The 72,089-nt window shown below is 40.3% G+C and overlaps 2 protein-coding genes and 2 non-coding genes across 4 annotated transcripts; 1 reads left to right on the top strand and 3 right to left on the bottom strand.

Annotated features, from left to right (window-relative positions):
* Positions 1–14,902: 14,902 nt before the first annotated feature.
* Positions 14,903–15,093, bottom strand: LOC121177288. The gene has a single exon (XR_005893209.1). It is a non-coding gene; the product is annotated as a U2 spliceosomal RNA (small nuclear RNA).
* Positions 15,094–15,609: 516 nt separating this feature from the next.
* Positions 15,610–15,773, bottom strand: LOC121177244. The gene has a single exon (XR_005893200.1). It is a non-coding gene; the product is annotated as a U1 spliceosomal RNA (small nuclear RNA).
* A 20,760-nt stretch (positions 15,774–36,533) lies between these two features.
* LOC121193693 (histidine--tRNA ligase, cytoplasmic-like) lies at positions 36,534–41,335 on the top strand. Its single transcript, XM_041056134.1, is given in 13 exon segments — positions 36,534–36,586; positions 36,916–37,035; positions 37,130–37,225; positions 37,987–38,032; positions 38,035–38,111; positions 38,228–38,335; positions 38,423–38,521; positions 38,728–38,819; positions 39,285–39,414; positions 39,560–39,832; positions 39,961–40,077; positions 40,733–40,879; positions 41,120–41,335. Coding segments are annotated over 12 exon segments (1,338 nt in total). The 5' UTR covers positions 36,534–36,586; positions 36,916–36,942; the 3' UTR covers positions 41,180–41,335.
* A 1,280-nt stretch (positions 41,336–42,615) lies between these two features.
* Positions 42,616–56,409, bottom strand: LOC121193618 (dead end protein 1-like). Its single transcript, XM_041056017.1, has 5 exons — positions 56,376–56,409; positions 44,461–44,566; positions 43,705–44,030; positions 43,374–43,506; positions 42,616–43,127 (listed from the first exon to the last, which is right to left on the bottom strand). The coding sequence occupies exons 1-5, from the start codon at positions 56,406–56,408 to the stop codon at positions 42,616–42,618; spliced, it is 1,110 nt and encodes a 369-aa protein (XP_040911951.1). The 5' UTR covers position 56,409.
* Between the last annotated feature and the right edge of the window lie 15,680 nt (positions 56,410–72,089).

Below are 72,089 nucleotides of genomic sequence, written 5' to 3' on the forward strand. Positions count from 1 at the left end.
CTTGATTGTTTTCAAACGCCTCAAGAAAAACTTTAATGAAGAGACTTTTTTATATGACCTGACACAAGTCAAATGGCACAGAATTGGTCTTCTCCCTGATGTGGAAGTCGCCTGGACATACTTTAAAACTTTGTTGGGTGCCATCTTGAACAAACATGCTCCTCTGAAAAGAATGAGGATAAAAAAGCGTCTCAGTCCCTGGTTCAGTTCTGATCTGTCTGAGCTTATTGACCATGAACAGCACCAATGGCATAAAGCAAATTCTTCTAATAAAACATCAGGCTGGCAGACATACAGGGCAATAAGAAACAGATGTACTCAGTCAGTCAGACACACAAAATCCAGCTTTTTCAAACAGCAACTCGTTTGTAATCGCTCTGACCCCCAAAATTTCTGGAACACTGTCAAATCAATAGAAAAGAAAAATATGTCTTCCCATTTGCCCACTGTTATTATACTTGGTAAAGTTGAGTTAAGCATTGACATTACTAGTAAAATATATGGAAAGTGATTGGCTGAAAATCTTGAAGTCAGTTAAACTAAAAGTGTTAAGTTGTTGTAAGAAAAACAGACATTTTGAAGGGGACATAAAAACAGTTTATTTGTTCTCTGAGAAGAAGAAATTTTGTCCAATTCATTAACATGAACAGCAGATATGAATGTGCACAAGTCTAACTGTGTAATGTGCAAGTGTAATGCAGACATTTGAGACAGCAACAGCTAAAACCTGCTGAGAACATTGTGAGTGAATTCTTAGAGGATGAGTTTAACTGTACAGGAGACTGAGTTCCAATGTAGTAAATTTGGAGGTAACTGGCTATAGAGCCTAATGCTGCTCTATGGCCACAATGGTGTCAGCATGAAGAGAGAGGGAAGAAGAAGGGCTGAAAGAAAAGCTGTTGACGTTTCTCCTTGTGAACAGCAAAGTATTTAGCAGCCTGTTTGAGAAGAAAGAGCAATGAGGCTGGCTCCAGCAAAAAAAAGGGCTGACCAAGGGGACACTTTCCCAGTACTGAGCAAACCTAACAAGTGACATTCTATTGACATTGTGAAGACAATGAGTCAGTGCAAGAGAAGATTTTTGGGGGGAGGGAGTGTATTTTTGCTTTTAGGGTCTTGTGTCCAAGTGACAGAAGCACTCTTTGAATAAAGTCAAAGGTGTTGTTGCGTTGTTGAGGGTGTTCCAAGTTGAGGGCGTAAATAAGTGGAAAGAGAAGGCACATGGCATGTGTAAGATTTTTAAGGCCATCCATCAGCACTGTTCCCTCCAAAATGATTGCAGTACCTGAAGCCTGTAGGTGCAGTGAGTCAGGAGAGTCCACACTGTGTTGAGGAATCAGTGTCATGATCCCAACTGAGGTGTGGGACATGTGTGGGTCATCATAGTCCTAAGAAGAATAAGAGCAAGCACAATTACATGTTAGTTATCACCTATCTATGGTTCTTTGTCACTGCAACATGTGGGCAGACTGATGACAGGGTATACAGAGCAATCCTTAAGTTCAATTTAATACCTTTTAATAGCTTGCTTACTACCTTTGGATTTTTTTTAAAACCATCAGGACACTGAGTTGCAAGTGTTAATCAGCGACCTTATTAACGTTGACTTAAATTTTGACATATATAAGACTATAGACAACAGAAAAGATTTAGAGACTGACTGATGTTGTTGACTGTAAGTTCTACATACTGTATACACTGTATATCCTGCACTTTCTGCTTTAGCACTTGTGGTTAGATGCTAAACTGCATTTGGTTACCTTAAGTTGAATATAATCAGATTTATTTGACTTCCCTACTACAGAGCTGAGCCAGTCCTTAAACGCTGGCTCTTCCACCCAGCTGTCAGAAAAGCTGCATTTGCCCATGACAGCGACGATGGTTGTCTGGATGTTGAAGATTTGCCTAAAGTAAACGTGAGCCAGCCAGTTGACTGTCCAGTTGAGCTGAGCGCGCAAAGTGTTTGAGATGTGGTACAAGCACTGAATATGACATCAGCATTAAACATACAAAGCTGAGAGTTCAGGATTGAGGCAAGGATCTTTATGTGCCCAGAAAGGCTAAAGCCCACATTTAAAGGAACTAACAGGAAGTTTAGCAGATAGAATTTCAATGGGAATAGGACACCTCATAGTCTGAAAAAATAATAGCTCTAAAAGACATTTAACACTTTTAACGGCCTGAAATTTGTCAATTTTGATTTATCCGCTTTGAATACTTTTTCAAACCCTGCGGACACCCTGGATGAGTAAACTAGCAACTTAGATGGGAAAGTTGAGAACAATGTTGTGTTTAAGTACGTGTTAAACTTCATTTGGTCATAGGAAATATTAGCAGAAGAAATAAAGGTGTAAAGGTGAACAAATACATATCTGAGTAAGTGAAATTTGTGTTTTTTTTCCTTGAAGGAATTTGAGTTTCATATGGGGTGACTCTAGTTGCAACTGAACCAAAGCATATAGAAGTAAAAAGGGCCTGCTCAGGAATAGACAATCAGTGCATGAAGTAATGTAAATGAATACTTGATGATGTAAATTATGTACAGTAACAGTCAGAAGTTTGGACACACCTTCTGATTAAGATGTAATTATATAGTTAAGAAAAATGTGTGAAACAAGCAGAACATGTTTTGTATTTTGGATTGTGGAAAGTAGCCACCTTTTGCTTTGATGACAGCTTTGCACACTGTTGGCATTGTGTCAATGAGTTTGATGAGGTAGTCACGTGGAATGGTTTTCCAACAGTCTTGAAGGAGTCCCCAGAGGTGCTGAGCACTTGTTGGCTGTTTTCCCTTCAGTCTGCGCTCCAAGTGATCCCAAAGCATCTGAATTGTGTAGGTGAGGTGACTGTGGAGGCCAGGTGGTCTGATGCAGCACTCCATAACTCTCCTTCTTGGTGAAATAGCCCTGACACAGCCTGGAGGTGTGTTTGGGGTTATTGTCCTGTTAAAAAACAAATGATGGTCCAACTAAGTGCAAAGCAGATGGGATGGCACGTGGCTGCAGAATGCTGTGGTCGCTATGCTGGTTAAGTGTGCCTTGAATTTGGAATAAATGAGCAAGAGTGTGAGCAGCAAAGCACCCCCACACCATCACACCTCCTCACATAAAGAAAAAACAGTGAATGAGAAGGTGTGTCCAAACTTTTGACTGGTACTGTAAATAAAGCAGCAATGATTGAGGCTAAGTGAAAGAGACACAATACTGTGGTGCTGAATTGAATAATAGGGACTACAGACAAGTTCCAAAGCATGTGTTTAAAGTGTGCTAAATAAATGCGCGTCACACAGCCAAGTGCTGCCACCTAGTGTCGGGCATAGCTGTCAGGTTGTGAGGACGGCTCTTCATCACTCATACTTTCTCAGGCTGATGACTTTAATTACTTTATTCCCTATAAAGTTTTATTAACTATGTTTAACATAGCAGAGTCAGCAAAGTAAGCACACATCAGTTAAGATCACTTCTTATTTTAAGCTATATTAGCAATTCCATTTTACAGTGTTCATACCTACGCTCTTTGCTCAATATTCAGAACTCTCAGTCTCAGTCTTGGCTCCAGCAGCTTCATAAACCTCGTCATTCCAAAAGCCTGCACCTCCTTTGGTTGCTTCTCTTTTCAATTTTCTGCCACAAACGACTGAAATCTCTTACAACAGACTCTAAAACTCAGCTCTTTAATACCATTCTCTTCTTTTAAGAATACATTACAAACCATAATCCAAGATCCTTGTACTTGTTTTTAGTCATTTAGCATGAACCTCACTGTATATATATATATGCACATATTACACTGCCATTTTGATTGATATGTAATGAATTTGTACTGTGATCCTTTGTCTTATCTACTGGATTGTGTCTGTGGCCAGATTGTCACTGCAAATGAGAATTGGTTCTCAAAGGACTTACCTGGTTAAATGAACCTGAAATAAAATCATACTATATATGCTACTGTATATATGGGTGTGTGTGTGTGTGTGTGTGTGTGTATTTTTAACACTTGTGGCAATTAATCAGTTTATTCCATTCTTTCATACACCTTTCTGCTGATATTGATGGTTAATACAATTCTTGAAATGAATCCACTTTTTAAGGTGCAATAAAGGTATTTATGAAGCTCTTGCTCTGAGTTTGTTGCTGTTTCTTTTTCATACCTTATCTGGATTGCACTCTATTGTAACCATCCAAGAACACACTGATAGAGGTTTTTCCCACAATTTGTAATTAATTACAAGCCCATTTCTGTATTAGCTTTAATCAGCTACATAAATAATAGAAATGTTGATTGAATGTTGCTGTCTATATTGAATGTCTGCTTTCCTCATGTGTCTTTTGTACTTGATCCAATTTTAATGACACTGAAAACATTAATTCACCAAAGCATCCTGTTAGATTCATTGTGAGCTTTGCGGTAAATTACTGTGTCATTACTGTTGGGGGTTACAGTAGGTTTATTTGAAATTCAATATAACTGTAACCACAAATGAATAAGGCACATTAAATATGTGTTCATTTACAATAACTAGTTGGGAAAAATTAAACTGATATTGACAGTTGATACAATTGTTGAAATGAATACAGTTTTTAATGTGCAATAAAGGTATTTATGAAGCTCTTGCTCTGAGTTTGGTTATTGTTTTTTTTCATAACTTATCTTCTTTCTGTTGGCACAGATGGTTGAGTTTTCAGAGTCACATTTTGAATAAGAGTCAAGGAAAAACATTTTAGCTGAGACATGGTGGATCACAATGAATCACATGTAGCATCTTGTCAGGACAGGTGCATGAATGTGAGCTTCAGCTGTGGATGATCATGTATGAACCTACAGTATTAAATGAAGTCATACATGACAAATGTTCAAATGAAAGTGTAGAGCTGCACTTGATCATTTTTATTCTTTACACTGCCTTTGGAATGCTTTAGAATTTTTCAACAATCTGACTGATGTATCAGAACACCCCTACACTTGCTGGGGTTTTCACTCGCAACAGTTTGTAGAGTTTAACTGTGAATGTAGTCAAAAGCAAAAAGCATCCAGTGAGCAGCAGCTCAGAGGAGGTGTGGCTCGTGACGTCACCATCTCACCTGCCTTTGATTCCCAGGCAACGGCTCTGGCGTCACTACGGCGGCAGCCAGATGATATAAATGAGGAGCCTTCCTTCACTGACTCAACGTTTCTGAGGAGGTAGGGACAGCTCTGATGGCGGTGCGTCGCCGGTGTCTCAGGCTACCAACGTCTTTGCTGGGGGCATTCAGTCGCTTTCGATCCCATCATGCTGCGGATCGTTACTGATAACGGTTCATTTTGAGCGTCTGTGAGGTATATATCCAGGAGAACTGAATACAGATGTGACCCGGGCCACCAGACTCTGTCCTTCTCTCTCGCTCCCTGAGAGAGAAACAGAGAGTTTTTGCTCTCTCTTTCTCTCTCAGGGAGCGAGAGAGAGAAACACAGAGAGAGATGCTTATTTAAATGTAGATTATTTCCATTTCTATACATCATTTCTCCAGCAGGGAGACTTTTTGCCTCTCTGTGTTTTCTCTCTGGGTTCCTCCTCTCTCTCAGGCAGCGAGAAAGGGAAGCGCAAGAGATCTCTCTCTTCTCTCTGTCAGGCAGAGAGCGAGTTACACAGAGAGCTTCCCCTCTCTCTCATTGAGACAGATAGAGATCGAGACGCTTTTCCTCTCTCTTTCTGTCGCTATCGATGGAGAGGGAGGGAACGAGAAGGAGAGCATGGCCTTCTTTCGCCCTCCTCAGCGAGAAAGAGAGCGTTTTCCGTAACGCTAACCTTCTTTCTCCACCGAAAGAGAAAGAGAGAGAAGAACTCTCTCTCTTTCTCTGCTTCTCTCTGTCTCAACTTCTCTGCTGTTCTCTCTTTCTCTTCCCTCCTCAGAGTTTTTTCTCTCTCTTTCTCTCAGAGTTCTTGTCTCTGAGAGAAAAAGAAAGTTTTTTTCTCTCTTTTCCCTCAGTGAGAAAGAGAGAGTTTTTTCCTCTCTCTTTTTCTGTAAGGCGCTGTATAATTAATGAATAAATTGAATTGAATTGATGGCAATAAAATAAGAGAATGATATCCTCCATCATCTCTGCCCTTCATTTTCATACAGTAGATAAGATAAGATAAGATAAGATAAGATAAGATAAGATAAACCTTTAATAGTCCCACAATGGGGAAATTACACTGTTACAGCAGCAAAGAGCAGATGCAATAGGGTACAGGCACTCAGAATATACAGAATATACAGATAATACAGATAGAATATAAAGACTCCAAGAAAAAAAAATGACTTATTAGAGGAAACAAAAATAATAAATACTATAAACAGTATGACCAAAGTGACCATGTGCACTGTTTGAACAGTAAGAGAAATAAAAAGAAGAAAGGCTGCACATATAGCACCAATTTTAAGTCCAGGAGTGAGTATGTGTTTTGTGTGCATGTGGTTTGCTCAGCACAGTTGGTTGTAGTTCTTTAAGTGGAAGAAGAAAATATCTTCTTGAATCCACATCAGCAACTTGCCATTGAGGAAATATCCAAATTACAAGTAGGCACGTTACAGGCCATGAATGAGGCAAAGTGGTAAATGCAGCTCCAAAAGTCACAATTGGAAGAATCCAGATGGCTCAAATTACAAAGTGTGGATACATTACAGATAGCTGTTACTGTAGTATAACTGAGGTGTACCATGTTGGAAATAAAGCTCTTTATACTGTATACAGACAGTATTAGATGACAGTATTAGTAACAATCAGTGTGGAATTCAGCCCAGCACAGAGTACCATTGTGCCTTTGTGTATACATACCCTTTAAGTTTTGGCCTGATACTATGCACACAAGTTGACACAAACAGCTTTAAATGGCTTTTAAGGCTCACTGTCCACACCTGTCACCTGTTTGGCTGTAATTAGTGTGTGTAGAAAAAGTCAGTGAGTCTATGGGCTCCTGAAAGACGCCTGCACATTTCATCTAGTGCTGCACTGACTTTGCTGGATTCTGAGCCATGGGGAAAGCAAAAGAACTATGAAAAGACCTACAAGAGAAGGTATTTGAACTTTAGAAAGCAGGAAAAGGATAGAAAAAGATATCCAAACATTTGACAGTGCCAATCAGTAGTGTTCAAACTCTGATGAAGAAGTGGAAAATATGGGCTTCTGTTGATACCAAGCTACGCTCAGGTAGAGCAAGAAAAACTTCAGCCACAAGTGCCAGGAAAATTGTTGGGGATGCAAAGAAAATAGCCAGAAATAACTTGAGCTGACATATAGGCTTCTCTACAGAAAAGTGCTGTGGCTGTTTGAAGATGCACAGTGGAGGTGGAAAGCGGATGTTTGGGCAAGATAATTCCCCTTGCCATGCATCCAGGTCAAGTAGAACTTGGCTGCAGGAGCACAATATCCAGGTCTTAGAGTGACCAGCTCAATCCCCGGACATGAGCCCCATTGAAAATCTTTGCTGGATTATCAAAAGATCTGTTTTAAGCAAAGAATTTGGAAGAATTAAAAACAGTAATTGAAGAAGAATGGGAGAAGATTACCCCTCAACAGTGTGAAAGGCTCGTGGAGAACATGCCAGCCAGGATTAAAGCGCTACTGCGTGCTAATGGCAGGAGTACTAAATATGAATTTTACTATGTGATGGTTTATGTATTTTTTGTTCAGTTTTGAAGACATTCTTTGCTATTTGTTAACTTTGATACCGACAATGTTGAGAACTGACATGTTGACACCATGAAGAATTTACTTTTGCTATATTTTGTCTTGATAACAATAAACAAAAGTAATTATGTTTTGTTTGTGTCTGTCTGATGCAGCCACACCTTGTGAAATCCCAAAAAGATTTTTCTGCAAATATTTCATGATAATATTTGAGATTGTGTAAAATTTGAAGGGTGTCCCAAAACATTTTTCCACTACTATATATATAATGTGCTTATTGAATTGATGAATTTGCTATATTTTGCTTCCTTTTTTACTCTTATTTTAAATTCCTATTTCTGTAAATAATGTCTATATTGTTTATTTTTACCATTAGAGGTTTATATTTGGAGGCTGAGCGCCTGTGTATTGCTGCTGTGATAGTGAAATTTCCCAACTTGGGATGAATAAAGTATTTCTATTCTATTCTATTCTATTCTATTCTATTATTCTATACACCTCTCTGGTGATATTGACAGTACAATTGCTGTACTGCAGAGAGGAGCTCTGTTTGAGCCTTTGGTTGAAGCTGAATCTTCTCTCCCACCTTGATGAAGGTAATGGTCCACTGTGCTGCCCCTGGTGTGCAAGTCTTCCGTCCCAGCTATCTCTCTATCTCTCTATGCTATATCTGTAAGAAAAGATCTTTGACTCATAGTGAGGAAACAGTTTATGGCCATAGTTTAGTCACCTTGAACCTGATGACACTCCACAGTAGCACAAGACTCTGACACACAGAAAAGCTAATCTAAGTGATGATATGAAGCCTTGTGAGGCTTACATATTTACTATGTAAATGACAGGCAACATATAGAATAGCAAATAGTGTGAGTAGCAGACAGTCTAAAATAGTGTATTAGCAATTTACTGTACATGCCAATGAAAATAAGTGCAGGTGTAAAGATACAAGTTGATGCAGTGAGATTTTCATCTTTGCTTTAAGGTTATTGTGATGACAGTGTGTGGTTTTATGATGCTATAAATCATTGATAACAGACTTCTATCAAATATTATCAGTCATTGATATTGTGAATGAGCAACAAGCCACAATTTAGTAAATACATTTTATTGTCGTCATATTTATTTAAATGGAGACATGAGACTAATCTATACCAGTGTGAGAATCTGGACCTTGAGAGAGAAATAAAAAGACGATACAAAAGATAGAGATAGATAGATAGAGATACTTTATTAATCCCCGTGGGGAAATTCGTTTGTAGCAGCAGTCACAAGGAGACAATACATACACTTACACATACACATATACACATACAGACACACAGACACACACACACACACACACACATAGCAGCAGACAATTGCACATATATATATATATATATATATATATATATATATATATATATATATATATATATATATATATATATATATACACACACACATATATACACACGTACACATATATATATATACATATACAATATATATATAACAGATATATACAGTTAATGTAACTGATATTTATAGCGCACCCTAGATGATGCATTAGTCCAGGTTTGTGAGCACAGACACAGATGTGTTATAGTGTCTGATGGCAGACGGCAGGAATGACTTCCTGTACCGTTCCTTAGAGCACCCTGGTAGCAGAAGTCTGTTGCTGAAGCTGCTTCCCAGATTGTTCACAGTTTCATGGAGTGGGTGGGAGGGACTGTCCATGATTGTCCTCAGCTTTGACAGCATTCTGTCCCTCGCCACCTCCTCCAGGTTGGCAAGTTTAAAGCCAACAACAGACCCTGCCTTTTTAATGAGTTTATCCAGTCTGTTGGCATCCTTTGCTTTAATGCCAGCACCCCAGCAAAGAAGATGGTGCTCGCCATTACAGACTGGTAGAACATGTGGAGCATCCTGCTGCAAACACTGAAGGACCTGAGTCTCCTCAGGAAGTAAAGTCTACTCATGGCCTTCCTGTAGACAGCATCAGTGTTTGTGGACCACTCCAGTTTGTTGTCCAGGTGAACACCAAGGAACTTATAAGAAGTCACTATTCCTACCTCTTTCCCACTAATACAGACAGGAGAGGGCGGGGACTGACTTCTTCTAAAGTCCACCACCATCTCCTTTGTCTTGGCCACGTTCAGCTGCAGGTGATTCTCCCCACACCACCTGACAAAACTCTCCACAAGGCCCCTGTACTCATCCTCCCGTCCTCTCTCCACACACCTGACTATGGCTGTGTCATCCGAGTACTTCTGGAGGTGACATAACTCAGAAGAGTACTGGAAGTCAGCCGTGTAGGTGGTGAATAGAAAGGGAGACAGCACAGTTCCTTGAGGAGCCCCCGTGTTGCTCGTCAGGAGGTCAGACACACAGCTCTGCAGCCTCACAAACTGAGGTCGACCTGTCAGGTAGTCCTCAATCCATGAGACAAGGGGAGCCTCCACCTGCATCTTCTCTAATTTAGCACTCAACAGTCTCGGCTGGATGGTGTTGAATGCAGAAGAGAAGTCAAAGAACATGACCCGTACTGTGGTGTTCAGTCTGTCCAGGGAAGAGTAAGCCCTCTGCAGCAGGTATATTATTGCATCATCAACTCCCACCTTGGGCTGATATGCAAACTGCAGTGGGTCTTGGTATGGGCTCACCAGGGGTCTGAGGTGTGACAGCACCAGCCGCTCCATGACCTTCATAACATGAGAGGTCAGTGCAATAGGCCTGAAGTCATTCGGTGCCACAGGGTGGTTCTTCTTTGGCACCGGGACCAGGCAGGATGTTTTCCACAGCACTGGAATCCTCTGCAGGTGAAGACTCTGATTGAACAGGTGCTGCAATACTCCACACAGATGGCTGGAGCAATTCCTCAGCACCCATGGGCTGATGCCATCAGGTCAAGTAGCCTTTCCCTGGTTGAGCCTCTCCAACTGTCTCCTCACCTGGCTGGGTGAGATAGTTGGTCCTATCTGGGGGGAGGGTGAGATGGTTGGGTCTGTTTGGAGAGGGGAGGGGGAGGAAGATGGCGGAGGTGTTAGGGGCCCTGGGAGGTGTGAAGAAGTCCACTGATCACTCAGAGGAGAAGTGGGGGCACAGTTGGGGGAGGGGGAGCTGGAATCAAACCTGTTGAAAAACTGGTTTAACTCATTGGCGCGGTCCACATTCCCTTCAGCTACACATCTCCCTTTCCTCTGGAAACCAGTGATTGCTCTCATTCCACTCCACACGTCCCTGGTTTGGTTCCTCTCCAGTCTCTCCTCCAGCGTCCTCCTGTAGGTGTCCTTACTCTCCTTCAGACTGTGTTTCAGTTCCCTCTGGACTCTCCTGAGCTCAGTGTGGTCCCCAGCCATGAAGGCCCTCTTCTTATCATTCAGAAGGGCCTTCTGGTCACTTGTCACCCATGGTTTATTGTTAGGGTAAGAGCGCACCTTCTTGGTTGGGATGGAGTTGTCCATGCAGAATTTGATGTACTCAGAAACACAGTCAGTTAGTCCATCCAGGTCGTCACCACGTGGTTCATACAGAGCAGGCCAGTCAGTGGTTTCCAGAGCATCACGCAGGGCGTCCATGGCACCATCAGACCATTTCCTAACAGTCCTCACAGTGACTGGCTGCTGCTGAACCACAGGTGTGTATGAGGTGTGTAAATGTCTGGTCTCAGCTGCAGGTGTCCCTGCTTGCTGAGAAGGTGTTGTGCTCAGAGGCTGTGTGAGGAGGGGAAAGGGGGCGGGGGGGCGGCAGTTCACCTCTGGGTCTCTCCCAAATGGAACTGAAAAGGAGGGGGTCTAATGGAATTAGTGGGCTAAAGTCACCTTGACTTTCTTCCAAATAACGCACATTTCATTCATATTATTAATACAGGGCTCTAATTCCTGCACGTTTTTTTCTGAATTGTGTGAAATGGCTAATAAAAAAAGTAATACAAAACAATTATGTGGTCACCAAGGTAAATTGGAACTGTACCTGAGGTCGACCATGTCTCAGGAAGGACTCACTGGCCTTGCTGTCATCAGTATCAGTCACTCAATAGGGGAGCAGATTTCGTATGATAACATTATTGATGATTTTGCATCAAGTAGGTCAGAAAGGTCAGGTTTTAGTTTTAGTTTTTTATTTGCTGCTCTTAATGCAATACTGTTATAATTAGATTTCCTTTAGTGTGTTTTCATTTGTGTGATGAAGGATTTGTGCTATTCAAAATATTTATTCTATATTTTATTTGTATATTATTCTTTTATTTTATTTTTCTAAAATAATAAAATAGTATTGTTTTTATGTTATTATTATTCTCTGCTGTTGTTCTGTGTTATTGTGTATATTTTTGCCACTTTTATGTATATAGAGTATATTTATTTAATTTCTGATAAAAATTCAGAAATTAAATGGGGGTGGGGTGGGGGGGATGGGGATGGGGTTGGGGGGGGGGGGGGGGGTGCTCGGAGGGGGTCTCGCCCAGGGAGTAATTCAATGTAGAACCGCCACTGGAGCTGATGAATGAATGACTACCTGCTGCATAATCAGACTCATCACTATGTTATTCACTGCACAAGCAGCTGCACACTGGTTCACACCTGAGAGAATAATGTCTGTCACTGTTCAGTTAGAAGAGAAAAGAAAAAGCAGGTGGTAGAAGAAAAACTGATGAGAGGAGGAAATGGAGGAGGTTGAGAAAAAGATGAATAATTACTGAACCTGCAACATCAGCAGACGCCTGTCAGTGCCAAAGAAATGATTCTTATCAAGAAAGGCAGCGATTAAAGCAACTAGCCTCATCTTCATGTCCCAGATGCTCACACAGTTTTTGAAAAGTAAAGTAAACCAGATGAAAATAAATCATTCATGATTTGACTCAAGATGAAGAAAAAACATCTCTTTACCTGGATGCATGAAATAAATGTAATAAATCAGTGAAGGTTCAGAACGGTTTCAGTAAAATATCACAGATCTTATTTAAAGCTCTGCTACTCTGTCACAGCAGACAGCAGGAAAATGACAGTGAGAAGACTAAAGGAGACATGGAGCTTTGTCCTGGTTTGAGGGACAGAAGATGGAGGACGGTCTGTGTGTGGTTGCTCTGTCTGGGGAGTCTGGTGGAGAAGAGACAGAGAGAACAGAGGTCCAAACTCTGACAGGACACAAGAGAGCAGCTCCAGCCCTCTGACAGAAGACAGGCTGGGAGGGAGGACACCTCTCATCTCATTTCTATTATCAGCTGAATAAATGTTCATTTTCTCCATCATGAAGGGTCATCAGCTCGCCATCTGCTGGGCTACAGAGCTGATCAGCTCAGCAGATGTGTTGTGATCTAATAGGATCAGACAGGTGGAGACATGAAGGATGAAAACAGCTCTGCTCCAATGAAGGAAGCAGAACTAGAAACAGGCAGAGAAACTTTCATTCATGCATCTTGGTTTAATCTTTAAAGTTTATCCTGGACCATGGAAAATAAAAGCCCCAGAAAAAGCTAGTACTCCTGACATCGGGAATGAATTTTAAAATGACTCATGAGCTGATTTAAAAATCTCAAATGTTTTGATGTGCATTTAAAAATATAAAGTATGAGGGAAAGCTGTGTTTTTATTCAGTGTATTGAAAACTCACCACTTCAAGCTTCTCCTTCCTCCACCTGTTTCTCTCCCTCCTTTCATCTGTCTCTATGTAGACTCACTCCTTCCTGTACTGTCTCTCTGCATCTCCTTCATTTCACCTTCAGCTTTACTTTTCATGTCAGTATCATCCACATACAGAGACGATAGAAGCAAATGGGTCATTTAGCAAAGACGAACACATCAAAGATAAAACACAAACTTTCTACATGCTGCTAAAGTCAGAAACACACTCAAACACTAAAATTCTCTTGTTGTTTCTCAGGAAACACATGCACGCCCTCCTACAGACTGTCCACACTGCTGCTCTCTGTGTCTGTGAGATCACTCGTCACCACTTTGTTCCTCCAAATATAACAGTGATAATATTTGTGTCTGTGAAAGGACACATATACACACACTGTTACACATTCTCCACCTCCTTTGTGTGAGGTGTGTGTGAAGTGTGGAGGCGAGCGTCACAATGACTGACTTCTTCTCTCTGCTTGGTTCCACTCAGCTGCCTGTCACTGACTCTTCAGAGCAAAGTGTTGGAGGTTAAAGATCTATTTACTGAAGCTGGAGCTTTTAACAGGCCACATTATGATAGAGTGTGAAACATACAACAGACGAGGATGAGAGTCAACAATCTGAGAAAGCAGTGAGTTCTCAGCCTGATGCTTCAAACCTCTCTGGGCTCATCACATCAGCAGGCTCAGAGGTGAGGCTTGTTTGTTTTCTACTAATTCTGTCCTTCTAAAAAAAAGTTCTACTGTGAGTTTTTAGTGAAAGGATTTATTATGAAGTGATGGAAACACAAAGACACATCACAGTCATTTCTACCAGCAGCTGCAGACAGACGTCATCAGAAGGCCTCTTCACTTCACTCTGACAGAGATGTGCAGCCCAGTTCAGCCTCTGAACAACAAACCTGTGCAACACTGCTGGGATGGAAGTCGACTCATCGCAAAATAGTAAGTAGTAGAAATGAAAGTCACCCACTTTGCACATGCACCATGACAGTGAACACAACACAAACAATACAGCAAGCATATACAGCAACAAGTGTTAAAATGTGTAGGAGGTTGCTGCTGATTTTAGAGTCACAGATAAAGTAACAAAAAAAATTAGATTGGGATTGGTGTGTGTGTGTGTGTGTGTGTGTGTGTGTACTAGGATTTGTTGTTGTGCATGACATTTGTGATTCTGAAGCCATTATCTTTTATTTATACAAGCAAAATAACAACATCTGGCACACATTTCTTGCGCAAACAAGCAGCAAAGTCGGACAGGAGAGCTCACACTTCATTTTGTGAAAACAACTTAGAGCAAAAGAGTACGGTGTGGGGACTCAGCCGGACTTTGACTCAGCTTCAACTGGCCCACAGCTGGGTCTACAGCCTGGCCTGAAAAATCCACAATAAAACCAGGCCTGGCTTTTACATGGAGACTACAAAGTCTGGGAAATGATCAGGCGTCTTCAGGGAGTCCGCGACCAATCATCGTAGCCGAAGTGCACTGTGTTGTTGAGCGGGGTTCCCTGGGTGATATCAGCAAATCAACTGACTGGTTGTGCACAATTCACTTGGTAAAAACTTTGGCGCATTTTCCTTCAGCCACTGTAAAAGTTTGACTCTTAACATTTGTGTCAGCGCTTGATTTTCTACAAAGCAAGAGAAAGGTGCACCGTTCCTTGCAGCACTGCAATGCCAGGTCGATGCGTGGAGTGAGCGGAGCAAGCTCCCTTTTCAGCTCCCTCTCCTAAAAATGGGTTTAATACGTTATCCCCATATAGGGGACATATCAGATATTAAACTGATAAGAACAGATACTACACTTGATCTTAGCCAAAAGGCCGAGAAGCGATGAGGCCCAAGCGTTTGATGTCCAAATCAAGGTCTTGGTACAACCATCACTTGTCGCGGCGTCCCGTTTGTAAGCCAGCTTATCAATTGCCGCCACTTAGCAACTCCGCCCATCTGTCTGCTGTGTACTTTTCCCTGCCGCTATACAAAGATGTTTGACTTTTCACCAACTCAAAAGGCTCAGCCATACAGCAATGCCTAAAAATAAAGCATACTAGAACAACATCTAGCACACATTTCTTCCACAAACAAGCAGCAAAGTCGGACAGGAGAGCTCACACTTCATTTTGTCATGGAAAGGCCACGCCCACCCAACACGGGTAATTGTCATGACTAAACACGCCACTCTGTTGCGTACGCCAGGGAGCTTCTGCAGAGCAACACTGCCGCTTTGTGGACAGACTGCAAAAGCTGACATAACTCCAAATCAACAAAGCCACCTCACAAGAGGTAGAGTCTTCAACAGGTTAGCACATAGGCATTCCTGACACATTGTGTTTTCTCCTACACGCACGCATCAGGGGAGAGCACGAATGCAGTCCCTCACTACCAGAAATTATGCAGTCAAGATTCCCACATTTGGGGAATCCACAGGGGTCAGCACAGCCGGAGTACAATGGCTGAGCCTCACCCTGGGTGAACCACCTTGTTGATCATGGTATCTCCCCTGCCAGGTAAGTATGAGCTGCAGTTGGAAGAGAGCGGGTGGTGGTCACCAGGCACAGCACTCTGGCTGACGGTGCCTACAATGCATAATCCCACATTTCAGTGCCTTGAGCATCAGCTCCCCTTTGTCTGTTACGTTTATGGCTGAAAAGACACAAACACTGCTGCAAATAGGCTGGGGCGTGCGGCAAACACGCTTTGTTGGATCCACCCATCATGCACTGCTCTGCAAAAAACAAAGGAACACTGTGTGAAATGCCACTAGTCAAAGAAAGCAAAGGCCCACGTGGTACACTTTTCTTGTCCCAAAGACGCCAGCATCCCCACCAAAGCCTAAAAATAAAGTATACCAGCGAAATGACAACATCTCTAGTACACATTTCTTCCGGAAAGAAAGAGCAAAGTCGGACAGGGGAGCTCACACTTGTGGCGCTCTATAAAGATGTTTGACTTTTCACCAACTCAAAAGGCTCAGCCATATGGCAGAGCCAGCCAAAAATAACTTCAACTCATTGGTGTTCCCCACCAAAGCCTAAAAATAAAGCATACTAGAACAACATCTAGTAGAACAACGCCCACTTCCCCAAATCCACTGGGAACACAGGTAATTGTCATGACTCAACACGCCACTCTGTAGCGTACGCCAGGGAGCTTCTGCAGAGCAACACTGCCGCTTTGTGGACAGACTGCAAAAGCTGACATAACCCCAAATCAACAAAGCCACCTCACAAGCTGGACATGAACTACACTAGTTCAGGGATGATGGTTTTTGATTATTCTGAATCAAGATGGAGATAAAAGGCTTAGAGCACCTGGTATTCCGAGGCGGTCTCTCATCCAAGTACTAACCAGGCTCTACCCTGTTCTCCCTTTTCCATGTAAGATGGAAATATTTAAAACAGCTACTTTTTGTGTGTGTGCCCAAACTCTTTTGGGCTGAACATCGTGATCTTGTGTGCTTAAATATAACATCAAGTTAACAAACAAATCATCTGAACAAAACATTTCACAAAATGAACTAAACTAAACACTGACATGAACTACTAACATGTACTGACTTACTGAAAACCTTGGAGCTGATCTGGACTTTCCTGTAGTTTCCTCTTGTCCTTGTAACAGCAGTAGCTCCTTACTTGTCAATAATTGTGCAGAAATATCTGAGTGGTTCTTTCTTCCTAAATCATGAGCAAGTCCTGTCCAGTCCAACTGTTTCTGCTCCTGTTTGACTTCTGCAACAGTAGAGTCAGTGGAGACGAGGCTGCAGTGCAGGAGAACTGGACTTGGGATCTAGGAAAAAAAAGTGTAGGATGAAAATCAGAGATGATAGAGAGATGATTGTGCAATTGTGATTTCATCAGTTTGAAGTAACACTGAAAAAATGTAACCATATGAGAAAAATAAAAAGTGTAAACAGTGAGAATTGTTTTGTACTGTAGAGAGAACAGCAGTCGTCTCTGCCTCTCTCCATGGTGCTGACTGAGAGGTTGTTCATGCTTCACTTCACAGTCCACATTGTTTGGAGTTGAGGAAAATCTACAGCAACAGGATTAAAAATAAAGTAGCAACTCTCATAAACCTACAAATGATTCTTTTTTAAACTCTGACTTCATCCTGTGTTGCAAATAAAAATATGTGTGAACTTCATTATAGAGGCTAATGGGCTCATTATTGGCTAATTGCAGCAGGTTACTGCCATCAGCCTGGAGGACACTTTATGCTACTTCCAACAGGATTTCAGCAGATATATTAACATGAATGTTGTACACACTCCATCTATCTGTTAGTAGTTGTGTACAGTTCAGCTGCTGCTGTCCTTGGTGCTGAATTCACCAACCCAGCTGAATGGTCCTGAGTGAACAGTGAACACATGAATATCTCTTTGACCAAAAGCAGCTTCACTTCCTGCAGACAGTCCCTATGAGGAGTATTAGTTAGTTGAGTGGAGAAGCACTTTTATTTGTGGAGCATCTATCAAATCAGTCCAGAGTGACTCCTCAAGGTCTAAAAGATCTCACAGCTTCTTCTCTCAGTCAACACAGCCTCAGATTCACCAACATTAGCTTGACACACTGACATCCAAAGGTTTGCTGGAGGACAGAAACACTGTGGGCTGGAAATGAATTATGAAACAAGGCTCTTAGAGGTCAGGAGCTTTGAACTCAGCAGTAGACATGAGTGGACTGAACTCTGTAAAATGAATCTGAATTTTTCTCTCTAATGAGAAAATGCAATGTGGAAGACATGTTCTGACAGAGGAGGTTTCTCAGGTTAAAGTCTGTTTCTAAACTTTGAAGAAACCTAAAAATATAAAAATAACTGTGTCACAACACACACACACACACACACACACACACACACACACACACACACACACACACACACACACACACACGTGGGCAGCGAAAAAACTTTCCAAATACCTTCACTACTTCAAAGTGTATCTGCCGTGTCAGTGGTGACAGTGAGTGAATGAGTGAGTGGGAGCCTCTCATAGTGAGATACTGAAGTTATTTTAGGCAAGGCAAGGCAAGGTTTATTTATATAGCACCATTCGTACACAAGGTAATTCATAGTGTTTTACAGATTACATTAAAATCATAGAATAAAAGCAAATCATATTACATTAAAATCATAAATAATATAATAATAGAATAAAAGAAATATATTAAAACATTGGAGCAGAAAAAATAGAAAACAGTAAAATAATTAAATAAGAAGAGTGCAGTTAAGACAATTTAAGGGAATGCTTCAGTAAAAAGGTGTGTTTTTAGGCCTGACTTAAATAAACTGAGTGTTTGGGCTGATCTCAGGTATTCCGGAAGTTTATTCCACAAGTGAGGGGCAGAATAACTGAATCCTGCTTCACTTTGTTTAGTCCTGACCCTGGGAACACACAGTAGGCCTGTCCCTGATGATCTAAGGGGTCTGGATGCTTCATAAGGAACCAGTAAGTCCATGAGATATTTTGGTCCAAGACCATTCAGTGCTTTGTAGACCAAGAGTAGAACTTTAAACTGTATCCTCTGACTCACAGGAAGCCAGTGCAGTGATCTGAGGACAGGTGTAATGTGGTCCATTTTTCTGGTGTTAGGACTCTGGCAGCAGCATTTTGGACCAGCTGCAACTGTCTGATAGATGATTTCTTTAGACCTGTTAGGATGCCATTACAATAATCTGGCCTACTCAAAATGAATGCGTGGATAAGTTTTTCTGTGTCTTGTTTGGATAGTAAACCCCTGATCCTAGCAATGTTTTTCAGGTGGTAATAGGCAGACTTAGTGATAGCTTTTATATGGTTGATGAAATTCAGGTCTGTGTCAAGAATTACACCGAGCTTGATTTGTAACCTTCAGTGACATGGAGTCAAGGTGAGCACTGATCTTGGACATTTCATTTTTGGAGCCAAAAACAATCAATTCTGTCTTATCTGCATTGAGCTGGAGAAAATTCTGGCACATCCACTCATTGATTTGCTGAATACACTTGCTTAGTGAACGTAGGGGACTGTGGTCGTGCGGGGACACTGAAATATAAAGTTGTGTGTCGTCTGCATAAGTGTGGTAAGAGATATTGTGATGTTCGATGATCTGAGCTAGGGCCAGCATGTAGATATTGAACAGAAGTGGTCCAAGAATGGACCCCTGAGGAACCCCGTATGTAATCTTAGTTCGGTCAGATTCATAGTTACCCATTGAGACTAAGTAATCCCTACCATGTAAGTAAGATTTGAGCCAACTCAACACTGTGCCAGTGAGTCCTACCCAGTTTTCCAGTCTGTCAAGGAGTATATTGTGATCAACTGTATCGAATGCAGCACTAAGGCCCAGTAATACCAAGACAGAGACTTTGGATGCATCATTATTCAGATGTATGTCATTCAAGACTTTCACAAGTGCTGTCTCAGTGCTGTGATGTGCTCAAAAACCAGACTGAAATTCATTAAAAAGATTGTTTTGCACCAAAAATGCATGAATTTGTTGAAAAGCAGCCTTTTCAATGATCTTTCCCAGAAAAGGAAGGTTGGATATTGGTCTGTAGTTGTTCATAGCTGAAGCATCCAGATTAGATTTTTTAAGAAGAGGTTTAATAACTGCAGTTTTCAGGGCTTGGGGAAACTGCCCTGACTCAAGAGACTTGTTGACAATCTGCAACACATCTGAAGCTATGCAGTTAAAAACATTTTTGAAAAATTTTGTTGGCAGATCATCGAGTGAGCATGTTGTAGATTTTAGTTGTTTGACAAGTTCTGTAAGTGCTGTATTATCTAGCAGGTTAAAATGTGCTAGGTTAACTGGTGGACAAGAAGGCAAAAGTGACATCATCGTTTTACCTGAGCTGGAACTACAAACTGTCTTATTTTTGATATTTTGTCTGTGAAAAACAGTGCAAAGTCATTGCATGATCTTTTGGAGAGCAGTTCAGGTGGGACTGATACTTCTGGGTTTGTCAGTCTGTCTATAACAGAAAACAACGTGTGAGCATTGTTACTGTTTCTATCAATAATGTCAGAAAAGGATTGTCTTGCCACTTTCAGTTCTTGGTTGGTGACTTTTTCCTTCCTGATAGAACTTTGGTCTTGAACGGGGCAATTGGATCGATAATAGTTTTAACTTTGGAAATGAAACTATTTACAAGGTCATCAACGGGAGCCGTGGGCAGGGTTGGTGATGGTACAAATGCCTGGGTGAATGCTGCACAGGTGTTATCATTAATACAGCGTTTTCTGACCACCTTTTCTTCAGCTTTGTTATGATTAGCAGGTGTGATGGTTTTAAAAGAAACACAGTAGTGATCAGAAAGAGCAACATCAGTCACCACAACCTCAGAAATATTGAGACCTTTTGAAATAATTAGATCCAATATATGTCCCTTGTTGTGTGTTGGATCTGTTACATGCTGCAAAAGTCCAAAGTTGTCCAGGATGTTGAAGAGTTCTTTAACACTTCCATCTTTAGGATTGTCAACATGGATATTAAAGTCACCCACTACAATAACACAATCAAAATCAATGCATACAATAGAAAGCAGTTTGGCAAACTCATCAAAAAACATTGCGTTGTACTTTGGGGTTTTGTAGATGGTTATGAAAATTGCTTTGTAGGAGGATTTTACTTGAAGAGCAACATATTCAAAAGAGTCAAACTTTCCATGGGATGTCTTCTTGCATTGGAGGCTGTCATTGAACAAAATGGCGACTCCTCCTCCTTTCTTGTGCCGTCTAGCTTCACTCACAAAACTAAAGTTAGGAGGAGCTGACTCGATAAGAAGTGCTGCACTGTTATCTTGCCCCAGCCATGTTTCAGTTAAAAACATAAAATCAAGGTTGTGCTTTTGAATAAAATCATTAATTAAGAATGATTTGCCTGCCAGGGATCTGATATTTAAAAGAGCTAAGTTTAGTTTACTAAAACCCATGACCTGTCCATATTCTGGGACAGACTGTGGCTGACATGGAATAGGTTTTAGGTTTGTTGATGTATTTCTTAAAAATTGACACTTTCTTTTCCTTTTTCTTATCAAAATCGGCACTTTGTGTCCTGGCTTTTCCTTGGAAACGTCAGGAAAAACATTTACTTTACTGTGGGAGAGTGTTCTCTCCCTGGGCCTCGGGTTGATAGAGGGATTATTGTGGCTATACGTCCTCAAACAGCAGAGACCCTGGGCATCCTAGTTCCTGATAGCAGTCTTGGTGCTTTTAAAGGCCTTAGCAACCAGTGGTCTGGGTGGCGGTCGAGGAGGCCTAGATGGTGTGTTTAGCGGCGTGGAAGAAGGAGGGATGGGTTGAGTTGACCTGAGCTGCATAATTTGTGGGGAAGAAGGGGAGGAGATACTGCATCTGGGGGGCTTTGGAGGTGGTGATGCTGGTTGGGTTTGCAGTGTTTGATGATAGTAGCACCCTTGATCTGGCTAGGTTGGGAGTTAGAGGAACCATTTTTATCCCAGACTTCACCAGACTCTCCATGTGACTTGGAAATCCGAGGGGTGAAGCAGGCGGGGAGATGAATGTTGGGGAGTCGGAGGAGGATGCAGTTGAGGGGGTACAGGGCTGTAGAGGAGGACGTGGGATGGGGAGATCCATGTGGAGGGCCAGTGAAGCAGTCCTGTCGTTGTCACCATGCAGCTGTTGCTCTCTCTGCGGGAGAGCTGGTGGAGTAGGGGTGTTGTCTCTCCTTGGGTGATGTTCACTCTGCATTTGAGCTTTAGGCTGGCCTCGAGGAAGGTCAGAAGGGGTTTGGTGCCTCAGTGAGTGGAGAAAGTGATCTGTCGCCTCAGTCCATGTCCATTCAGCCCTTTCCTTTGAAGAGGTCGTCACGTTCCCGAAACAGGTTGAAGTTGTCGATAAAGTTCATTCCTTTTGTCTCACAGGCTTTGGCCAGCCATGTATTCAGTGCAAGCAGGCGACTGAATTTATTTATTCTTCTATCAATGTTTGGGAGCGGCCCGCTGATGAAAAATTGTATATCTGATTTACTGACCATCTCTAAGAGCGCAGAGATGTCTTTTTTTAGAACTTCTGATACGCCCCTCTCTGTATCAACTGCACCCACATGCAGAATGATATGTTTGACTCCTGGATGGTTTGATATGACCTGGGGGAGAAGTCCAGCGATGTCAGTGACCATGGCACTGGGATAACTGCATGTGTGGAGTCTTTCATTCCTTACGTCACTGATAGCGCTGTCTCCAAGCAGCAAGATATCTCTGTCCTTCACTTTTGGCATAGATACGTTGTCTCCGTATGCCCGATATCTCTTCTTCCCTTCATGTATATCTCTCTCTGGAGATATTTTATTCTTTATTTCACATTTCTTAATTACAGCAGTGTTTACTGGTTCATTTCCATTTAGCTCAGACAGTGGTTGGTATTTGTTTCTGAGCTGTATGTCCGGTGATGCAGCATATACTCCAGTGTGATCAGCATTTACCTTTCTCTTTCTGTGTCGTTTTGGCTTGGCACCGAGTGTATGCCAGATGGCATTAGACTGTTCAGGTCCTGCTTTCACAAGTTTTGGAAAGGACACAGTGTCATCCAAGTTTAGCCTATCAGAGGCAGAAGTATCATAATTAACACTGCTTTTTGTGGACAAAGATTTAGCCTTCTTACCACCAGGTGTGATCGGGAGAGTCTCATGAAGTCCCTTTTCAGCTTCCAGAGCAAAAATCTTTACCTGGAGCTCAGTGATTTCCTTAAGATATTTCCAGCAGTTTCGGCAAAGTGAGTTTGTTGTGTTGTGTACGCCAGACATTTCTCAACCCCGCTGAGGAATAGACAAAACTAAGTTGTAGCTGGTCCGTTCGGTTGTTGAGAAGTTAAAATCCAGGTATCCAGTAGTTAAAATCAGGTATCCAGTAGTTAAAATCTTGAGTGCAGTTAAAAGAATGTCATAAAAATTGGATTGTGAAAAAAAGTAAAAGAAGTAAGAAAAGCTGGCAGGAGCGGGAGCAAGCAGAAAAGCGTCTGCACTCTTCAGAAGCAAGGTCAGCAAACTCAAAAACCAAAAGCAGCTTCACTTCCTGCAGACAGTCCATATGAGGAGTAGTAGTTAGTTGAGTGGAGAAGCACTTTTATTTGTGGAGCATCTATCAAATCAGTCCAGAGTGACTCCTCAGGGGCTAAAAGATCTCACAGCTTCTTCTCTCAGTCAACACAGCCTCAGATTCACCAACATTAGCTTGACACACTGACATCCAAAGGTTTGCTGGAGGACAGAAACACTGTGGGCTGGAAATGAATTATGAAACAAGGCTCTTAGAGGTCAGGAGCTTTGAACTCAGCAGTAGACATGAGTGGACTGAACTCTGTAAAATGAATCTGAATTTTTCTTTCTAATGAGAAAATGCAATGTGGAGGACATGTTCTGACAGAGGAGGTTTCTCAGTTTAAAGTCTGTTTCTAAACTTTGAAGAAACCTAAAAATATAAAAATAACTGTGTCACACACACACACACACACACACACACACACGTGGGCAGCGAAAAAACTTTCCAAATACCTTCACTACTTCAAAGTGTATCTGCCGTGTCAGTGGTGACAGTGAGTGAATGAGTGAGTGGGAGTCTCTCATAGTGAGATACTGAAATTATTTTACATCCAAACAGTAAATTTCCAAATGAAATTTTAAATCCAGTCATGAGATTGAACTGGGATGAGGACAAACACAATAACATTGTTCCCTCTTCCCTTAAAACAGCTGCTATAACTCCAATACTCAAGAAACCCGGTTCAGATCCCAACAATCTCAATAATTTTCGTCCCATTTCAAATCTTCCCTTCATTTCGAAAAGTCTTGAAAAAACAGTTGCTACTCAACTCCATACACATTTATCCTGCAATAATTTATATGAACAATTCCAGTCTGGTTTCCGTCCCCTCCATAGCACTGAATTTGCACTTCTCAAAATCACCAATGACCGCCTCCTGGCTGCCGACTCTGGTTCACTATCCATTCTCCTCCTGCTTGATCTGAGTGCGGCCTTCGACACAATTTCACACAACATCCTTCTGGACAGACTCTCCTCCATTGGCATCACAAACACACCCCTCAACTGGTTCCACTCATACCTCTCAGGCCGCACTCAGTTCATTCAGCTAAAATCATTTACCTCTCACTCAGTCCCAGTCACTACAGGCGTGCCCCCAGGGCTCTGTCTTGGGGCCCCTGCTGTTCATCATCTACCTTCTCCCTCTGGGTCACATCTTCCGTAAATATTGCATTCATTTTCATTGCTATGCGGATGACACCCAGCTCTACCCTTCAACCAAACCCAACATCACACTCCCTCCCTCCCTCCTCCCTTACCAATTGCCTCCTTGAAATAAAATCCTGGTTCACCTCAAACTTCCTCAAATTAAACAGTAACAAAACAGAACTTCTCTTAATAGGCACAAAATACACCTTAAGCAAACTCCATAACTTCTCCATTCCCATTGATAACTCCTTCGTCTCCCCCTCTCCACAGGTACACAGTCTGGGTGTCATCCTCGACAGCACCCTCTCCTTCACCTCCCACATCAATAATGTCACCCGGTCTGCCTACTTCCATCTTCGTAACATCAGTCGTCTCCGTCCTTCCCTGACTCCTCATTCCTCCGCCATTCTGGTTCACAGCCTAGTTACCTCCCGTCTAAATTACTGTAACAGTCTTCTGTTTGGCCTCCCTCATAAAACCCTCCATAAACTGCAACTGGTTCAAAACTCTGCTGCCCGTATCATCACACGCACGCCCTCCTTCCAACAGATTACACCCATTTTACAACAACTCCACTGGCTTCCCATCACACACCACATCAACAACAAAATACTTCTCCTCACTTTTGAAGCCATCCACAACCTCGCCCCTCCATATCTCTCCGATCTTCTCCATGCTGCCACACCTGTCCGCACCCTCAGATCCTCTTCCTCTATCCATCTCACTGTCCCCTCTGCCCGCCTTGTTACCATGGGGAGCAGAGCATTCAGTCGCTCTGCCCCACAGCTCTGGAACTCTCTCCCACCTGACCTCCGTAACACTGACTCACTCCCACATTTCAAATCTAAACTCAAAACTCATCTATTCAGATTAGCTTACTCCCTGACCACAACTGCATTGTCTATTGTCTATCTTAAACAGTATTGTCCCTTTTTGTTTTATTGTGTATGTTTTTATAATGTAAGGTGACCTTGAGTGTCAAGAAAGGCGCCTATAAATAAAATGTATTATTATTATTATTTGAAATTTCTTACTGTGTATATACATTTTTTATCAAAGCTGTTGTCTTTGTATCTAATGTATCTAGATACACAGACATCTCTAGAGGAGCATTAGAAACATCAGAGTTCATCAAATGTTATATTGTATTCCACAGTCAGTGCAGTGTGCTAAGTTATACATGTGATTTTACACAAGTCAGACATCTCTGTCAGGACATGGAAAAGACCCAATGGGTTTTTAACAGGTTAGGTTAGGTAAGGTGTGAGTGACTTTGGAGTCTTCCTGTAAACATGTGCTGTTCTAAGTTACAATATATCTGAGGAGAAAAAAAGCAATTACACTGACTCACCATATACTCCTGAATTAGAAGTCCATCATCCTCACCAAGATGGAGGCAAAGTGCCGTGAGAACTGCTGCCTTTTTGAGATTAACATCACTTGTAGCCTGTGTGAAGAGATTCCACCGATTAAAACATTCAGAAACACACAAATAACTCCAAAAGATATTTCCAGTATCCAACCTGTGGTAACCTACAAACACTGACTTCCAATCAGCTTTGTCACATTTGATCTATATAGCTCAATATTATGTTAAACATACTGCAACAGGTCATCCTTTTTAAACTACTAAATAACTGTGAAGCATGGCCTAGTTTTTATTAAAACAAAAAAACAAAGTGAGATATGAACATGTTGTTTTAACTCCTGTTTATTCAGGGACATACAGTACAACTGACAACAACACTGTCCTCTGAACACACAGGTGCTTAGTACATCTACAGCCTGATCTTATTATCACCACCTGATAAAACAGCATTGAACTGGCACCTGTCTGATCACATGACTGCATCTCTAGCCCATATGGTATTATTGCCTTAAAAAGACAAGACATTTCCTTAGAAATGATTTTTGCACCTTGCAAATAATCCAGGCTGTTACTGGTGATGCAAACTGGGGCTTCATATGGACAATACAATTACACAGTGAATATATTGCATGTATGAAATCTGATATCTGAAAATTCCAGATTTGCAGATGTTTGGATAGTTTCTGGCCAGAAACACCTCCCTTCTTCTGGAAAACAGATGTCAGCTGGGGTAAAAGATTGTCCAACTGTACAATGAAGTTTGTCTCAAGTGGAAGTGTCAGCGTTTATCTGTTAGAAGTTAGAAGAGTAGCTTGCCATAGAGTTCTTCTGCCCCCAAGTGGCCAAAATAAAGAACTGCTTCCTTAACAGGAGATGATTCTCTCTCCAAATGTTGGTCATCTTTTGTTTTACCTTATCAGACTTTACATTTTAACAGCTGCACACTGAAACTGCATAATAAGAAGAGGGGAAGAAGCCAGCATGTGTTGAGCTCATCAATATGAAAGAATGCAGGCCACCTGGCTTTAAACTCTCTGGCTGCTGGGTTTTGCTTCACCACCTCACTGTTTCTTTGTCTGACATCATTCAAAAGTTCAACTCTCACATTTTCCAGACTTTCATCTGTGAGGGTGTGATGGACAGTTTGATTTGGTATTTTGATTAATAGTGCATGGGTGACATAATACATCAGTGATAGTGAGCTCTTGCCAAAACTTTGACCACATTTGAAACCAGACAGACCAGGTAAATATATTCCTACTTATATCTGCATCAAGACAACACAATGTCAACTTCACGGCTGACCTATCCTCCAATAAAGTAATGAGGACATTAGTGTTTTGTTATTTTGTCACTTTTTGAATTAGATTGTTGAGAATTTGGATAAAACTGTTTCGAACTTTGAAAAAAAAACAAGAAATCTATGCTCATGATTATAGAACAATTTCTCAACAATTAAGTAATGTAAGTAAAGTTTTATGTCATTTGTTCTTAATTATATGTTTTTCTTAACTTAGTTTTGTCAAAACCGTTAGACACAACAGAAAGTTAATTGTTCCTGTTTGGTTTGATATAGATTTTGAGCATTTAAATCATGTCTTCACCTTGAGTACACAAATGTTAAATGCTGAATATTCCTTTTTATTCAATTTTTATGCTGTGTCACATGTGCTCTTTAAAAACTCTTATGTCTTATAATTTGCATTTAATACAAAGAATAAAAGTTCTGGACATAAATGAACACATTCTTTCATTTAAAGAAACAAATACAAATACAAATCCAAATCGGTATTTGTGAAAACAAAAAAAGGTGTTGTTCTATTGGTTGTGTTGTTGTTCTGTACTGCCTGAGAGAAAAGAAACACCGGATTCAAAATCCTTGTTTGTATGCACAAATTTGGACAATAGAACTGAGTTGAAGTGCGTACAGTAAATACCACAGTGATTATAATATACTGCAATTTCCGTACTATAAGCCGCTACTTTTTGAGTAAATAATAATAATAATAATAATAATAATAATAATAATAATAATAATAATTGAAGAGGAGAGGCTCCAGGAATGTTCTTTCTTAGAGTGCTTCAAAGTACAGAGGTGTCCCGATTAAAGAACACGCCAGACATCCAGTTGAGTTGGTTGGTTTATTCTGTACTTCCTTTAATGCGTGGGTATGTGTGAATGAATGAGTGTAAGAGCCAAGGAGTGAGTGAGGGAGCGAGTGTTTGAGAGTGTGTGTGTGTTTCATTGTGGTCTGGAACGAGAATACATAAAAACGGTAAGTATAATATGCAGTGAAGTTCAATACTTATAACTGACGTAAGCAAAAGCATATGAACAGACTGTAAACGCAGACGGAACGTATTAGCGTTACAACAAGCTAACATCGGACTTCCTGTTTGTGATTGCGATTGCTTGGCGGGTGCTTGCTTGAGGATTGTGTATTTTGGCTTCGGACTGTTTTGTGTATTTTGACATCTGAATTTGGATCAAGTATATCGGACTATCTGCTGATACTCTCGGTTGATCACTGCCTGGTTTGAGACACTGATTTTGGAACACGGACTGAACTACGGTGCTAGTTAGCTAGTTGGGAAACTAGCTAGCGGGTGGCTAAGGCTAACAGCTGACCGTGGGAGCGACCTCTGATACTTGGCAACATGCCTCCAAAGAAGGCACTCACAGCCGAGGAAGGCGACGAGATAGATCGCTGGATTTTATGTCAGAGGAAATATCTGATGTTAAACGGCAGCAGAAAGCCATCCTGAACCTGGTTGAGGAAGTGAAAGCGCTCCGAATCCACAACGCTGAAAAAGACCGGCGTCTTGCGTACCTGGAGAGCAGAGTGGGCCGAGCTGGAGTAGTACAGCAGAATGAACGATGTAATCGTAACTGGGCTCCGAATCAAGCCCCGGACATACGCTCAAGCGGCGAAGGTGGGGGAGCCCAATGAGCAAGATGTCAGCTCCGCGGAGCAACAGGTGCTTTCTTTTCTAGAGTCCAAGGGGATTGAGGTGAGTGCTGACAACATCGAAGCATGTCACCCTCTGCCCCTGAAAAATGACAGCATTTCAACCATCATCATGCGATTTATAAACAGAAAGTACAAAAACGCACTGTTAAAACAAGGAAGGAAACTGAAAGGATCCAACGTTTTCATTAACGAGCATCTGACTAAATGAAACGCCGAAATCGCCAGGAAAGCCCGCTTACTAAGAAAACAAGGCAAAATCCAGAACACATGGACCACGAACTGTAAAATATTCATTAAATTAAACGGAACACCGGAGCAAGCCAAGGTTATGGTCATCAGGAACAGTGAGGATCTGGACAAATACTCAGAATAAGGTATGCCGACTCAAGACTGAAATATGTGTACCAATACAACTAACACACACATCAACTAAAAACCACAGGACATTGAAAATGACATTGATCCAGATAACTTTTTCTTGAATATCAACAATGACTGCCATTATTATACTGACGATCAGTATAATAGTACATTCAAAATTGTAAACAAACTGTCAATAATCCACTTCAACAGTAGAAGCATGTATGCCAACTTTTCATTAAGGAATACCTAAGTCATTTCACACAACCTTTTAACATAATTGCAATATCTGAGACTTGGATTAACAATGAAAAGGGTATGGACTTTGAACTCAAAGGATATGAATTAATTTATATGAGCAGGAAAAATAAAAAAGGTGGTGGTGTGGCTCTGTATGTGGATATGAGTTATAACTACAAGGTGATTGAAAGGACGTCAATGGTGGTAGATAATATACTTGAATGCATTACAATAGAAATATGTATGGAAAAAATGAAAAATGCCATTGTAAGTTGTATATACAGAAACCCTGGGTCTAACATAGACATTTTTAAAGACTGGATGGAGGAACACTTTGTAATATCAAAACACAAGGTCATGTTCATCTGTGGTGACTTTAATATCGATCTGCTGAATCCAAATAATCATAAAATGACTGAGGAATATATCAACTCATTATACAGCATTGGCCTATACCCTAAAATCACAAGACCAAGCCGGATTACTACCCACTGTGCAACTTTGATTGATAATATACTCACAAACGACATTGAAAACAACACAGTAGGTGTATTATTAGTAAATGACATCAGTGACCACCTTCCAGTCTTTACAATTTATAATTGCAGTCATTTGAATAACATGTATGACAATATACCGCAATATAGAAGAGTGAGAACAGAAAATTCCATGGTAGCATTACTAAATGATTTACTTGCACAAGACTGGGAAGGAATATATAAAGAAAGTGACATTAATAAAGCATATGACGAATTTTTAAGAATATTCAAAGTACTGTATGATAAAAATTGCCCAATTAAACAACACTATGGAAAGAAAAATTATAAAGATAATCAATGGATGTCGAAGGGACTACAGAATGCCTGCAAAAAGAAAAATTTACTTTATAGGGAATTTATAAAACGCAGAACTAAAGAAGCAGAAAATAAATATAAGAAATACAAAAACAAACTAACCAATATTTTGAGAAACTGTAAAAAAGCATATCATAATTTTCTGGATAATAATAAACATAATATTAAGGGTACATGGAATAGTTCTAGACAGATTAAGTATCAACATTACTTTATAGAAAACAATATGATTATTAATAACAAGAATTATGTGGTTAATAAATGTAATAATTTTTTTGTAAATGTTGGACCTGAAATAACTAAAGAAATCCCAAATGTATTCGCATCTAATGATAATCTTATAGAAAGAAATCCAAGCACTATGTTTCTTAAACCTGTAGAAGAAAAAGAAATATTGGATATTGTTAATAAATGCAAAAACAAAACATCCACAGATAATAATGACATAGATATGAAAATAGTGAAAAAAGTGATTGTGGGTATTTCTAAACCATTAACACATATTTGTAACTTTTCATTTCAAACTGGTCTGTTTCCCAATAGTATGAAAATAGCCAAAATTATTCCCCTATGCAAAACTGGAGATACTCACCACTTCACAAATTACAGACCTGTCTCTCTTCTCCCACAATTCTCTAAAATATTAGAAAAACTTTTCAATAATAGACTCGAAAACTTACTCTCAGACAGCCAATACGGATTCAGAAATAACCGATCAACAGCACAAGCTTTAACAGAACTCACTGAAGAAATCACAAATTCTATTGATAAAAAGAAATATGCACTTGGGCTGTTTGTTGATCTAAAAAAGGCATTTGACACTTTAAATCATGAAATATTGATACAAAAATTGGAACTCTATGGGATTAGGGGGTTAGCATTGGAGTGGGTTGGGAGTTATTTGAAAAACAGGAGACAATTTGTGAAGCTGGGAGAGTATCAGTCGCAATGTCTAGACATTGTCTGTGGCGTACCACAGGGGTCAGTATTAGGCCCCAAACTCTTTACCATCTATATCAACGACATATGTAAAATATCACAAACTCTGAAATTTATTTTATTTGCTGATGAAACAAACATTTTGGGTTCTGGTGAGAATTTACAGCAACTTTTGGACACTATCACTGCAGAAATTGGTAAAATAAAAATATGGTTAGACAAGAATAAGTTATCACTAAATCTGAACAAAACAAAATTTATGATATTTGGCTGCAATAGAATAGATATGGGGGCACAGGTGCAGATAGAGGGGGTAAATATAGAAAGAGTCCATGAGACTAAATTTCTTGGAGTGATAGTAGATGAAAAAATTTGCTGGAAATCACATATTAAGCACATTCACACAAAATTATCCAGAAGCATCTCAGTTCTGGCCAGAGCTAAGCATTTTCTGGATAACAAGTCGCTCCACATTCTGTTTTGTACACTGGTTTTACGTTATCTAAATTACTGTTCAGAGGTCTGGGGAAACACTTATAAAAGTTCACTGAAACCACTTTATATACTGCAGAAAAGAGCCATTCGAATAGTTCATAATGTAGGATTTCGTGAACATACTAATTCATTGTTTTTGACATCTAAATTATTCAAACTGTATGACATCATTGAATTTCAAACAGAACTGTTCATGTACAGAGCCAGAAACAACTTATTACCAAGAAATTTACAGATAACGTTTTATGATAGAGAAGGTGGGTACAATTTGAGAGATAAGCTAAATTTCAAAATTCGCAGGATTCGAACAACTATGAAAAGATTTACCATATCAAGCAGTGGAGTAAAACTGTGGAACAAACTGGATGTGGAGCTTAAACAAGGTGCAAACTTCAGACAATTTAAAAATAAATATAAACAGATGATCTTTAATAGGTACAGGGATGAGGGGCTGCAACTTGCATAGGTACATGTGCGGAGTTTCTGTAGTACAAGACTACATTAGTAGAAGTATATTGTTTTGTTTTGTTTTTTATCTTTATTTATTTATTTATTTATTTTATTTTTAGGGCTGTGTACATGTATAGGTGTGTATATGCAGTGTAGGTGGTATGGATGTGGATGTATGTAGATATACTGTACATACATACATGAACTGATTACACTGCATATTGCATGCAAGTAACGGTATGTGTGGTATGTATGTGCACAGAGGCATATTACATGGGATATCGTATTGTATAATTGTCATTGAGTTCATGTTGTTGTAGACTCTATCTCTGCTCTACAGAGATAATGGTACAAAGGGGCAGTTTGAATAAGCATTGTGCTTCCCACTGCTCCTTCTCGATCGCACTTTTCTTCTTTTTTTTCCTGTTCTTTTTGTATGTGTCATTCTTTCCTTCTTTTGTTCTTCCTGTTGGTGAGGAAGGCTTATTAATTTTTGGTCATGAAACACTGTATTTTGCATATTTATTTTGGAATATATTTTATTTTATTTTATTTCATTTTTTGTATTACTATTTTGAGTTATTGCAACTGCTGATCGAGAAAAATGAATAAATAAAAAAATAAATAAATAAAACATATAGCCTCGTACGGCTCATAGGCTAACTTAGCCGTTATCAACAGGCTACTAAACAAGGGAATAACTCTCAAATGAACATTACACCCACCTTTTAGGCATGTACGCACTAAACACTTCAGGGTACACATTTGAAGTTAACAGGCGACACTGCTGACCATTACGGCCGCTTGGGCAAAAGAAAAGAACTGGTGTCTGTAAGTTTGCCGTACATTCACAATCGAGGTGCGTTCACGGACAGTTAGGAAATTATATTCACATACAACTACTAACAGTACGAATGCAACTATTATTTGTAAATGGGCTTTCTAATAATAATAATAATAATAATAATATATAAAATTTCGGTACTACCTTCCAAATAAGTAGTCTTTCATGCTAAATCGATTCCAAAAGGAGCACAAGCCAAAACATTCCTTAATTGCTGTCAATCAACCAATGACAGGGTCTGGTTAAGAGTATGGTAACGCCTTCCAGGAACTGTATCTTCATTAGAGATGAGAAGCACTTCGTGGATGTCTGACACAGGTAAGATGGAATCCCAAAAATAAAATTTAAATTACTAGCTCTTCCAAATGTACCATACTAATAACTACCTAATTCCAAATTATATATTTAAATCACTAGTGCTTATGTGCTGCCCTCACCAAGCTAATCTTGCGAGGCTAGACAGCCAGCTAACATCAAAGGACGAGTGCGACTTTTCTTGTTTTAGGACACACACCGTCATTTATTTTTTGTAAAACTGAAATACAACAGAAAAAAGAACACAAATTAGTATCCGCACAAAACATAACAAAAAAATAGTACACGTTTCGCAAAGTAAAATGGAGCTAGCAGGCTAAACAAAACCATATGCAAGTTAGCCGCTAAAATAAAAAACAAGACCAAACGCCGGTTGGCAATGTGTCAAATTATTACGGCCCTTAGTGCATCTTGCTGTGTTGAACTAACGGTGCTGTCTGATTTATATACCGAGTCACTATATCCACTGACGGTTACGTTCAGTGAAACGCTTAACATCATTAACTTTAAAATGAGAACATCTTCTTCTGCTGTTTTTATACGTCAGTTTAACTGAAAGACGCAAAGAGTCTGGTTCATATATGTTCAGTGTTAGATAAGTGAGTCGACATTAAATTGCTTGATGTCTGAGTAGGGGTGGGCGATATGGCAAAAATATCACATCACGATTTTTTAATGGTAAAATCACGATCACGATTTTATCACAGTTCATTTTTACAGTGAAGTTAATTTAGAACCAAACTATTTTCTGTGTAAAAACTTAGTTATAAAGGCAAAAAAAGTCACCTCTTTCCACCGTTTGCTACTTCTCTCATATGGCGTGCTTTTATCAAAGGCTTGTGTTATATTTGGTTGTTTCTGTGTAATGTCTTTAGCCATTACCACTGGCTGATGTATGGTTGGCCTCGCTGCTTGGCTCTCAGCAAATTGTTTCGGATGCTGCCTCTTCAGGTGGTTAAAGAGGTTCGTTGTGTTTGCGCTTTGTCGTTTGGAGAAAACCCAAACCAGTTCCATACGCAGAGTTGGGGAGTAACGGAATACATGTAACAGCGTTACGTATTCTGAATACGTAACGCCGTTACATGTATTCCGTTACTCCCCAACACTGTCCATACGACTTAAGTGGAGTTCTTTTTGGGGACCAACTCCAAGCTTTCACTTTCGTAGTCGGCCATGGCTACCCGCTACACCTTGACTAAAACAGCGAGGCTAGTAAAAAAAAAAAAATCAGTACTGCTCATACTTCGCCATGATTGGTTGGTCATGTCCACGTGAAGCGGGCTGTTAGTTGCCCAAGGGAAAAAAAAACTCCTGGTGCTTCTGTGTGCAAGCATAGAGCTGCAATTAATAGAATGTGCCCTATAGACGATAATACGATCTCTCTCCTCTGGCAGATCGTCAACACTTTCTAATCCTTCACCATCTAATCTAAAGTTTTTAGACTTCTCTGTCACCATGCGTTTAAACACTGGCTTTAAGTTTCTCAACCCAAAATGTGTAAAAGTGGCTGATGCAATAACTTCCCTTATTAACACAGACGGATGATATTTGTCAGAATTTTGGAGTATGTAACTAATCAGGTTTCTTCAGATGCCACCAGATTGGAGAAGATCTTAGGTCTGATATGGACATAATGCCACACATAGCACATAGGAATTCACCTGAGACAGGTTCTAGGTGCCAATCTTCACCATTGTAATTTAAGTTTTGTGTGACACAAATATTTAATAACAAGAGTTTAAAATGCTAATGGGTAAGGAGTTATTATGTCACCTGCTTTTTAGTGAATGTGTCATATCTGAATAGTTCACAGATAGCCTCAGTATGTCTTTTTTCCCTCATTTTCTTGTTATAGTCTTGTTCCTGGGTCTGAGTGTGAGACCTACTTTCCTTACTAGTATTATCAGTACATTAAATGTTGAAGCTTGAGTGAAAGAGAGTGTCCCAAATCCTAACCCTAAAATTATAGTTTAGTGGCGTGCCATTCAGACTGAACAAATATCCATAATAGTTATCATAATAACAAAAATATTGTCACAACATGTCCTGTGTGTTTTGATAAGGGTCAGACATCACTAATTTGTGTTGCTGTTTATGTAAAATACTTTCAGTTTTGGTTATGGTATGTAAAAGTTTGATACTATTGCCAGTACAACGCCAAAGGATTCTTTTTCGATACCTTACTTTGAGAAACATTCAAATGTTTTTTTTCTAGAACATTTTATGTTTTAACAAAAGTCAGAAGAAGCCACTTTTCAGATGTTAAATGCAAAGCGCTATCAGCTGTACATAGCCTTAAAAACTTCCTCAGAAGACTCGGAAGAGGAACTGCCTGATACTTACTTGTGAGTTAATCAGAGGCTGTGAACAAAATTCAGATTTGACAATATGTTTATTCACTTGTATTTTAGGAAACATGAAGTATTTAATCAAAGTTTTTAACTGTTAGGAGCTTTTTAAAATACTAAACACAAATGCAGTCAATACACTAGACACACAAGGGTAAGAGCAGGACTCTGTCTGTTTGTCCGTCTCTGTCTGCGTGTGTGTTTGTATATGAGGGCTGTATTGGGCAGTTTGCTTTGATTGACTTGGTACATCTCATGTTCTGTCCTCTACGCTGTGATGATGATGGTGATGATGCGTCATGCCCCACCCTCCCCTAGTGCTAGGGTTGCTTACCACTTTTCTCCTGTTCTTCCTGCCTGACTGTGGATGACCTCAACTCGCTCCCTCGACCCTCCTGGATGTCATTGCACAACGCTTCTACCGACCATTGTGATTGGCTGCTGTGGCTGGCCCTGGACAATACCACTGGAAAATGCTGTACCTATGATGCACTCCTGAACTTGTGCTTGTCCAATTTCTGGACTTTTTTTTTTTTTTTTTAAACTTATTTTTTTGTATCCCCCATTCTGTCGGATGAACATGCTGGGCGTGTTTTGTATTCGTGCTTGCTTTGGTCTGGTGGGCTTTCGGACTGCAACACGTGCCCGATCTCTGCACTCTTTTCCGGGGATCACTGTGGCTCAAGTAGGCCTCTGGTGCTGCGTGAATGTGTGTGTTTGGAAACATTTCCTGTTGTAAAATCATGTGTAGTTTTTCAGGTTTCTTGCTAATGGTGACCAGTGCAGTGTGGCACTTACAGGACTTTTACAGCAAGTGTTCACAAAGCTCTTACCTCCTGGTCTGTGTGTCTGTGTGTGTGTTGCAAATTGATGAGGAGGTGGCCAAACTTCTGGAGCTGAAGGCTCAGGAGGACATGATGGCAAACATCAGTTTGTGCTTAAGACAGCAAAGGTAAGCCGGCTCTATTCAAATACACACATGCACACACTGTGCATACAGGGCACTGTTTAAATAGAAAATAAAAAAAGGAATCTGTGTTACCAAATGTCTACCTGTTTTCCTGCTACCTGGATGTAAACACACTGTGGAAACATGCTAGGCAGATTAGCCTGCTAGCGGTAGTGGTGCGGTTCGCAGTTTCATCTTCATTTGACAAAATGACAAAAAGAGCAACAGACACCCCGCATCATTATTTTTTGCAGTACACTAAATTCTTTAAACTCTCATTAAAGCTCATATAACAGACAGATGGAAATAAAGCAAATGTCTTTCTCTGTCAGGGAACGAGGGACTACAACCCCAAGCAGATGGCCATCAGAGAGAAAGTCTTCAACACCATCATCGGCTGCTTCAAACGCCACGGAGTAGAGACCATCGACACACCTGTTTTTGAACTAAAGGTGGATTTCCATTACAATTCATCATGTTTGCCACATATTAGGTGAGCATGTGAAGACTGGGAAACTCAAACATTATCTTCCTGTTGGTTCGTAGGAAACATTGACAGGGAAGTATGGAGAGGATTCCAAGCTCATCTACGATCTCAAAGACCAAGGAGGAGAGCTGCTGTCCCTCAGATATGACCTCACTGTATCCTTCATATGCAGAATTAATACCTTACTTTTCCATAATTTATGCCATTTTGTTTTCACAAAAGCCTCTTTCTGTTAGATGTCAGATTATTGTGAAGTTTGCTTGTGGTTTCGTGGTTTGTGCTTGTTGTAGATATGTGTTTTTCTACAGACTCACCATTGTTCCTGACTTTTTAAAAAAAAATTTCTTAAATACACCTTATCTCCATACACTAGACTCCTATATCAGTCTGTCATCTTATGTTTTATCCACTGGATCCACATTTTAATGTTTTTGTTCATCATCAGATTTTCACACAACCAGGGAAATTAAAAGTGTGCTTCCTGCTCATAGTTAAGTTATAAAAGGTTGCTGACAGCACTGTGATCTGAACACTCAGTCACAGCAGACAGCAGTAGAGGAGTAGTAACCACTGAATTGTTCTTGCTGTTATTTTTTGCTGAAGTTACTCAGCAGTTATTCTCCAGAAAGCACCATGAAAAATAGGTGGATTGTAGACGAATCAGAACTGAGAAAAGGGTTGTCAATAAATATTTTTCATTTTTTATTGACCGATTTAAGATTAAGATTAAGAGATACTTTATTAGTCCCCATGGGGAAATTCGTTTGTAGCAGCAGTCACAAGGAGCAATAAATACACTCTATAAAGGAAAAATAAACTGAATTAAATTAAAATTAACACTACTGTGTTCATCCCCACATTTCAGGTCCTTCCAAAGCAGAGAGCGGTGTGTTGTCCTTGACCTTTCCTCTTTCAGGTGCCCTTTGCCCGCTACCTGGCAATGAACAAGATAACCAACATCAAAGCTACCACATTGCTAAGGTCTGTCGCCGTGACAACCCAGCCATGACCCGTGGACGCTACCGAGAGTTTTACCAATGTGTGAATCATCCACGTGTTTTTTGGTCTTTTGGCATCAGACCTGATTTAATACACTTACAAATCTGGGACTTTGTCTGCACTACTGCAATTAATGAATGTGTGTGTGTGTGTGTCAGGACTTCGACATAGCAGGGAAGTATGACGCCATGATCCCAGACGCAGAGTGTCTGAAGATCGTCCACGAAATCCTGAGTGAGCTGGACCTCGGAGACTTCCGTATCAAGGTTCGTCACAGCTGTTCAGTTGAATATGTAGAAGTACGGACCATGATCGCTTGGTGTCAACTCTGTAACCACGTCCTCCATTTCTAGGTCAACGACAGACGCATTCTCGATGGGATGTTTGCTGTATGTGCTGTTCCAGATGACAAGTTCCGTACCATCTGTTCAACAGTGGATAAACTGGATAAGGTATGCAGACTTACTCCTGTTTACAGCTTTCAGTTCTCTAGAGGAAGAAATATGCAAGTAGGTGTGTAGACGGTGCTCTGCACTTGTTTCTATTGGTATGAGGGGCCAGACTTTCAGACTATAGTTATGGTTAGTGTCATGTTGACCCATGTTGTCATGTTGCTGTGTGGCTTTGACCCAATTCCTCATGCTGCTCATCCTTCTAGATGGCTTGGGAGGACGTGAAGAAGGAGATGGTGAATGAGAAGGGCTTGTCAGAGGAAGCTGCCGACCAGATTGGGGAGTACATCAGTATGCAGGAGGAGACTTTCCCCCAATTCATACAATATATGAGACATCAGGGGCACTCTGGTGTTAGTAAAGCATTCATCGGTTTAATTCACACCAACTACAACCTCCATATATGTGCCATCAGAACCAGCTGTCCTGTCAGCGGCACAGTCAGCAGGCAGATTAAAACTGTCTGCTCATCATACATGAGGGGGGGCAGAATATTAGAAACACCTCTAAATTTGATGCAGCACAGTGATGATGAGTTATCACCAGCTCTGCTGCTGTGCGGAGCCTCTTTCAGCTCATCAGCAAAGGTACAGACACACACGGTTACTGACCAGCTGCTGAACATGGTGGAGCATTTAGCAGTTAAAGAGCCAGATCTTTCCCTCAGGAGTTGAACTTAAGTTCATCAAGTGGAAGCGAACACAGGTCCAAGTAAATGCCTGCGTTGCTCTGTGTCTTCTAGATGTGCAACTGTTTGTGTTGCAGGTGGAATGGACTTAGCAGAACGCCTCCTTCAGGACCAGAAGATGTCTCAGAGTAAGCAGGCCTGTGCTGGCCTCTCAGACATCAAGCTGCTCTTCAGCTACCTGCAGCTCTTCCAGGTCACAGACAAGGTGAGACATGCTGTTACTCAGGCCTCCAATCACAATGGTTTTTTTTTTTCAGTAATTCTTAAATAACAATTTTATACTTTCTTTGTTTCATCATACCTTCTCTGGTTCTGTTTTTACTCCACTTTTCACACTCCATCATCTCCAGCTGGTGTTCGACCTCAGTCTGGCCCGCGGCCTGGACTATTACACAGGAATCATTTATGAGGCAGTGCTGACTCAGGCAGGTGTGGCTCCAGTAACCAATGACAACCAACACGGGGCAAATACAGAGGAGAATGTCAGTGTGGGCAGCGTGGCTGGAGAGGGTCGCTACGACGGCCTGGTGGGCATGTTCGACCCAAAGGGCAGGAAAGTTCCGTGTGTGGGCGTCAGCATTGGCATCGAGAGGATCTTCTCCATCATGGAGCAGAAGGCTGAGGTAATGTAAAATAAAAAAATGACTGAAATGCATCTTTGTTTTTCTGCCAGTTCATTTAGTTTTTTAAATTGGTGTATTGATAATAAGTCGTGTGTATGTCCAGACTGTAACAGTGTTGTTGTGTTCAGCTCTCAGCGGAGAAGGTTCATACCACAGAGGTTCAGGTCATGGTGGCGTCTGCTCAGAAGAACCTCCTGGAGGAGAGACTCAGACTCGTCACTGAGCTCTGGAATGCTGGGATTAAGGTGTGTGAGGGATTTGTTTGTTCTGTACTGACCTCATGTGACCTGTCAGTGTTTTTGTTTGTTCCCTTTCTGGTTTCGTCTCTTAACTTGTGGTTGCTCTTAGCAGCTCTGTTACACTAGTGTTAAAAGTCGTGGTATTATCCTGCTGGAAGTAGCCATTGACGATGGTGAACTGTGGCCATAAACTTTATGGCCACAGTTCACATAAAGGCATCTGGCATAAAGAGATGAACATGGTCAGCAACAATACTCAGACAGACTGTGACATTCAGACCATGACTGATTGGTATTAAGGCCCAAATTCTAAATTCTAAGGCTCCATTTTGAGTTAAACTCTAGAGTGAAAGTGTGAAGGGTTCTTGATTCATGTAACGCAGTGGAACACACGTCATCATTTAACACTTTGATAATCACAGTTTGACTATTTTAAATGAGATTTTTAATGTGTTTGTTATATGGAGATGCATATCTGTACTGAAACATTCCATTTCAGGTTAACCCAGTTGATATTTCTCACAGTGCAGGATGTCTTTATTTTGCAGTGGAGGAACTGGGGGGGGGGGGGTATCTGGAAAGACATTTTTGACAGCCATACTTTAAAGAATGAAAGTGGGTTTCTGAAAAGTACAGGTGATTAAATTGTGTGTGTATCCAGGCAGAGGTGATGTACAAGAAGAGCCCCAAACTGCTGAGTCAGCTGCAGCACTGTGAGGAGTCGGGCATCCCCCTGGTGGCTATACTGGGAGAACAGGAGCTGAAGGATGGAGTGGTCAAACTATGCAACGTGGCCACCAGAGAGGAGGTACAACTGACACACAGTGTTCAGAGTTTATTTGTGCTGTCACACACACACATTCATGCCAAACAGCTGTGGGCAGCGATGTGCAGATGTAAACTATTCAGGTTTTAAGACTTTCCACAAACACTGTGTTTTATGAAGCCACTCAACATTTGATTATATAGAACACAAAGCAGCTCCTGCCTGAATGATGTGGGGTGAGACTGTGTGTGACTGTGCTCTTCTCTCGTTTCTTCTCCACAGTTTGATATTTCCAGAGCTGAGCTGATCGCTGAGATCAGGAGGAGGACCTCTGAGGCGTAGCCGCTCCTTCCTGTGGAGCTACAGCCTCATCAGCCGCATCACCCGATTGGTTCAAACACAAGACGCTCTGCGCTCTTCAAGCGAAACCTTACGCTGAATTTCTTGTCTAGTCCTCTCTAAAGCATGTTGGACATCAGTGCAGCCTTACACTGAAAACACACATCCAGTCTCATTTTCACAGCAGCGACATACACTAGTGTTAAATGGAGCCCGTGTGTTAAGACTGTATCAGAACAGGAAACCAAAAGCAATGACTCTAACTGGAGGTGTTGTATGTTCTGGATGTTCTCTATCATTAGAGAACATCCAGAACATGAACAGCAGTCATGTAAATGTAGGGATTCTGTATCCGAGGGACACGTACCTGCTTTCATTATCATCACACAGTGGTGTGCTCTGAGCAACAGATGCTGCTAATCAAGCTATTCATGTCCAAGCAATGTTTCTTAGACTCCGTCAGATGAAGCTGCTGGAGGTCAGTTTGGTCATCAATAAGGAAAATCCATTTTAGAGCAGCGTCCCTCTTTTATCTGCTCAGGACTGAGGATGAGAAATTCTGTTACTGTCTACCTGAATCCATCTATGAGTTGCCGCAGTTCAACTTCTAACTTCAACTGTTAACAAAAAGGCTCATTTCTACCTTTATCAAACAGGCTTGCTCTGTCCAGTGTCTTAAATAAACACACTCATGTTCATCATTGTGCTCAACACTCAAACATGGTTTCTGTGTTGACTCTGATGTAAAGTTTTTTTTCACTCCGTTACAGTCAAAGGGTGTCTGCCTGCTGTCCACCTGTCCACTGAAAGGGTCAGCACACTTCTGCTACTATCAAACCATCCTGACATTTAGTTTTATTTAGTTGCAAAACCTGCATAAATAAGTTTTTTGTAAATTGGTGTCACCGACCATTTCAGATTTTAAGATTATTGAAGCTCCAAACCAGATCATTTAAACAAAACTGAATCCCTGATTGAATTTCCTTAAATGGCCATATCCCAAATGTGATCCGATGTGAGTTGCTGACCATACTTCTCTGATGCCAACAGAGTTCAGAGCACCACAGTCCTTCCCACTTTTTGTAAGTTGGTCTTTTTTTTAATGATCCTCTCAAATGGAGTGGATTCCAGTCCAAACCATCTCCATGAAGTAACAATACCATCACATTTTCTTTTCAGATCTCATTTAATTAAAATGAGGAACCCATCCAACAATAACACACAAAGAAAAGCATGCATAAAACAAACTGCAGAAGTTCAAACGAGACAAACGGGTCCACTGCAACTCTAATAAAAACATGCAGAAATGAACTAACTACATTTAAGATCAAACATCTTTTCTTGGATACATAACATCTTAGACTAACAGATTCTGAAACAGTGCTGCAGGTGGAGACCTGCTGGTATTCGCCAAGTCGTCAGCGGGCTAACTGGTTCTCTTAAACCCTCAGCAGGACCTGTTTGGCTGCAGCCTGCCGAGCTTTCTCCAGCGTGGCAGTCACAGTGGGTCCCGGCAGGATCATTACCAGCCCTTTGAAGGGCGCGGTTAACCTGGGGATGCACACTGTGTAGCTAAAATACAGGAATCCACCCGGCCCAGCATGGCTGTAGTACATCTTATAGAGCGGCTGGCCAACCCCAGTCGCCTCACACACCTTATGCAGGAGCATCACTGGCGATCCTGCAGAAACTAGCTGCCCCTTGGAGGAAGAGGAGCAGGGAGGGTGAGGGTATGGGGGGGTAGCGGGTCCTCCCACTGCCCTGCAGAAACCCGGGGTAATGGATGCGTGGCTGGCCAGACGAGGAGGCAGGGCTGAGGGCCCTGGGGAATTTGGGGGGGGCGCCAGGAGGCCTTCTGGAGGTTTCTGTGCAGGCAGTGGATCGCCCGGGTTCACATTCGGTTCTGACTGCCACTTGACCGAGACAGTCAGCGCAAAATGCTTCTTGAACGCTGGAGACAGACAAGAGGAAGTGAAGCAGGAAGTACCACAGCTGTTTTGTACAGAAGGAAACACTCGTCTCTAACATCGTTCACTATGGTCACAATATGTGACATTAATAATGCCTCTGTGCTGCAGGAGGCTGGATTTACTTCTTTTCACTTAAAAATCATCTGAACATGGAATTTGTCCTGGGTGATTCCCACTGTATGTGCAGGATTTTGGCAGTGATTCAGCATCAGCAGGAGTTCACCTACCTTCCACCAGCATCTTCTTGGCCATAGAAGCACAGTGGTGGGATGAGAAGGCCACTATGGCTGACACTCCCTCTATACCAGGCCTGGCCTTCAGAGACACTCTCTCCACACCCTCTGCCAGCTCACGCAGGACCTGGAGACATTTACCCACAAAGCAGTCGCAGCCTTAAAACCACCTCTATGGTACTTCCTGCTGCAGACAGGCAGCAGGATGTTACTCAGCCATGTTTTTAGTTCGAAGAAAAACAAGTACTTCAGACAATGACTAATATTAGACAGAACGGGTGCTCCTGTCATGCTAGGACAAAGACAAGCCACAGTGCCACTGTACCTGCAGCAGGTCCTCTTGCCTGGTGGTGGCTGGCAGGTCTCCGACACAGAGGCGTCTCTTCTCTGTACTGCGGCGGACGCTGAGGCGGAAGCCGGGCTCCAGCATGTGGCCGTGCAGCAGGCGGATCGCGTTAGAAGCTACAACCGACGAACTGTATTTGGCGTATGCGAAGCCACGGTTCTGCCCGCTGAAGTTCATCATGAGCCTGAACTCCCACAGTGGGCCCACAGAGCTGAACAGGGGGATGAGCAGGTCCTCATAGGCATCCCTTGGAATATGGCCGATGAAGACCTCACAGCGGGCTACTGGGGTGGGTCCGTCCCACCCTGAGAGCAGAAAGGACAGGGCTCTCGTCAGGTCAGGTGACCCAACAATTAACTGATTTTTACGAACAAGTATTTTCTCTCCCTACGGTGGCCTTCAGGTAATCTAAACATGCCAATGGCCCTCTCTGTGTTTGGTTTGTCCGTTCTAGGCTACTGTAGAAGCATGGCGGTGAAACATGAGGTCATTCTAATTTAACGAAAACACGAATCTTAGTGTCAGATGACCAAACACTAATGAAAACATCATTATAAATACGCTACTCCATTTCTGCCAAAAGATCCCCTTTAGTCTTACACACTGGGCCTTTAAAATGAAATAAAATAAACAGCTGCTAAAGCCACTCATCCTTCCTGACTTCCATTTCATTTCACTGTAATTGTGTGTAAAGGTGGGGTGATAGAGCTGAGCAGCAGCAGCAGCCTCTCTCACCTTCAGGTGGGCCTCCGTACTTCCTTTGGCCATTTACTTGAGCCAGTTTTGTATTGGTTGTTTTCAGCCAGGTTTCCAGCGCCTGCACTCGCTCAAGGTTCAGCACCTGACAGGGGAAAACGAAGTGAGAACAGTTCTTCAGTGACAGCACCTCTGAAGCTAACAGGACAGATCATCAGAATACAATCAGTGTTTTAAATCACGTATACTGCAGCGGGCTATACTAACAACAGCTGGGTTATTGGAATATGAAAGCAGATTTCACCCTGGTGGTTAGTTATTTTTCTATTGTTTCAATAATGCTTTTTCCAGGTCTTTATGGTTCAGTTTTCACTCACGGACCACAAAAAGAAATCCCTGTGAACTGAACTCTCTATGAAATACTGGATAATTCTATGTTTGGTCCTCAAACCGTTTTCTAAATTACACCATCAGAAAAGTTTAAAGTGGAGTTGTCTTTTTGGAGGAACTGCCATCTGTTTTCTAAGGCATAACAAGAAGCTCAAACTGGTTTAATCTATAACAATGCAGTGTATTTTACAAACTCAAACTCGGTCCACATGTATGAAACTACTTCTCAGGTTTATTTACTTATTAATCAAAGGTGCAGGGGCACTGTTCGAGATGGTTCTGGCCCACTTTAACCACAGGTCATATCTATCAAATACGTGTAGTGGATTACAGTAAAATGTAAAGTAGAATGAAATGGAAATACGTACAAGTACCTCAAAATTCTAAAGTCCAATATTTGTGTAAATGTACTTAGTTTCCACTTAGCTAAGCTTCCTTAAATGTAGTTGACAGAAACATTTCAAATGCTGTCATGCAGTTCCATGATGTGTCCCCTGTGATGTCCAGCAGGCCTTATGTCTGTCTAGATAGCTCAGTTAAATAGGTCAGAGCAGGGAAAGCTAAAGAAAAGATGGCCCGAATTCCAATTAGTTCCCACTAGATTCAGGATCCTGGTCTTGTTCACACTGGCTCTCTGTCACAGTTTACCGAGACACTTGAACAGAGCAGAGCCATCATTAATGTTATTAGTTACACCTGTGCTTTTACTGCTATAACAAGGCACAGTCTCTTAGTTATTTGTTGTTTATGGGGAGAGAAAAAAACAAAAAAAACAATTTGAGCTCCATTCAGCTATGGGTTTGCACAATGGCCTCACTAACGAACTGTGTCCCAGCGAGACTAGATAAATCCACATGTATATGCTACCATCATATTAATGCATATGTTCACTGTAAGCAGGGCTGTTCATTATCCATTAATCTGTCAGTTATTTTCTCTCCAAATCGTTTGGTCTATCAAACATGAAAAAACTGTTAAGGTTTCCCATGGCACAAGGTGACATCATCACGTCGGGTCGAAAACCCTAAATCATTTTCATTTTACTGTAACAGAGACCAAGAATTTGCTTGGTCTCTGTTACAGTAATTTTGCTTTGATGACCTATCGCTTAACTGACTAATCCCTGCAGCAGCAGCAGCAACTGCAACATTAACATTTTTCAAAGGATCAAAGGATTGTATCAACAAGTAACATTTTTCTCTCTCACCAAAGTCATACTCCAAACATGGTAACATCATCAGAGGTGTTCAGTCAGAAAAGTGTGAAGTGGTGTGTTATTCCCACCAAATAGCCATTGGTTTGCACTGATTTCAATTCAGTATTAAAAAAACCCCTGATAGATCATCAAAGTCAAAAATTTGAAGTGAAAGTGAAAACACAACAAACTAACGCTGTGAAGTATTCAAAGATGGACAGATGAAATAAGCGGAAACATGTAGACCTAAGGCAGGAATAACACTGAACATATCGAAAACACAAAGGTTTCATGAGTGAAATTATTACATATTTTCATTAAACTAATGAGCAGGAGGTGGGGCTCAACCATAGACTGTATAAGACGTGGACGTAGCACCCGTGACGTCACCCATTGGTTTCGGGGAGTCGGTTTTGTGACCAAACCATGGGCATTTGAGCTGCGCCATCTTGGATTTTAGTGGGAGTGTACTTTCCATATTTGGCGAAGAGGCGGTTACTCTACGGGTCAGCCGGCCGAGAACCCGGCCACTTAGCTCGGAGCAACCGAGCTAGCCTAAGGCTCATCCGCTAATCAGCTAGGCTAACAAGCTAAGCGGCAGCTGCACGCAGCTACGTCCACCCAAGGGGGGAGTTGTAGGTTTCAGCAGTGAGGATCACTTCCGCATTCAAAAAGCTGCAGTTCCTCCATGTTCCCCCATGTTAAAATAGCCAACTTTACAGCCTAAAAAAACATATTTACAGCCTGGTACATTTTTTGTTTTTGGTCTCTATTGATAGTTTCCACCTCCGTGAACACTGTGAGGGGGGTGAATTTTTTTGTACCACAACCGTTTTAGTGTTATTTAGGCTTAATAAATTGGGGCGTGGTTACGTTGAGTGACAGCCCGTAGACAAGCACTGACAGTTAGCTCGTTGCTAAAGCATCGGCTGGGCTAGGCGGCTACATCCAGAGGCCTCCGGCTACCTCCAACGGCTGACAGGGGCTGCAGTGTCCGTGTTTGTTTGCCAATGTTCGGATAGGTTTTTGTGACAGTATGGCTTGTTGTAGTGTAGACTGTACTAACCGACCGTCTAAGGCAGGAATGTCAAAGTCAAATACACAGAGGGCCAAAAAAACAAATTTGCTACAAGCCAAGGGCCGGGCTGATTCAGTGTTTATTAAAACATATTGAAATGATTACACATAGCCTATTGAACCAATACCTAACAAGGTGTATACTATTCAGGCTAATGTTTAAATGAATAATCCAGTATTTTTTATGGCTCTGTCAGTAATTTCCAGTGAAAACATTTTCAACAGGCACATAGACAAAAACAAACTTCCTTTAAAGGGAAATCACGTCCTGTACATTAAATGAATAAAGCAATATTGTCTTATGGCTCTGTTAGTAATTTCAAACGTCCACCTTCCGTTTAGCCATTTTTTAGGGAGGGGGGTAGCTGAAAGTCGACATCTGCTCTGACTGCTGATGGATAATTAAAACGATGCCCGCTTGCTGCACTGCAATAGCGCGAAGAGTTTTGGTAGTCATGACAACCAGGCTAGCACTGCAGTGAGTCTGTTCGCTACCGTTGCATTGTGGGTAATGTGGTATTGGCGCACGCAAAACGGCAGCGGGCGGCTACGGCCAGCGGGCCGGTTCTAATACTAATCAAATGTCATCCCGGGGGCCATAGAAAATTCTTTTGCGGGCCGGATGTGGCCCGCGGGCCTTGACTTTGACATATAGGGTCTAAGGAGTCTGTGTTGCAGTTTTTTCGGTAAGTAAATTTCACTATTTTACCTGGATGTTTGCACTAATTAGTACCGACATATTTTGCCGCTGGCTAATGACTTAATTGCAGATTTATGGTCGCTGCTGATACAGATAGAGGACCGGAGCAGCTAATGTTAGGAACGCTGCTGCGGTGTGTTCCGTGCTCTCACAGTCCGTTTATTGCGGGAATACTAGGCTAGAATTTTATTTCATCTCATTTTTCTGTTTAAAAAGTCAGACATTGCATGGACAGAGCAGCTCCGTCAGTAAGCGGCTGCTGTAAGTGGATGTGGGTGGAGGCAGCGGTGAAAACCGGTAAATATAAAAAATTAAACATTTTAATATATTATTATCACCATTTTTTTATTGTTATCATTAATAATGATAACAATAATAATAATAATAATGTTTTTAACTTCTAAATATATTATATCAATATGAAATAATAATGATTGTTTCACAGTTAAATAATAGGCTAGAAATAACTTTCCCCCCACAACTCCACCAAACCCTGCAGCTCCATCTAAAACCTCTCTATCTGAAACAATCATGTTTAAAACACAGCAGCAACATTATGACCTCTGTTGTATGCTGTGTGTCGGGTTCTCGTCCGGCTAACCGCGGCTGACCCGTAGAGTAACCGCCTCTTCACCAAATATGGAAAGTACACTCCCACTAAAATCCAAGATGGCGCAGCTCAAATGCCCATGGTTTGGTCACAAAACCGACTCCCCGAAACCAATGGGTGACGTCACGGGTGCTACGTTCATGTCTTATACAGTCTATGCATACACCACACCACAGTCCCCGACCCGACTAGCTCCACCCTGTGTAACCCCGACACACAGCATACAACAGAGATCATAATGTTGCTGCTGTGTTTTAAACATGACTGTTTTAGGTGGAGCTGTGGGGGGAAATTTATTTCTAGCCTGTTATTTAACTGTGAAACAATCATTATTATTTCATATTGATAAAATATATTAAAAAGTTAAAAACATTATTATTATTATTATTATTGTCGTTATTATTAATGATAACGATCAAAATAATGATGAAAATAATATATTAAAATGTTTAATATTTAATTTTTACCGGTTTTCACCGCTGCCTCCACCCACTATCCACTTACAGTTACAGCAGCACACAAACAACAGCAGCCGCTTACTGACGGAGCTGCTCTGTCCATGCAATGTCGGACTTTTTAAACAGAAAAATGAGACGAAATCAAATTGTTTTTATATAAATTTTTTTTTATTTTTTTAAGGGTGTAAAGTTGGCTATTTTAACATGGGGGTCAATGGAGAATTGCTCCCTTCTGGAGCCAGCCCCCAGCGGCAGCCGAGGACGCGGAAGGCGCGGTAAAATTGGTTTTATATTCGATATTCACGCGTTTATTGTCTTTTCTAACCTTAATAGCGTCATGAAAACTGCACCATTTTCTTCAAGCTTGGCATTATTTTGTAGAAATAAGTAAGCCAGACATTTCACAGCTCACATCAAGTCACTATCCTCAGTGGTTGGGGCGAAAACTCAAAGAAACAACGCTGAAAGTCCTTCCGAGTGCCGTATCGCATACGGAGCGTTTAGGGACCATCGCCAAATTTCAACTTCGGATTTTTCACTTCGGACAAATAATAATAAGAATAATAAAAAAAATAATTAATAATGGCAACAACACACATATAGTCAAGACTCACTCAGAAGGTTTTTATTCATATAATTAAAATAATTTGAACATATTACAGACATAATGAGTGTTCATTGGGCATGTTTTATGCATATTACTTACTGGAATTCCAACCTATCGACACCAATCTACTTCTTATCTGTCTTTAAGCTCATTATAGATATTTCACAACCATTATCTCCTAGAAAAATACACTTTAATACATCCCAGAAACAATTGACTTGCATTGGGCATGCTTTATGCATATTTCTTCATTTTATTTTGAAATAGCTCACTGGAATTTCAACCTACCAACACCAATCCACTTCCTATCTGTTCTTAGAGTCAGTTTTGATCTTTCACAACCATTATCTCCTAGAAAAATGCAGTCTAATTCATCCCAGAAACAATTGACTTGCATTGGGCATGTTTTATGCATATTACATGATTTTATTTTGAAATAGCTCACTGGAATTTCAACCTATCAACACCAATCCACTTCCTGTCTGTTCTTAGGGTCAGTTTTGATCTTTCACAACCATTATCTCCTAGAAAAATACACTTTAATACATCCCAGAAACAATTGACTTGCATTGGGCATGTTTATGCATATTACTTGATTTTATTTTGAAATAGCTCACTGGAATTTCAACCTATCAACACCAATCCACTTCCTATCTGTTCTTAGGGTCAGTTTTGATCTTTCACAACCATTATCTCCTAGAAAAATGCAGTCTAATTCATCCCAGAAACAATTGACTTGCATTGGGCATGTTTTATGCATATTACATGATTTTATTTTGAAATAGCTCACTGGAATTGAAACTTATCCACACCAATCTACTTCTTATCTGTCTTTAAGCTCATTATAGATATTTCACAACCATTATCTCCTAGAAAAATACACTTTAATACATCCCAGAAACAATGACTGTTCATTGGACATGCTGTATGCATATTTCTTGATATTATTTTGAAATAGCTCACTGGAATTGAAACTTATCAACAACAATCTACTTCTTATCTGTTCTTAAGCTCATTATAGATATTCCACAACCATTATCTCCTAGAAAAATACACTTTAATACATCCCAGAAACAATTGACTTGCATTGGACATGCTTTATGCATATTTCTTCATTTTATTTTGAAATAGCTCACTGGAATTTCAACCTACCAACACCAATCCACTTCCTATCTGTTCTTAGGGTCAGTTTTGATATTTCACAACCATTAACTCCCAGAAAACTGCAGTCTAATTCATCCCAGAAACAATGAGTGATCATTGGGCATGTTTTATGAATATTACTTGATTTTATTTTGAAATAGCTCACTGGAATTTCAACCTATCCACACCAATCTACTTCCTATCTGTTCTTAAGGTCAGTTTTGATCTTTCACAACCATTATCTCCTAGAAAAATACAGTTTAATACATCCCAGAAACAATTGACTTGCATTGGACATGCTTTATGCTTATTTCTTCATTTTATTTTGAAATAGCTCACTGGAATTTCAACCTACCAACACCAATCCACTTCCTATCTGTTCTTAGGGTCAGTTTTGATATTTCACAACCATTAACTCCCAGAAAAATGCAGTCTAATTCATCCCAGAAACAATGAGTGATCATTGGGCATGTTTTATGAATATTACTTGATTTTATTTTGAAATAGCTCACTGGAATTTCAACCTATCCACACCAATCTACTTCTTATCTGTCTTTAAGCTCATTATAGATATTTCACAACCATTATCTCCTAGAAAAATACACTTTAATACATCCCAGAAACAATTGACTTGCATTGGACATGCTTTATGCTTATTTCTTCATTTTATTTTGAAATAGCTCACTGGAATTTCAACCTACCAACACCAATCCACTTCCTATCTGTTCTTAGGGTCAGTTTTGATATTTCACAACCATTATCTCCTAGAAAAATACACTTTAATACATCCCAGACATATTGACTGTTCATTGGGCATGTTTCTTGATTTTATTTTGAAATACCTCACTGGAAATAAAACTTATCAACACCAATCTACTTCTTATCTGTTCTTGAGCTCATTATAGATATTTCACAACCATTAACTCCCAGAAAAATGCTGTCTAATTCATCCCAGAAATAATAACGTGCATTGGACATGTTTTATGCATATTACTTGATTTTATTTTGAAATAGCTCACTGGAATTTCAACCTATCCACACCAATCTACTTCTTATCTGTCTTTAAGCTCATTATAGATATTTCACAACCATTATCTCCTAGAAAAAATACACTTTAATACATCCCAGACATATTAACTTATTATGAAAATACAATGTTTCAGTGTTCAGTGAAAAGGACCACTGTTCAAGCTGTGGCCAGGAGCATCCAAAAGGACAGACCCAAACCACAAAATGGGTGAGTTTGCTTTAAAAAGAAAAAAAAAATGAGCAGTGTAAAGCAGCACCTATAACTGATAAAGATCTTATACACAATTGTCAGAATGATAACAGTATATTTAAGAGACTGTCATCTCATACTTTTGGATATGTGATTTTAAAAATATATTTCAGATTGAATGCACAAAATGCAAGAGATGGTACCATCCATGTTGTATGGATATGTCTGATGCAGAGTGGGATAAGGAAAACACTGCGACATCATCAAAATGGCAGTGTGGCCTCTGTTGATCTCAACAAGGTATTATGTGTCAGAAAACTTCAACAGTGACATTGAAAATGTATTGTTAAATGTATAACACCTCTCCAACTAATTATAACATTTAGGCAAACTAATTCACTCATTTACAGGTGGAACAAGGGGCATCACTGAAAAGAATAGCAAGGGCGAAGTTCAGTTCAAAGAAACTGCTACCCACAGTACGATGTTAAGGCCCTCACTATGTTGTGAAATGTTGTAATGTATGTTGTAATATCTATGTTGCAAGAGTTGCTGACAGTGTACTTTAGTCACATATAAAACAAAATTTATTCTACCAAAAAATTTTGCGTGTGTGAAAATGTTTGATGTTTATTTCTTGAATGATGTTTTGCTGTTTGCACTTAAAAAATAAATGACAAGATCATACACATATTGTACTGTTTTTCAACAAAGAAATATGCTTAAAACATGCACAACTGTATTTTTCTGGGAGATAATGGTTGTGAAATATCTGTAAAGAGCTTAAGAACAGATAAGAAGTAGATTGGTGTTGATAAGTTTAAATTCCAGTGAGCTATTTCAAAATAATATCAAAAAATATGCATAACGCATGTCCAATGCAAGTCAGTTGTTTCTGGGATGTATTAAACTGCATTTTTCTAGGAGATAATGGTTGTGAAATATCTATAATGAGCTTAAAGACAGATAAGAAGTAGATTGTTGTTGATAAGTTTCAATTCCAGTGAGCTATTTCAAAATAAAATCAAGAAACATGCATAAAGCATGTCCAATGAACAGTCATTGTTTCTGGGATGTATTAAACTGCATTTTTCTGGGAGATAATGGTTGTGAAATTTCAAAACTGACCCTAAGAACAGATAGGAAGTGGATTGGTGTTGGTAGGTTGAAATTCCAGTGAGCTATTTCAAAATAAAATGCAGAAATATGCATAACGCATGTCCAATGCAAGTCAATTGTTTCTGGGATGTATTAAACTGTATTTTTCTAGACGTTAATGGTTGTGAAAGATCAAAACTGACCTTAAGAACAGATAGGAAGTAGATTGGTGTCGATAGGTTGAAATTCCAGTGAGCTATTTCAAAATAATGTGAAGAAATATGCATAAAACATGGCCAATGCACGTCATTATTTCTGGGATGAATTAGACAGCATTTTTCTGGGAGTTAATGGTTGTGAAATATCTATAATGAGCTCAAAAACAGATAAGAAGTAGATTGGTGTTGATAAGTTTTATTTCCAGTGAGGTATTTCAAAATAAAATCAAGAAACATGCCCAACGAACAGTCAATATGTCTGGGATGTATTAAAGTGTATTTTTCTGGGAGTTAATGGTTGTGAAATATCAAAACTGACCCTAAGAACAGATAGGAAGTGGATTGGTGTTGATAGTTTGAAATTCCAGTGAGCTATTTCAAAAATAAAATCAAGAAATATGCATAAAACTTGCCCAATGATCAGTCATTGTTTCTGGGATGTATTAAACTGTATTTTTCTAGGAGATAATGGTTGTGAAAGATCAAAACTGACCATAAGAACAGATAGGAAGTAGATTGGTGTGGATAGGTTGAAATTCCAGTGAGCTATTTCAAAATAAAATCAAGTAATATGCATACACATGCCCAATGAACAGTCATTGTTTCTGGGATGAATTAGACTGCATTTTTCTGGGAGTTAATGGTTGTGAAATATCAAAACTGACCCTAAGAACAGATAGGAAGTGGATTGGTGTTGGTAGGTTGAAATTCCAGTGAGCTATTTCAAAATAAAATGAAGAAATAAGCATAAAGCATGTCCAATGCAAGTCAATTGTTTCTGGGATGTATTAAAGTGTATTTTTCTAGGAGACAATGGTTGTGGAATATCTATAATGAGCTTAAGAACAGATAAGAAGTAGATTGTTGTTGATAAGTTTTATTTCCAGTGAGGTATTTCAAAATAAAATCAAGAAACATGCCCAACGAACAGTCAATATGTCTGGGATGTATTAAAGTGTATTTTTCTAGGAGATAATGGTTGTGAAATATCAAAACTGACCCTAAGAACAGATAGGAAGTGGATTGGTGTTGGTAGGTTGAAATTCCAGTGAGCTATTTCAAAATAAAATGAAGAAATAAGCATAAAGCATGTCCAATGCAAGTCAATTGTTTCTGGGATGTATTAAAGTGTATTTTTCTAGGAGATAATGGTTGTGAAATATCTATAATGAGCTTAAAGACAGATAAGAAGTAGATTGGTGTGGATAGGTTGAAATTCCAGTGAGCTATTTCAAAATAAAATCAAGTAATATTCATAAAACATGCCCAATGATCACTCATTGTTTCTGGGATGAATTAGACTGCATTTTTCTGGGAGTTAATGGTTGTGAAATATCAAAACTGACCCTAAGAACAGATAGGAAGTGGATTGGTGTTGGTAGGTTGAAATTCCAGTGAGCTATTTCAAAATAAAATGAAGAAATAAGCATAAAGCATGTCCAATGCAAGTCAATTGTTTCTGGGATGTATTAAACTGTATTTTTCTAGGAGATAATGGTTGTGAAAGATCAAAACTGACCTTAAGAACAGATAGGAAGTAGATTGGTGTGGATAGGTTGAAATTCCAGTGAGCTATTTCAAAATAAAATCAAGTAATATTCATAAAACATGCCCAATGATCACTCATTGTTTCTGGGATGAATTAGACTGCATTTTTCTGGGAGTTAATGGTTGTGAAATATCAAAACTGACCCCAAGAACAGATAGGAAGTGGATTGGTGTTGGTAGGTTGAAATTCCAGTGAGCTATTTCAAAATAAAATGAAGAAATAAGCATAAAGCATGTCCAATGCAAGTCAGTTGTTTCTGGGATGTATTAAACTGTATTTTTCTAGGAGATAATGGTTGTGGAATATCTATAATGAGCTTAAGAACAGATAAGAAGTAGATTGTTGTTGATAAGTTTCAATTCCAGTGAGGTATTTCAAAATAATATCAAGAGATATGCATACAGCATGTCCAATGAACAGTCATTGTTTCTGGGATGTATTAAAGTGTATTTTTCTGGAAGATAATGGTTGTGAAAGATCAAAACTGACCTTAAGAACAGATAGGAAGTAGATTGGTGTGGATACGTTGAAATTCCAGTGAGCTATTTCAAAATAAAATCAAGTAATATGCATACACATGCCCAATGAACAGTCATTGTTTCTGGGATGAATTAGACTGCATTTTTCTGGGAGTTAATGGTTGTGAAATATCAAAACTGACCCTAAGAACAGATAGGAAGTGGATTGGTGTTGGTAGGTTTAAATTCCAGTGAGCTATTTCAAAATAAAATCAAGTAATATGCATAAAACATGCCCAATGCACGTCATTGTTTCTGGGATGTTTTAAACTGCATTTTTCTGGGAGTTAATGGTTGTGAAATATCAAAACTGACTCTAAGGACAGATAGGAAGTAGATTGGTGTCGATAGGTTGGAATTCCAGTAAGTAATATGCATAAAACATGCCCAATGAACACTCATTATGTCTGTAATATGTTCAAATTATTTTTTATTATATGAATAAAAACATTCTGAGTGAGTTTTGACTATTTGTGTGTTGTTGCCATTATTAATTTATCTATTTATTATTATTATTATTATTTTTCGAAGTGAAAAATCCGAAGTTGAAATTTGGCGATGGTCCCTAAACGCTCCGTATGCGATACGGCACTCGGAAGGACATTCAACGTTGTCTCTTTGAGTTTTCGCCCCAACCACTGAGGATACTGACTTGATGTGAGCTGTGAAATGTCTGGCTTACTTATTTCTACAAAATAATGCCAAGCTGGAAGAAAATGGTGCAGTTTTCATCACACTATTAAGGTTAGAAACGGCAATAAAGACGCGAATGTCGAATATAAAACCAATTTCACTTCGGTGACGCGGCGGTGATCCTCACTGCTGAAACCTACAACTCCCCCCTTGGGCTCAACCAAACCCGACGCTTTGAAGGAGGAAGAGAAAATAACAGCAAAACGAGACCATACTGACAAACACAGTGACTTCGTACAGCACAAGCCACCGCGAGCGCTTTTACCCAATGTAACCAACTACGCGCGCGTTTATAAACAGCTCGCGAAGCTTCCGACACAAACTATTTCCTTAGTCCAATCAAAGCCCTCGCGCCGTCACAGATGCTCGCGCTTCAATTACCCAGACCACCATTTTTTTTAAAAAATCAGGTCAATTCCTGTTTACTTAAAAACAACCGAGTTTCAAAGCGGAACACAGGCAAACGTTTCAAAAGTTACCTGGATCTGCTTCCTCTCCATCATCTCCACCATAGTCGCGTTAGCGCGGACAGTGAGCCACTCTGCGGCCCCCGTGCCAGCACCTGGATCCGTCCCACTATTGGACAACACACCTGTCCACCTGACACCGCCCACCTTTCACAGTCCCCTCTGTGCCGTGTCCTCTGAGCGGGAGGGCTGAGTCAAACTGTTGTTGAATTTTGAATGTGAGGGAAAACAACCTGAAGAAGAAACGAACTAAAGAGTTTACTTTTACCCTGTAACCTCTCTAGGTTGCAGTAGGTAGGCTGAAAATGTAGCGGTATTAAATTTATAAAATGATTTGATATATTTCAAATACCAAACAAACAAACAAACAAACAAACAAACAAACAAACAAACAAAAACACCAATACTAAGGCCACGTGGATTTAATTAAGAAGATGTTTGAGTGAATAAAAAAGACTTTAGTGTTTTTAAAAGAACATGTTGGAGCAGGTCTAATGTCCATAAGCTGTTCCATTTTTTTTAGCTACATGCTGTCACAGCAGACTCACATGTATTCCTGGAAATGTGGCAACAGCTTTGAAACAGCATTTATATCTTTGTGTTAGGAAATGAAACAGTAATGCTTTATTTTCAGGTCGGAAGCTTTGGTGAGACAAAGTTATGAGACGTTTTATTTTATTTTGAGCTTAGCTGATAAGCAGTCCTCGGTTGTCAAGAGAAAAAATCCTCATAAGAACTGCCTGGAATTAAAATGAAGTCATTTAATGTTTCCTTAATGAAAAGTTGCTCATGTGGATTCAAAAAGATGTTTTCTACTTACACTTAAATAACTCATTTATGAAAATGAAGGCCAGAGCACCATGGAGGATATCATTATAACTCTTATTTTAATACAATCAATTCAATTCAATTCAATTTTACTTATATAGTGCCACAATCACAATTGTCTCAAATTGCAGAAAGAGAGAGAAATCAACTCTCTCTTTCTCTCAGAGAGAGAACTCTCTGAGAGAAAGAGAGAGGAAAAAACTCTCTCTTTCTCACTGAGGAGAGAAGAGAAAGAGAAAAATACTCTCAAAGATAGAGAAAAAACTTGGTCTTTCTCACTGAGGAGGGAAGAGAAAGAACGGCAGAGAAGCTGAGATAGTTTTTCTCTCTTTCCTCCTATTCGCCCCTCATAAAGTACCTGTGTTCCATTTGCAGCTGACAAGTTTAACATTCCTTCATCCAGCAGTCCCTTTCACTGATCGAATCTTTGCATCTGCTAAGTGTGTCTTTTTCCAGTCCATATCCACAATACACACTTGAGATCCTGTGTCCCATGACACTGTGGTAGCAACGCCTCCAAGGTTACACTGGACAAAGCTTTTGCGTCCCACCAACTTTGCTGTTTTCTCCTGTTTCCCTGACAATGGAAGCTGGCTGGGAGGCAAAGCAACAGGGTCCTGCTGGCTGGAAGTGAACACTTCTATTTTCCAGGTAATAGGGTTAGGGGCTGTCTTTTCCGGCAACCCACAGCCCAGTGTTCACTACTGCCACACTTGTAGCAGTGCATACATTTTCGCTCTGGATTTAACTTTTCACTCTCATGACACTTTCTGGGGTTTCTTTTAGCAGCACCAGAGTTATTCTGTTTGGTGTTAGGGGGCTTGTCAGCATCTCTGTTCAGCTCAACTTGGGTGGGACTGGCTACATGGGTTGTGATCTTTTCAAGAGCTTCACAGGTCACTTTATTACTGGCATCAAGCTTCTCTGTTATTGAATTGGGCTGAACTGGGTGGCTCTGCTTTTTCTTTGGATTAGTAGCCTGCTCCACTTTGTTACTTTCACGCTCTTGTACCATGGCTCCTTTCACTGATTTTTCTTTGGTAACAGATGACAATTTACTTTTCCTCTCTATTTCCACACTGTAAGCTACAACAATTTCTCTCGCCAAAATACTGAGAATTAAGAAAAAAATGAATACTGTTAATAATACACAAAAATAACGACTGCACCATTCATACTGCGGTCAAGCCAGCCGTCTCTCCTTTTTGCGAGGTCAAGCCAGCCGCTCCAACATTTCAAGTGCTCCCGTGTTACAGACTTTACGGAGAATAGACGGATGAGATTTAGAAAGTCAGCGCTAGGATGCTACAGTGTGGACCACCTTCCAGTTTTCAAAATAAAATGTGAGTTAAATGTGGGTTAGTGTTAAAAAGTAATACGAAAAGGTGTATCTCAACCATAGTGTTGTGTAGACTGTAGTAGACTGTAGATCTTAGGTGGCAGCAAACACCTCAGTGTGTCGGTCAGAACACATGATCCGGTAGGTGGAGAATGAGGAACGGAGTCCAGAATAAAGTTTTACCCTTTATATAATTTTGTGAGTGATTACAGGATTGTGTGTGTGGTTTCTGTAATACAAACAGTAACAAAATACAATTAGAATGAAATATAAATCACATAAAATATATACTGAGCCAAATATGTGAATCTAATAAGAGTAACTGAAATACAGCTCAATATTACTTATAACTCAAATTACAATGATCACTCAACGGATCAATCAAAAGGCAAATGCAACGTAAACAACAGTGCTTAGCTACGCAGTGAGCTAGCATAAACGTCTTAGCGGCAGCTAACTACCTGCCGCTAATTAGTAGCTAATTCTTTATAACCTACGAATACTACTGCCAAAAAACGACTGGCAGGTTATTACTTAACGTCTGAATGTGTAGACATATTAATGAAAAGTACACATGTGTCATAACATCAAAAACTCACTGCTTTAAGACGCACACTGCGGAGTCACTCAACTGTTTTTCTCCGATCGAACGACACGTCTGCGGTGCATTCAAGGACCGCGGCAGTGTGGGAATTCACATGTGCGATCATTAACAGCATTCTTAAGGGAACAGTACTAACAGAGACGACCTTTTGTACACATAGACTATATAAGACATGGACGTAGCACCCGTGACGTCACCCATTGGTTTCGGGGAGTCGTTTTTGTGACCAAACCATGGGCATTTGAGCTGCGCCATCTTGGATTTTAGTGGGAGTGTACTTTCCATATTTGGCGAAGAGGCGGTTACTCTACGGGTCAGCCGGGGTCAGCCGGCCGAGAATCCGGCCACTTAGCTCGGACCAACTGAGCTAGCCTAAAGCTAATCAGCTAATCAGCTAGGCTAACAAGCTAAGCGGCAGCTACACGCAGCTACATCCAGTCCCCGAGTCCGACCCGACTAGCTCGACCCCGTGTAACCGCGACACAGAACATACAACAGAGATCATAATGTTGCTGCTGTGTTTTAAACATGACTGTTTCAGATAGAGAGGCTTTAGATGGAGCTGCAGGGTTTGGTGGAGTTGTGGGGGGGGGGGGGGGGGGGGGATTTATTTCTAGCCTGTTATTTAACTGTGAAACAATCATTATTGTTTCATATTAATAAAATACATTAAAAAGTTAAAACATTATTATTATTATTATTGTTATTGTTGCCATTATTATTAATGATATATAATGAGTGAACGATAAAAAATAATGATGATGATAATATATTAAAATGTTTAATATTTAATATTTACCGGCTTTCGCCGCTGCATCTATCCACTATCCATTTACAGTTACAGCAGCACACAAACAACAGCAGCCGGACTTTTGCCGGAATGTCGGACTTTTTAAACAGAAAAATGAGATGAAATAAAGTTGTAGCCTCGTATTGCCGCAATAAACGGACTCTGAGAGCACGGAACACACCGCAGCAGCGTTCCTAACATTATCTGCTCCAGTCCCCTATCTGTATCAGCAGCGACAATAAATCAGCAATTAAGTCATAAGCCAGCGGCAAAATATGCCGGTACTAATTAGTGCAAACATCCAGGTAAAATATTGAGAAATTTACTTACCGAAAAACCTGCAACACAGACTCCTTCGACGGTCGGTTAGTACAGTCCACACTACAACAAGCCATACTGTCACAAAAACCCATCCGAACATTGGTAAACAAACACGGACACTGCAACTCCGGTCAACCGCTGGAGGTAGCCGTAGGCCTCTGGATGTAGCCGCCTAGCCCAGCCGATGCTTTAGCAACGAGCTAACTGCCAGTGCCTGTCTACGGACTGTCACTCAACGTAACCACGCCCCAATTTATTAAGCCTAAATAACACTAAAACGGTTGTGGTACAAAAAAATTCACCCCCCTCACAGTGTTCACGGAGGTGGAAACTATCAATAGAGACCAAAAACAAAAAATGTACCAGGCTGTAAATATGTTTTCTTAGGCTGTAAAGTTGGCTATTTTAACATGGGGGTCAATGGAGAATTGCTCACTTCTGGAGCCAGCCCCCAGCGGCAGCCGAGGAACTGCAGCTTTTTGAACGCGGAAGTGATCCTCACTGCTGAAACCTACAACTCCCCCCTTGATCTCAACCAGCCAGTGTAGTACTATGATCCTGCACTGATTTGGAGTCATTAGGTCACATGACCTGGAAGCTATTGAGCAAAAATGCTAATATTTACATTAAAAAAAATATTAAAAATCTCAGGAATGTAAAAATGGAATAAAAAAAAAAAAGGTGTATCTCAACCAGCCAGTGTAGTACTATGGTCATACACTGATTTGGAGTCATTAGGTCACATGACCTGGAAGCTATTGAGCTAAAATGCTAATATTTATATTAAAAAAATTAATATAAAATCTCAGGAATGTTAAAATGGTATGAAAAAAGGTGTATCTCAACCAGCCAGTGTAGTACTATGATCCTGCACTGATTTGGAGTCATTAGGTCACATGACCTGGAAGCTATTGAACTAAAATGCTAATATTTATGTTAAAAAAATTAATATAAAATCTCAGGAATGTTAAAATGGTATGAAAAAAGGTGTATCTCAACCAGCCAGTGTAGTACTATGATCATACACTGATTTGGAGTCATTAGGTCACATCACCTGGAGAATAACAGTACTACATTGGCTGGTTGAGATACACCTTTTTTTTAATTCCATTTTAACATTCCTGAGATTTTTAATATTTTTTTTAAATATAAATATTAGCATTTTAGATAGCAAAAATGCTAATATTTACATTAAAAAATTATTAAATGACTTCAAATCAGTGTATGATTATAGTACTACACTGGCTAGTTGAGATACACCTTTTTTTCTATTTTAACAGTCCTGAGATTTTCAATAATTTTTTTTTAATGTAAATATTAGCATTTTAGCTCAATAGCTTTCACATCATGTGACCTAATGACTACAAATCAGTGCAGGATCATAGTGCTACACTGGCTGGTTGAGATACACCCCTTTTTATTCCATTTTTACATTCCTGAGATTTTATATTAATTTTTTAATGTAAATATTAGCATTTTAGCTCAAAAGCTTCCAGGTCATGTGACGTAGTGACTACAAATCAGTGTATGATAATAGTACTCCACTGGCTGGTTAAGATACACCTTTTTGTATTACTTTTTTAACACTCGTGATCATACATTTTTGATATATATCATCAATTTTTTTTCAATAGCCTCTAGGTCATGTGACATGATTCAAAAACAGTACAGAATCACTCTGACACGTGTCTTTATTGCCTTTCAATAACCCACATTCTCTTTTGAAAACCGGAAGGTGGTCCGCGCTGTAGCATCCTAGCACTGACTTTCTAAATCTCATCCGTCTATTTTCCGTAAAGTCTGTAACACGGGAGCACTTGAAATGTTGGAGCGGCTGGTTTGACTTCGCAACAAGGAGAGACGGCTGGCTTGACCGCAGTGTCCTGTACATCTATATCATAAATTATAATTTATTTTATTTTTTATGTTAAAAATTGATAAAATGCTTTAAAAAGTTCATTGTACTTGACATGCTCCTATCTACCTGCCTGTAAAAAATAAAAAAAAGTGCTTAAGTATTAAAATTCATGCAATTGGATAAAACAAGTTAAAAGTAGTGCTAAAATCCAAGTAATAGAAAACCATTCAAAATATATTTACGTATATGAAAAGAGAAAAATAACTAAAATTTAATTATGAGCATGTGTCCATGGATTCTAAAAATGTTTAAAATCCATGTTTTTCACATTTTAAGATAAGTTATGATAAGACATATACAGTTACACCCTGGCAGGTCTGTCCTAGGCAGGACTCCAAACCTGTTCTTCTGTATCCCTGGCTTCTGCTTACGGTGATGAGCTATACAAGGTTCAGACCACTTCAATGTTAAAAATAAAGAAATAAACTGCATTTTGTATTGAAATAAATAAACAATGCACATTTTTTATTGACTGTTATTTATTTAGTTTAGTTTTATGTAATTTATATATATTTTTTAATTATATAAATTATTTAAAATTATATAAAGACAACAAACATGTCATCCTCACAGGATAACATGTCTGCGAATGAGGTGAAAGTTGGTGTCCCCCAGCAGGCCAAGTGTCACGTCTAGCCCCTGAGTGAGGTTATGTCTCTTGTTCTTTTTGTCATCCTATTTGTGTGTTCCTCTTTTACTTTGTCGTCCTAACCTCTGTCTCGTTTCAGAATCACTTCCTGCCCTCGTGTGTTTCCTGCCTCTTTGATTACCTGGCCCCACCCTAATGTGCTGCACCTGTTTCCCTTTGTCTCTCCACCCCCTCATGTATTTAGTTGTGTCTTCCCCTTTCTCCTGTGCCAGTTCGTCTTCGTCCTTTGTGTCAAGCGTTCCAGCCTGTTTTCCCTGTGTGTGTTCCAGTGTTCCAGGGAGCATGGTCAGTGGAATCAGGGCTTGACCAAATGTCTCTTTGGTTTTATGCTGCTTTACCTGTGAAAGAAACAAACACAGACTGTGCTGTAACACTGTGCTAAGATCAGTCAGGTTTGCATAGCAGGATAAGATAATAAACATATTTCAAATATGATAGATAAAAAGGGTCATGGGAGGGGGCCAGAAGCAGGATTGGAAGCATTAGTGATTTATAGTCAGTATTTGGACTATATAGCCCTTTTGAATTCTAAACTTGGAGGTATTTCATATTCAGCATTTGGAATTAGTCTGGATGATAGTCTTGGAAGGATTGGAAATTGACATGTAGAAATTGGGTAGATTAGGGAAGATGATTTTGAATTTGGAATAACCACCAGTGCTTTTCATTGCATTGCATAAAAGATATTAAGAATATGTTTTATAAAAAAATAAATGTATAATTTCAGAGGAACACCAAAGAAAGGCAGGTTTAACTGACAACACTGTACCCTCAGCCTTAATCAGTAACTTAATTATCTAAAAATATGTATGGCCCATATTGCTATTTTCTTACTCCAATTATTGGCCGCCCTGAACTGTCAGGCTCCGCAGAGGTCACCTCCTCTACCCTCATGTTAGTGAGGACTCCCTTCCTGTGGCCAGTGGTGCAAACAATCAATTCCCCAAGCAAGAATGGAGCAGGAGGAGTCGTTGGTGTTGATGCCGTCTGTGGATTCCCAGAAGCACGCAGGTGGTGGATTTTGAACTTGAATCTAGAATATTGTAGTGTAATTGATGGGTTTGGTTCTTTTGTGTGTGTTTTGGTGCCGCCTGGTGGTGGCTGTTGGAATGCAGTTCAGTAGGGAGGTGACATGGTCAGGAAGTGTTTTTCTTTTCGGTCTTCGGAGAGGAAGCGGTTCGGTGTGCATCGTATGCAGGGTCCAGTCGCTTAGGTTCTCCGAGGTGGCTTCATCTGTAAGTTGGATGTGTATTTCAATTGTGTTGACACAGTTGTGTGTCCATTTCTGTGATTTGAGTGCATTGTTTGGTTTGTTTGCCGCTTCATATATGTATATTACAGTCGCTAGTTGCGTTATTTTTGTCAGATATATTTTCTTTATTTGCCAACGTATTAATCTGTTTGTATTTTTTGTGTTCTCATTTGTAGTTTTACAAAGAAATTACATATTTTCTTCATTAAAATTCCTGCCAAATACAACACACGGCCTGTTCCTTGGAGGATGTTAGTGATGAAGATATTTTGTTAAGCTAGCTGTATAGCTGTAAGAACGTTGCCTGCAACAACCTTCAGTGAGGACAGCATAGTAAAAAGATGAACACTCGTCGGGGAACTTAAGGATACGCATGCTACACTGCTGCACACTGCTACACACCATGGAAACTACAGTCAAGGCAGCTGACGTTCCAGATCAAGACAAAAGAAATGGCTCACAAGACGGCCTTGACACAGGCTCGATCGTCTCACACAGTCACTCCAGAAAATCACGCTCTTCATGCTCATCAACAAGCTCTAGAGTCAGCTTAGAAGCAGCAAGAGCCTGTGCCAAAGCAGAGGCAGCTAAAACCAGACTAGCCTTCACAGAAAAAGAAAGTGAGCTCAAAATCGAGAAAGCTAAGCTGGAAGCAAAAACTGATTACATGAATGTAAGGCGAGAAGCTGAAGCTGCGCAAGCAGAAGCTGCAGTGCTAGAGGCAGCAGCAGCAGATGTGGACGGCTCCATTTGCTGTAAAGAACTTGTGTTCTTGCCTCTTCAAGAGAGCGCAGTGAAAATAACTGATGATTATGTCACACAACATGCTTTACATAACTTTGCACAAGTACCAAATTAGGAGAAAGATGTTCATTACTCCCCATCTCCAATGCTCACATCGCAACCACTCACTCAGGAACATAAGGAAGAGCATGACAGTCATTATTCTTCACTGCCCATTCATCCTCCTCATCTAGACTGCAGTCCACAAGTCGTCAACAGGAGACCTGTGTACCCACAAAGAAACACACAGCAGCTTCACACAGACTTGCAGCAGCAAAGAAATTATGACTGTCAACATGGCGCTCTCCCCAACATGTCACTACCCTCAGCCAGTTATGACACAACTGTTGATGTTGCCATATTTCTTGTTAAAAATCAGCTTGTGTCTTCAGGATTGACAAAGTTTGATGACCTGCCTACACTATCAATCCTGGAGGGAAACATTCATCAACACAATAGAAAATCTTGCTCTCTCAGCAACAGAGGAGATGGATCTGCTGATAAAATGGCTGGGTAAGGATTCAAGTGAACAAGCACTTAGAATTAGGTCTGTAAATGTTAGACAACCATTACTTGGTCTTAAAGCAATATGGGAGAGATTGAACAAAACATATGGATCTCCAGAAGTGACAGAGAGAGCTCTGTTTAGTAAAATAGAGAACTTTCCCAAGATCCATAATAGAGACAGTAAAAAACTTCAAGAGCTAGCAGACCTACTGACAGAGCTGGAAGTTGCTCAGACAGATGGATACTTGCAAGGACTAGCTTATCTTGATACTGCAAGAGGCGTGCAGCCCATTGTTGAAAAGTTACCCCTATATCTCCAGGACAAATGGTTGTCTCATGGATGCAAATACAAGAGGGAACATGGCATCGCCTTTCTGCCTTTCTATGTCTTTAAAGAGTTCATCTGCAGGGAAGCTGAAGAGAGAAACAACCCCAGCTTCAACCTGCCCACACTCTCTACATCCCCTTATAAGAAAGAGAAGTTCATTCAAATGAAATCTGTCTCTGTACATAAAACAAACCTATCATCACCAAGCACAGGGCCTGTGCAGAAAAGACAATAAAAACAGAAAATCCAGACAGACTGTGCCCAATGCATAACAAACCACACCCACTGAAGAAATGTAAGGGGTTCAGGAAAATGATCTTGGATGACAGGAAGAAATTCTTGAAAGAGAACAATATATGCTTTCGGTCCTGTGCTTCTACAGCACACCAAGCAAAGTCCTGTGAAATTGCCATTAAGTGCTCAGAGTGCGGCAGCGATAAACACCTTGCTGCTCTTCATCCTGGTCCTGCTCCACAGACACAGTGACCTCCTTCTCCTTCATCAGAGAACGGCGGGGAGAGAGATGACACGAGGCAGCCGGATGTCACTTCGAGGTGCACTGAGGTTTGTGGTGATGACTTTAAAAGGAAATCCTGTTCAAAAATCTGTCTGGTGAATGTGTATCCCAATGGTCATTATGAGCTGCAGAAGAAAATGTATGCAATTTTAGATGACCAGAGCAATGTGTCATTGGCTAGGTCAGAGTTTTTTGACATGTTCAACATCAAGGGTGAGGCAGTGACATACACACTCAAAACCTGTGCAGGGGTGACGGAAACAGCTGGAAGAAAAGCTCATGGATTCACAGTAGAGTCTATAGATGGGACAGCAAGCATTCCACTGCCTACACTCATTGAGTGTAACGAAGTTCCCAACAACAGGTCAGAGATCCCAATACCAGAGGCTGTATACCATCACCAGCATCTAAGACAGATAGCAGACAAAATCCCACCTCTTGATCCAGCTGCAGACATCTTGCTGCTATTAGGAAGAGACATTATCAGAGCTCACAAGGTTCGTAAAAAGTACAATGGCCCTCATGATGCACCTTATGCTCAGAAACTAGACCTTGGGTGGGTCATCATAGGTGATGTATGCACAGGGGGTGCTCATAAGACAAATGTAGTGAGTGCTATGAAGACTTGCATCCTGGATAATGGAAGACCATCATACCTTACTCCATGTGAGAATCAAATACAAGTGAAAGAGGTGTACAGCAGCAAATGCAATGTGGACAAACATTCCCTGCTCACACCCACACAAAATGCATCACTGGTATCAAGCAAGGATAATCTGGGAGAAACAGTCTACTGCACGGCAGAAAATGACAACCAGCTTGCTCACTCTATTGAGTTCTTTCAAGACGCCACAAACAGCTGGGTGGCCCCTCTTCCTTTCCGCCAGCCACGGAGACGCCTCCCTAACAACAGAGACTATGCTTATAGCCGTCTGATGTCACTGCGGCGAACGCTGGAGAAGAAGCCTGAAATGGATGTGCACTTTACTGAGTTTATGCAAAAAATGCTTGACAACAAACATGCTGAGATTGCACCACCACTGACAGAAGGCACAGAGTGTTGGTACCTCCCCACTTTTGGGGTTTATCACCCCCAAAAACAAGACCAGATATGGGTGGTGTTTGATTCTAGTGCACCATATGATGGAGTCTCATTGAATGATGTGTTGCTTTCTGGGCCAAACCTCAATAACAGTCTCATCGGAGTGCTTCTCAGATTTAGAAGAGAACCTGTTGCAGTAACAGCAGATACAGTTGGAGACAAAAGTATTGGCATCCCTGTCAGTTTGACATGTTTTGCATAAAGCAAGGGTTTAATGCAATTTTTTATTGAAGCAAACTAAATGAACATTTCAAAACAATGATGTGATCAACAAAAAACAAGAAATTATTTTGCAGTCTGACAGAAATTTTACAAAAACATAATTGGTTGGTGACAAAAGTATTGGCACTTAGCAGTTAGTACTTTGTATGTCCGCCTTTGGCCTTTACAACTGCTTGTAATATGTTTTTGTAGCTTGATACCAACTGCTGACACCTCTGCACAGGTATTTTGGCCCATTCTTGCTGGCAGATGGTCTTCAGTTCAGTCAGACTGGAAGGCTTTCTTGAAGCAACTTCAACTTTCAGATCTGCCCATCTCAATAGGGTTGAGATCTGGGCACTGGGATGGCCCCTGTAGAACAGAAATCTTCTTTTCCTTCAGAAATTCTGTTGTTGATTTTGCTGTATGCTTCAGATCGTTGTCATGCTGAAAGTAGAAACGTCGACCCAGTAGCTGCCTTGCTGATGGGAGCATTTGATCACAAAGTATTTCTTGATACATGGTGGCATCCATCTTTTCCTTCATGATGTGAAGAGTCCCTGTGCTTGCACTACTGAAGCATCCCCAAACCATGATGGAACCGCCATTGTGCTTTATAGTAGGCACCAGATGCTTTTCGTCCAAGGCTTGTCCTGGCTCTGTCCAAACATAGTGAGGGCCATTAATTCGGAACAACTCTATTTTTGACTCGTCTGACCACAGTACTTTTGAGAAGAAGCTGTCAGATTCACTTACATACTTTTTTAGCATACTCCAGTCGCGTCTTCTTGTGGACAGCTCTCAAGTAAGGCTTTTTGATGAATCAACATCCTCTGTACCCGTTTCTGCTGAGTGTTCTCTGTACAGTTCTTGTGTGTACAAATGTTCCAGATGTTTCCAAGTTTTTCCTGATATCTTTGGCTGTAAGTCCAGGGTTCTTTTTGACCTCTTGCACAACTTTTCTAGCACTTCTGTTCTCAATCTTTCATGGATGTCCACATCTAGGCCTGTTTTTAACTGCAGCAGTCAGGGTGAACTTCTTGATAATTTCTCTCACTATTGACTTAGGCATTTGGAACTTTTCTGCAATTTTCTTGTAGCTGTTCCCTTTCTGGTGGTCAGTTACAATGCACTTTCTAACTTGCAAACTGACTTCTTTAGACATCACCATGATGCTTGGCTAGTGAGCAAGTTCAAGTTGAATAAAACTTGGCTGTCCCCCTTTTTATCTCTGGGTAAAGCCATCTAACAACTACCGACAGGTGTGTCAACACTTAACAACCCTGAATCTGTCTGCATGATTCAGTCTTGAAAAGTTAACAAAATATAAAAGGTGCCAATACTTTTGTCACCAACCGATTACATTTTTGTAAAATTTCTGTCAGACTGCAAAATAATTTCTTATTTGTTGATCACATCATTGTTTTGAAATGTTCATTTAGTTTGCTTCAATAAAAAATTGCATTAAACCCTTGCTTTATGCAAAACATGTCAAACTGACAGGGGTGCCAATACTTTTGTCTCCAACTGTATGTTCAAGTGACGTTGACATGGGCCCAACCTCTGAGGTGAAAAATGTTCACTATGTAGAAGGAAAGATTAAAGCCTTCTTAGGAATAGAGCACGTTGAACATATAGTTTCGGTACAGTGGATTATACAGCATGGAAATAAGCATACATGTGGAAAATCTTTGGTTATTTCTAATGTCATCAACGATACTCCAGAGTTTGCACTTGTGAAAAACATTTATATTTTAAATGCGTCAGTGTATTGTTTTGAATGCCTCTCTCTACAGTTGGGTGGAATGATCATTATTTAGTTTACAAGGTAGAAGTTCCCGACCTAGCTCAAGCCAATATTTTCATGGATGCTGAAAAGCTTGTTGATTATACACCATACTACTATGTAAACTTCAATAATAGCAAGTACATTCCACTGAAGTATGATCTCACTGACATCATCAAACATCATTCTTGAGTCTGTATTGAGCGTGGGAATTTGGGCTGATTTTTTAATTTTTTTAAGCACTGACAAACACTGTAATTGATGACAGCATTTATTTTTACTTATTACTTTTGTAATAATGTGGTGCAGTATGTCTAGAGTACAACAGAACAGAGAAGGAAACAATTCCAGCTTTTGCCTCTGTCTTTGTTAGATATATGGACATAGTTTGATGGAAATGTAGAAAAAATAGCCACACTGTACTGTGCATTTGAGTTGTTGTGCATGTTGACCTGCAGTTTTCAATAAAGCAGATTTGTTGTCTCAGTTCAAGTTGAGTCTATTTCTTAAAACAAGACAATTCATCTTTTACAAATAACACAGCAGCTTTAAAACCTTATGACATGTCAAAAAAGATATGACTCAAAACAAGATGTTTTCAAGACAGTTTCACTTAAGATATTCAAGATGCACTGTCTAAAAACAAGCTCCTTTAGCTCGCTTACATCTCTGTCTTTAGGTGATTTTGTCTTATATTAAGTGTGATGAGATATTTTGACTAGAAATTAGAAAAATATACTTGGCAAGATTTTGAGTTTTTGCAGTGATTGGATGATCTGTGTGGGACACTAAATTGAATCACCAAGGTCTGGGGACATACCACACCTACAACTGCAGCAATCGAAAAAATACATAGATATTGCAACTATTACTGTCTTTCATTATTATTATTATTATTATTATTATCATGCACAATTGTGGGGAAACATGCTCATTGATCAGACTTATATTTCAAAATGTACATTTCCTCTGTCAACAAACGTATCAGCTACACACATTTCTATTCTATTAACTCTGTTACGAGCTATGGCTGTTATGAATTAGATTCCCCAGTAGATGGCAATGGTAAGCTATATCACTCCATGGTGGTCATATACCAGCTGGTGTATGTCCACCAGCTGGTATATGACCACCAGCCTAGAATGACCATCAGCTGCTGAGTTTACCACTCCTCTTGGCTGTTGAGCAAAAGTAAATGCACAAAGCAACGCCTGTTAAAAAACGGTAATCACCTTATACATGCTTCCCCTAGGCAATATTATCAGGAAGCATGGAATAAATTTCCATTGCTATGCGGATGATACCCAGCTATATTTATCTATGAAGCCAAACGAAACAGATCAGTTAGCCATACTTCAGGCATGTCTTAAAGACATAAAGGCCTGGACGACCTGTAACTTTCTTCTTCTGAATTCAGACAAAACTGAGGTTATTTTGTTTGGTCCCAAACACCTCAGAAAAAGTTTATCTAATCATATAGTTACTCTGGATGGCATTAATTTAGCCTCCAGTACGACTGTGAGAAACCTTGGAGTTATTTTTGATCAGGATTTGTCCTTTAACTCACACATAAAACAAGTCTCTAGGACCACCTTCTTTCACCTGCGCAATATCAGTAAGATTAGGAACATTCTGTCGCAGAGTGATGCTGAAAAATTAGCCATGCTTTTGTTACTTCTAGACTGGACTACTGTAATTCCCTATTATCAGGATGTCAAGTTAAATCTCTAAAAAGCCTCCAGCTGATCCAAAATGCTGCAGCAAGAGTACTGACTGGAATTAGCAAGAGAGATCATATTACTCCTGTACTAACTTCTCTCCATTGGCTTCCTGTAAAATCCAGAATTGATTTTAAAATCCTTCTCCTTACATATAAGGCCCTCAATGGCCAGGCTCCTTCATATCTTAAAGAGCTGATAGTACCATATCATCCCAACAGATTGCTTCGTTCTCAGAATGCAGGTTTGCTTATGGTTCCCAAAATCTCTAAAAGTAGAATGGGAGGCCGAGCCTTTAGCTATCAGGCCCCTCTCCTATGGAACCAACTGCCAGTTTGGGTTCGGGAAGCAGACACCCTCTCTAATTTTAAAACTAAGCTTAAAACCTTCTTGTTTGATAAAGCTTATAATTAGTTGTAGTTACAGTCCTAGTTAGTTACTTATTAAACTTATAGTTAGTCACAATTATCTCTATAGACACTGTTACAGTTAAGGATATAGCCCTTAGTAGGGCTGGCTCAGGCAACTGAATCATCCCCTAGTTATGCTGCTATAGGCCTAGGCTGCTGGGGGACATCCCATGATCTCTTTTTCTCTCCTCAGTCCCACTCTCAAATTTATTAGCCTTTATTACATGTCATTAACTCTGTGTCCTCTCTGTCCCGTAGTCCTGTGTTTGTTTCTCTCTGGTCTCTCTGTCTCTGTACCTTTCTGCAGGTATCTCTGGCTCCGGAGCTACATGTTCTGTGGTCCTGGCTCCACCCACCTGCTGCTGTTTATTGTTCACAATGATCCATTTCTTACACGTTTAATGTTCCATTCTGCTACAGATAAATATTTGATTAATATTCTTTGCAGACTGTAATGTAAATAATTACCAGTCATGACAGCTTTTTGCCTCTGTGCTCTGTTTCCTATTATAACTGTAATCTGCTGAGCATACATTATCCAATAACTGTTCACTAACTGTAATGTAAATGCTGACCCACTAATATTGTCCATTGTCTGTATTATGCTGTATGTCCTTTTCCCCCTCTCCTCCATTCCTAGCTGTCCTATCTTCCTCCTTTTCCTCCTTTCACC

This window comes from Toxotes jaculatrix, chromosome 2, assembly GCF_017976425.1.
Source record: "Toxotes jaculatrix isolate fToxJac2 chromosome 2, fToxJac2.pri, whole genome shotgun sequence".
Lineage (NCBI taxonomy): Eukaryota > Metazoa > Chordata > Actinopteri > Toxotidae > Toxotes > Toxotes jaculatrix.

Excerpts from the sequence above, each read along its gene's own strand:
- LOC121193618 (XM_041056017.1), bottom strand. The coding sequence starts at position 56,408 with ATGGTGGAGATGATGGAGAGGAAGCAGATCCAG. Across the intron at positions 44,567-56,375 it reads TGGAGAGGAAGCAGATCCAG|GTGCTGAACCTTGAGCGAGT; the intron begins GTAACTTTTGAA and ends TTCCCCTGTCAG. Across the intron at positions 43,128-43,373 it reads CAAGAAGATGCTGGTGGAAG|CGTTCAAGAAGCATTTTGCG; the intron begins GTAGGTGAACTC and ends GTCTGTCTCCAG.